The 72089-nt window shown below is 46.9% G+C and overlaps 1 long non-coding RNA gene across 1 annotated transcript; it reads right to left on the reverse strand.

The window, feature by feature from the left end:
* Window positions 1-20648: 20648 nt before the first annotated feature.
* On the reverse strand, window positions 20649-35229 carry LOC107978038. The gene is made up of 3 exons (XR_004769575.1): window positions 35131-35229; window positions 29189-29277; window positions 20649-20806 (listed from the first exon to the last, which is right to left on the reverse strand). It is a non-coding gene; the product is annotated as an uncharacterized LOC107978038 (long non-coding RNA).
* Window positions 35230-72089: the final 36860 nt, after the last annotated feature.

The raw sequence follows: 72089 nt of genomic DNA on the forward strand, positions 1-72089 counted from the left end.
GCCATCCATAGGAGTGCTGCAAAATAGGTCACACCCATTGTCCTCCCTGGGTGTTGTAAGGAGGAGGCATGGAGTCCAACTCTGGGCAGTGGCCTTGTAAGGGAAATTTTGCCAGGGAGTTCGAAGACTGTTTTCTGTGTACATAAAGATACAGACATGGGAAAGTGGCCTTTTCTGCTCTGGACCTAGATTCACACAGCACCAGGAGCCATCGTTCAAGATAAAGGACAACAAAAGGCAGGGACAGCGGGAAGCACATAGCACTTTTTAGGGCAGAGGGAACAAGGGAAACAGTTTTGACAATATCGACAGTATTGACAATACTGAGCAGAGTCTGGGGCAGTGGGAGGCAGACCTCTCAGAAGGGACACTGTGTGGCTGGTGAAGGTGTCCAGCTCTGACTAGACCAGTAGGGACCAGAGGTAGGACTATGTCTAATTTCTGTTGCTATGACAAAATACTTCCAGGTTGAATGATCTAGAAAGAATATAGGTGCATTTATCTCGTGGTTCTGGAGGCTGAGAGGTCTAAGAGTATAGTTCGGATCCAGTGAGGGCCTTCTGCTACATTATAACATGGCAGAGGCTATTCCATGACATAACTGAGCAAGAGAGCCAGAGAGTATGTTTGTATAACAAAGTCATCCCCATGGGACCCAGTAATCTAACAGAGTGACCCTGGGACAAAGGCATTCTAATGATCCAGTAATCCACTAATGGAGTAACCCATTCTCTCTTTCTCTGAGCCGTCCATCTTGCTGGTTTTTCCTCCTCTTCCTCCTCCTCCTCCTCCTCCTCCTATTTCTTTTAACTATATGTAAGCATGTGTGTGGCTTATGAATGTCAATACAAGTATCCTCAGAAACTTTGGATACCCTGGAACTGGAGTCACGGGTGCTTGTGAATCACTTAATGCAAATGCTGGGAACTGAACTTGGGTCCTCTGCAAGATGAGTACATGCTCCTAACCACTGGGCCATCTTGCCAGCCCCTTGCTTGTCTTCTTGCTAACAAAACAATCTTTTCCACACAACTCTGCATGGCCTTCCTGTCCTCTCCTTAAAGGTCTAGGTTTGCCTTGTTATCTGTCCCCTTGACAGCAGTCCTGCCCCAGTGCTGTGGTCTTGTGCATTAGATAAAGAACTCAGATCCACAGTGCTGGTTTTTGGCAGTTTCTTAGGCTGCTGTGACAATTACCACAAGCCCAGTGGCCAAAAGCAACTCAGGTTTATCCTCCCCCATTCTCGGAGGCTGGAAGTCTGGGAGCCAAGTGTCCACAGGCCATGTTGGCTCTGCAGGGAGCTTTCCTTGCCTCTTTCAGTGCTGAGGCATCCAGGCAGGTTCCTTGGCTTGTGACAGCCTCACTGCAGCCAGCTTCCATCTTGCCATCTTCTCTCACCCTTTCTCAGTGCCTCTCATAAGGGTACCATCCTTGGATTCAGGACCCATCCTCTGTCCACACCTCAATCCTCAGTTATACCTGCTATGACCCTGTTTTCAAGTGTGATGGTCAGTCCTGATTGTCAACTCCTTCTGATATAGAATCATTATGGAAACACATCCCTGGACACAGGCATCCCCTATATTAGGTTACACAGAAGTGTGGGGGAAAAAATCCATCCTAAATGTGTGCAGAACCATCCCATGGGCTGTGGTCCTCACTGAGTAAAAGGAAGGCAAGCTGAGCACTAGAATTTGTCTGTCTGCTTCCTGACTAAAAACATGGTGCCCACAGCCCCACCTCCCACACCCCCTGACTTTCCCCTTACAGTGGACTCTATCTCCTTGAACTATGAGTTGAAACAAATCTCCCTACCTCAGGTTGCTTCTCCTTGTTTTTTTTTTTTTTTGTTTGTTTGTTTGATTGGTTTTTCGAGACAGGATTTCTTGAGACAGAGTTTCTCTGTGGTTTTGGAGGCTGTCCTGGAACTAGCTCTTGTGGACCAGGCTGGTCTCAAACTCATAGAGATCTGCCTGCCTCTGCCTCCCGAGTACTGGGACTAAAGGCATGTGTCCTGCTCTTCTTTGGTTATTTTTATCACAGCATTGAGAAAAATTAACTAAATTGTTAACCATGTTCTCATTCAGAGGACCCTGGGGGGCAGGCACCGTGTTACCCAGTACAAGTGGCAAACTGGACAACAGGACCTGTCCCCAGGAAACTCTTGACACCACAATGGAGTGCTGAAGACAGGTGGATGGATATTCCCACTCACACACCAGGGGGCCTCAACAGCCAGCTGCCACCTCTGTAGCCACCCCAACACCCATGACTTAGGGCCACTTAGTTCCTGGAGGTTGGTGCTCACTGTGGGACCCTGAGACTACATACCCCAGCCCCGTGTTTCCCCTCCATGTTGCTGGCAAGGGCCCTCTGCCGAAATGTACACTGTAAATAAAACCATTTCATTCTGAGGAGTGGTGGCAGGAGAAGAATTGAACAAATAAAGGCAAAAATCTTTACCACCCATAGAACAATACGCAAAACCCAGGACATTCCTCCAGACCATCAATAAATAACCCAGACCACAAAAATAATGCATGAGACAGCTTGGGTAATGGTAGTATGTGAAAGACTAGGGAACTTTCTAGAATTAATTTTCTTCATTTTGGTTTATTAAAATTGCGCTCATCTATCTCCCCTGTTAAATATTTTATTTTTTCCGTATTAATGGCTGCAATTTCAGCCTGTGCCTGTTTCTGTCATTAACACTGTACAAACTTAATATCATTAGTAGTTTTTCCCTTAATTATGTGACTAGAGAAGAAAAACATCAAAGTTTCCGTGAAATTGGAATAGTATATCTAAATTGTCTCATGTTTATTTTAACATTAACAGTAAATGAAGCTAATGGGCTTTTATATTATTAAAAGCACTCATTTGTGTCTTGCCTGTTCCAATACATAACAAAGCTTTAAAAGATGTTAAATAATTAGTTATTTAATAGGGACGGGTGGAATAGATCAGACAGAAGGGAAAGTTGAGGGCAGCTAAACAAGAGCTGTCTGTTGATGGGCCTGTCCCTTTCATAGCTGGCGGGCGGGATTCCCTCTCCCCAAGCCTGCTGTCCTGCTGTTACAATGATAGCTCTAATTTATAATGACCCTGCAGTGTTAAAGCAACACAATCTATTGCCGAGCCCTGCAGAGGACACACATGTGGATTGGAGTGGGGGAGGGGGCAATAACATTTGCAGTTATTTCTGAGCGATATCCATTCATAATTCAATACCTGTGTATAGAGTGTGGATGGGGTTGCAGCTCAGGCCCTGCTGGGCTGGGGCTCCAGAGGCCCTAGGCAGGAGGGGAGGCTTGTGCCCTGCTGTGCTGGCCCATTTCCCCCTGCCTCCCACCTCCCTGACTCCTTGCAGGGGTCTCCTCGCTTTGGAGGCTGCCTTGAGTACAGGCATTTGTCTTAGGAGCCCAGGGAGACATAGGAAGACTGGCTGGCAAATCCATTGTCACACTGATGCTCAAGATCTTGTAATGGAGACTGGGGAATGTAGTTCAGTTGGCAAAGTGTTCGCCTAGCATGCATGAAGCCCTCAGTTCTATCCTCAGCGCCATATAAACAAGGATTGGTGATGCACACCAGCAATCCCAGCTCTCAGAAGGTAGAGGCAGAAGTTCAAGGTCATCTGTGGCTACAAAGGGAGTTTGAGGGCAGCCTGGGCTACATGAGACCGTGTCTGAAAACTAAACACAAAGTGCAAACATCTCACAGGAGTCCCTGAGGTCTGCTCTGTCTCCTGGCACTGGAGGCCCTGCCTGTACAATCCCAGCTCTGCTCTTCCACTGGGTTTCCCGGGTTACCCGGGTTTCTTCTTTGCACCAAACACATGCCACCATGCCCCCTCCCCGCCTTCCCTCCTACTGTCACACTCCCTCAAATCCCCTTTGTTCTCTCTCTCTACCAACCTACCAACCCCAGCTCTTCTACAGGCCTAATGTGTTGCTCTGTGTTGAACTTCTAAAGTACAAGTGTTCTGGGGTAGGGGGAAATGGTGGGAGTGGGGTACCATGAGATAGACACTCGACAGACATGAGGACTTAACACAGCAACCCAGAGGTGTTCACTCCCAGACCTTTAATGACCAAAGACCATTGTTAGCATGTAATTCATACACTGCCACTCTGGGGACATGCTTTACAGACTTCTCAGCACATCCAGTAGCTCCAAGTCTTTAAATGACACCATGCCTGTATGGGCTTGAAATGTCTTCCGCTAGTGGCATGTGGCCAAGACTTGTCTCCTCAAACAGATGGCAAGTTCCTTGAGGGTTCCAAATACCACCAGCTTGGGGACAGGTGTAGAAGCTGAGGTTTGCAGGGACCTGAGTGGCTCATCCTGCAGCATTTCTGTTGATCCTTGGAGAGGCTCATTGCCATAGTTTTGGCTAATGCTTCTTTTGTGTTTACTTGTTTTTGTTTTAAGATTTATTTATTTATTTTGGTTTTTCAAGACAGGGTTTCTCTGTGTAACAGCCCTAGCTATTCTGGAACTTGCTCTGTAGACCAGACTGGCCTCGAATTTACAGAGATCTACCTTCCTCTGCCTCGTGAATGCTGGAATTAAGGGTATGAGCCATCATACTGGCTTATTTGTTTATTTTTACATGTATGAATGTTCTCATACATGTATGTGTGTGTACCAGGTACATTCAGTGCCCTCAGAAGCCAGAAGAGGGTGTTGGATCCCCTAGAACTGGAGTTATAGATGGTTGTGAGCCACCATGTGGATGCTGAGAATTGGACTTGGGTTCTCTGTAAAAGCAACAAGTACTCTTAACTGCTGAGCCATCTGTCTTAGTTGTACTGGCTGGCTAGTTTTATGCCAACTCGGCATAAGCTAGAGCTTATCGGAAAGGAGTGAGACTTGGTTGAGAAAACGCCTCCATAAGATCCAGCTGTAAGGTATTTTCTCAATTAGTGATCAATGGGGGAGGGCCCAGCCTGTGGTGGGTGGTGCCACTCCTGGACTGGTGGTCCTGGGTTCTATATAAAGCAGGCTGAGCAAGCCATGGAGAGCAAACCAGTGAGCAGCAACCTCCATGGCCTCTGCATCAGCTCCTGCCTCCAGGTTCCTGCCCTGCTTGAATTTCTACCCTCACTGCTTTTGATGATGAACTGTATGGTAGTTTAAATGAAAATGGCCCCCATAGGCTCATAGGGAGAGGCATTATTTGAAAGGATTAGGAAATGCAGCCTAGTTAGAGTAGATGTGTCCTTGTTGGAGGAAGTGTGTCACTGGGGGGTAGGCTTTGAGGTTTCAGAAGCTCAAGCCTGGCCCAATGTCTTTCTCTTCCTGCTTCCTGTGGATCTGGATGTAGAACTCTCAGCTACTCTCCAGCACCATGTCTTCCTGTCTGCCACTATGCTTCCTGCCATGATAACAATGGACTAAACCTCTGGCACTGTAAGAAAGCCCCCAATAAAATGATTTCCTTTGTAAGAGTTGCAGTGGTAATGGTGTCTCTTCATAGCAATAGGAACCCTAAGACAGTTACTTGGAACTATGAGCAAACCTTTCTTCCCCAGTTGCTTCATCACAGCAAAAGGCCCTAAGACAGTCACTGCTCTATTGCTATGAAGAGACATCATGACCATGGCAACACTTATAAAAGAAAACATCTAACTGGGGGCTTGCCTACAGTTTCGGAAGGTTAGTCCATATCATCATGGTGAGTAACATGGTGGCACCGCAGGCATGGCCCTGGAGCTGAGTGCTTTACTTCCTGATCCACTGGTTGCAGGCATGGAGAGAAAGAGAGGAAGGGAGGGAGGGAGGGCTGGCCTTGGAGTGGAATTCTGAAACGTCAAAGGCCCCTCTCAGTGATACACCTTCTCCAACAAGGCCATGACTCCTAATCCTTCCAAACAGTTTTTCGACTGGGGACCACTCACACAAAACATAATAAGCCTTCAGGGCCACTCTCACTCAAACCACTACAGTCCACTCTCTGGCCCCTAAAGGCTTATAGTCATATCATAATGCAAAATGCATTCAGTCCAACTTCAAAAGTCCCCAAAGTCTATCACAGTCTCAACACTGTTTAAAAGTCCAAAGTTCAAAGTATCTTCTGAGATTCATGCAATCTCTTAACTGTAACCCCCTGTAAAATCAAAATCAAAATAATTATAAAAAACAGATCACATACTTCCAAAATATAATGGCACAGGATATACATTAATGTCGGTGGAGGTTTGTCTCCCACCTGCCAGTTCCTGAATAACCATTCTGAGGCTTAAAATTAATTACAAACCATTTGGCCTATTAGCTCAGGCTTATTATTAACTAGCGCTTACAACTTAAATTAACCCATTTCTATTATTCTATGTATCGTTATATGGCCTTGGCTCACCAGTGATGTTCAGACATCTTTCTCCTTTGGTAGCTGAATGACTTCTCCCTGAGTCCTACCCTCGCCGTCTCTCTCTCTCTCTCTCTCTCTCTCTCTCTCTCTCTCTCTCTCTCTCTGTTTGGATTTCCAGCCTAGCTATTGGCCAAATCAGCTTCTTTATTAATGAATGATAATAAAAACATATCCATACAGAAGGGCATCCCACATCACATTACCATTCCAAAACATAGGGAAGGGAACACAGAGAGGAAACACTGGGCCAAAGGAAAACCAAAAACCAGCTGGGCAAACTCCAAATCCTACATTTCACTGTCTGATGTCCACATGCTCTTCAGATCTCCAACTCTTTCCAGCTTTGCTGACTGCAACACATTTTTCTCTCTTGGGCTGGTTCTACTCCCTGTTAGCAGTTTTCCTTGGCAGGTATTGTTAATCCCACTGATTGAGACTAAGACCACTACCACAGTTTAAAAGCAAATTTGAAGTAAGCTTTAATTAAATACTGGCCTGGTGGGTGGACACTGGCCAGGTCCATACCCAAATTCCCAGGGAAATGGCCCTGAGTCATGGTTTGCAGGGGCTTAAAAAGGGAAAACCCACTGAATGGTGTTGCACACGCCTTTAATCCCAACATTCAGGAGGCAGAGGCAGGTGGATCTCTGTAAGTTTGAGCCCAGCCTGATCTAGAGTTCCAAGATAGCCAGGGCTGTTATAGAGAAACCCTGTCTCAAAAAACAAAAAGCAAAACAAACAAAAAAGGCAAAATCCATAATTCACTGCATTTCCCATCAAGTCCAATCAGGGACTAGCATATATCCTGACGTACTTCCTGCCTATGTAACTTCTGCCTACATCCGACCAGGGGCAAGCATAAATCCTGACATATTTCCTTCCTAAGCACCTCCCACTGACATGTGATCAAGCACATCTAGTACAGTTGCATCAAACAAACTTCTTTAGGGAAGTGAAAACATGCAGCCTGTTATCTCCCCATAAACAACAGCCTCCAGCATTTCAGGAAGTATCTGTCCTTAGACAAGAGGCTTCCAGGTCAGAGGCATTTTTGTTTCATGGATCTCTTGGTCATAGAAATTAAAACTTAAAGCCTAACTTTGGTTCTCACAGTCTCCCATAGATCTGGCATCTTCAGTATCTTGGGGTCTTCAACACAATGCAGATTTCACCTTCACAGCATCACACAATGGCCTCTCCTTTATACAGACTTCCGCTTCTATCTGCCTGGGCTCAGTGGCTTTTCTTAGGTGAGGAGGGAGATTTCACAACCCCTCTCTTGTATTCTTGACTCTAAAATCAGAACCATAAAGCTGAAGTTAACAAGTCCAAGGCTGGAACCTGGCCTCCTCCTTGGATTACATTTGCATCAGCCTTCAGTTGTAGGTGGTTTCCTTCAATACCCAAGCTTTCCTTTCACTCCTTTTCACAAGTTGGAAGCTGAGCTGGGTGGGGTCTGGCCCTGAGATCACCACTCCCTTTACTCCGGTTAGCATTAGGCTTTTCTATAAACTTTTTTATCTCCTTGAGTGCTGGACTGACATCCACTACACTTCCTGGTACTCCTTTTCTTCTCAAGATGTACATTTTCCATATTTCCTTGATTAGCTTGTTCCTTTTCATTGTATATCTACATAATATTGATTACTAATAACCACAGGACATGTCCAGTTACTAGGCAGTCTAGAAATATCCTCCACCATGCCACTAACCCAAAACTCTTAATTTAGCCTCAGGCAGATTTTAATGACAAGCGCAAAGAGCAGCCATATTCTTTGCCAAAATGTCACAAGAATGGTCTCTAGGCCACTTATTAATATTCTTCCCTCTGAAACTTATTGTCCTGTGCCCTCTCTGTCCCCTCACACTCAGCATCACTGTCCATGTGTCAATCACACCAGGAGAGAATAAGATCACTACTGCAATTTTTGAGCCAAATTTGAAGCAAGCTTTATTAAATACTGGCTAGGTCCGTATCAGGGATTCCCAGAATATGGTGCTGAAATACATTAGCCAAGGGCTTATAAAGGGAAAACTCAAAGGTTATATACTCCCTGCCTTTGTCCAGTCGGGGACAAGCATATACCCTGACGTATTTCCTTCTTACATATCTCTCACCTATGTGTGATCAAGCACACCCTGTACAGTTGAGGCAACCAAGCTTGTTTACAGAAGCAAAAACATGTGGCTTGTTATCCTACATGAAAAACGGCCCCCAGAATTCCAGGAAGTTATCTGTCCTTGGGAAAAGTGGGGCTTACAGGTTAGAGATCTCTTAAGCACAGTAATTTAAACTTAAAACACAACTTTTGCAGTCACACAAGTTCCTACTAGGATGGCCCACTAAGCCCCACTTAATGTGTTCAACCACTCTTCTAGTCCAAAGTCCCCAAATCCATATTCCTCTAACAAGCAGCACGGTTAGGTCTGTTGCAGCAATACCCCACTCCTGCTACCAACTTCTGTCTTAGTCACTGTTCAGTTGCTATGAAGAGACACCATGACACCAAGGCAACTCTTATAAAAGAAAGCATTTAATTGGGGGCTTGCTTATAGTTTCAGAAGTCCATTGTTTAGTCCATTATTGTCATGGTGGAGAACATGCAGGCATACCTGACACTAGATCTGAGAGCTTTATTTTCTGATTCACAGGCAGCAGGCAAAAAGAGTATGTGGAGAGGGGGAGGGAGAGAGAGAGAGAGAGAGAGAGAGAGAGAGAGAGAGCGAGAGAGAGAGAGAGAGAGAGAGAGCGTGCCTGGCTTCGGCTTTGGAAACCTCACAGCCCACCCCCAGTGACACATTCCTCCAACAATGTTATACCTCCTAATCTGTTAAAACAGTTATTTAACTGGGGATCAAGAATGCAAGTATATGAGCCTAAGGGGGCCATTCTCATTCAAACCACCACACCATCTCTCTAGCCCTTCTTTAAATAGTTATTTAATTCTTTGACAATTTCATACGTGTAATCAATGTGTCTTGATCATACCCATCTCCAAATTCTCCCTTCTACTCTCCACCAGGAACACCAACATATCCCCCCATACCCACTTCATGTCCTCTCCTTTTTTAATTGATAAGCCACTCTGTCCAATTACTGCTGCTGGTTGGAATGTTGACTGACATTGATCTTGTACTACGGTGAGTTCGTGGGTACAGTGTCCATGCCATGTCCCCAAATTGGCATTTCACAGCATCCTCCCCATTCTCTGGCTCTTATGTTCTCTCTGCCTCTCTTTCTCAATGTCCCCTGAGGCTTGGAGTGGGGAAGTAGATATAGATGTCTCATTTAGGGCAGAGTACTCAATAGACATGTATTCTCAGAGCTTGGACAGTTATCCTCTGCATTAACTACTAATCACCACAGAGGGAAGACTCTCTAGGTCAGTGCTTCTTATTGAGTGATTTCAAACATGAGGGCTGGAAAGCCAGGCATCCAGGTGAAGAGATAGCTACTTTGATCATTGCTAAGCACACACATCAGGCTACCATGGGAATTCTATATAGTAAAGGGAGAAATGAAGGTGGTTTCTCCTCTGTGTATGTGGGCATCCTTTATTCTGGGGCAGTATCTCCAGCCTGAGTGTGCACAAAGACTGGCTTCCCCTAGAACAAAAGATCCAAAATAAAAATAAAGGAGATGCTGTGCCTTTTACAGCCCAGTCTCTGAGGTCAGCCATCACCACTTCTACTGTATTCTGACCATGGGCAACAAGTGACTGGAGCAGGTCTTCACTCAGGGAGGGGAGTTACATTTACCCATTGAAGGAAGGTGTATCAAAGACACAGAACTCCACATTATGGAACAGGCTCTGGAATGCTCTAGCCTTTTTGTTTTCAACTGTGGGATAAACCATACAAATATGGCCAGTCCTTCATTTCTGCATTTCCATATCCACACATTCAATGAGGAACAGACTGAAAATAATTGTGCATAAAGGAATGTAAATAAAAATAAATAATTAATACAATATTTTTGGCTCTTCAAATTTGGTTTTTCAGGCTAGATGTAGTGGCATGCACCCGAAATCCCTGTGCTTGAAGGCTAAGGTAGAAGGATCATGAGTTTGAGGTTAGCCTGGGCTACATAATATGATTTCATATCAAAAACAAAACAAAATTACTCTTACAGTTTGAAGGCTATATTCTCTGATTCTTGTATTTTGATAGTTGACCTAGAAACTACAGCTAACTCATGGCCTAGTGAGCAGCTGTCAATAAACATCTTTACTTTCTTTCTGGACTGTGTAGGAAGCCTAAAACATTTCACATTCATTTGAACCCTGATTTATGTTTGGCAGTTTCTGACTCTAAAATCTGTCCTTCCTTTTTTTTAAAGATTTATTTATTTATTTATTTATTGTGTATACAGTGTTCTGTCTGCATGTATCCCTGCAGGTCAGAAGCGGGTACCAAATCTCATTACAGATGGTTTGTGAGTCACTATGTGGTTGCTGGGAATTGAACTCAGGACCTCTGGAAGAGCAGCCAGTGCTCTTACCTCTGAGCCATCTCTCCAGCCCTGTCCTTCCTTTTAATTACACATAACATGACTAGCGCGTAGCTCGAATGTTATTTGCTTAATCTTCTATGCAGTTGAGTAATCTTCACGGTTTTTATACTTTTGCCCCTCAGCCAGAAGTCAGGTTGCATTCACTTCCATCCAGCGGTCAGCTTTGCCTTTACTTGGGTACTTCTAATGGCAATTTATTCTTTAGTTCCATCTGAAATATTCCATTTTTACTACAGCCTCAAAAAATGGCTGCAGAATTCTAGATTGGCACTAGTTTTTGTCCAACATATACATGAATATTCTAGTGTCTTCTTTTTAAAAATATTTTGGGGCTGGAGAGATGGCTCAGAGGTTAAGAGCACTGACTGCTCTTCCAGAGATCCTGAGTTCAATTCCCAGCAACCACATAGAGGCTCACAACCATCCGTTATGAGATCTGGTGCCCTCTTCTGGTGTGCAGATATACATGGAAGCAGAATGTTGTATACATAATAAATAAAATCTTTAAAAAGAATGTTTATTTTTAAGTGTGTGTGTGTGTGTGTGTGTGTGTGTGTGTGTGTGTGTGTGTGTGTAAGTACCCTCAGAGGCCAGAAGAGAGCATCAGATCCCTTAGAGCTGGAGTTACAGGTGCTCCTAACCACCCAGCCATCTCTCTAGACCCTGTTCAATTATCTTCTGACACCCACTTGTTGCTGGGTAAGCTAGCTGCTAACCTACCCTTATTTCTTCTGAATACATTGTCGTCTGGTTTTTCTCCCTCTCTGGCAATTTTGAAAATCTTTTAACATTAGCTTTGTCCAGTTTCACTCTGATGAACCTTCAAATACATTTCATTTATTTAATCTATGCGACACTCATAGGCCTTATCTTAAAACTTGCTCTATGTCTCTTTTCAGTCCCAGACACTGTTAGCTATTTCTTACTAAACGATTGCCTCCATCTCATTCTTCTCCTTCTGGGACTCTAACTTGTTGTATATTGGGCTTTTCATTTTCTTTCCCCGATCCCTTAACTTTTCTTTCATAGTCAACATCTCTTCTTCTCACTTTGCTTTATTCATCCAATTCATGGATCCTCTTCATTTTTGTCTAATCTGCTGTTTTACACATGAACTGTAAGTTTTCTTCCAATAATATTTTTCTTTCCATTTCCAAATATGTCCTTCTTTTTAGAATCTATTGTCTCTGCTGTCATAAAACAAACAACTTTTTCTGTGCATCGTGTCTCACAGAAGGCAGCAGCAGGCCGTAAATTTGAGGCCCATGTTCTCCAGGAAGGATGGCCTGGCTTCCCTCTATTTTGTTCCTTGCTATAAAAATCTCTTGGCTCACTGTTCTCCATCTCAACTCCAGTCCCTACTCTACTCTGAGATCAGCTTGCCTGGCCTCAGATCTCCGGCTTCAGCTAGATTTTTCTGCTGTGTACATGACCATGAACCCTTGGTACCTTGAAATTCCCATGAAGCTACCACTTCATAACCATCAAGACATTCTTGTCTCTTCTCTTGTCCCAGAAGGCTATAGGAGAAGGGCGTGTCTCTCCCTAGGACTGTGAGATCTCTGGAGCATGACTGAGGTCTGCTTCTCCCTAGTTTTGCAGATCTCAGCTTTGAGCCAGGCTCTGTGAGTGTTTGGTGAATAGTTCATGCCTAGCATCAGGGACAGAGGGGTTATGTGGACATAGCAGAAGATATATAAATGATCAAAATTAAGGATGGAAATAAAGGTTGAGTGTGATGGCACAGGCTTGCAATCCCAGCTGCTCAGGAATTGGCATTTGGAGGGTCACAGGTTCAAGACTGTCTGAGCAACAGAGTAAGTTCAAGATCAGACTGGACAACTTAGTGAAACCTTGTTTCAAAATAAAGAGTAAAAAGTCGTATTGAAATGCATCTTAGTGTTATAGTGCCTAACTAGCTAGCATGTGTAAGGACCTCAATCCCCAGAGAGAGAGAGAGATATAAAGAGAGAGAGAGAGAGAGAGAGAGAGAGAGAGAGAGAGAGAGAGAGAGAGAGAGAAAGAGAGAGAGATCATATAATGTAAAAATAATTTTCAAGATAGAAATTTTAACAACAAATTCTGATTAGAAATTCGTTGTGAAATATAAAATCAATTGATCCTTAAAAATTAAAATGCTGGAACTTATTAAATGAAAAGCTAAATTGATGATTTGTTTGTTTTGTTCTTTATTTTCATTGTTCGTTTGTTTTTTTAAGATTTTATTTATTTATTATGTATACAGTTGTCTGCATGCACGTTTGCACACCAGAAGAGGGCACCAGATCTCATTACAGATGGTTGTGGTCGCTGGGAATTGAACTCAGGACCTCTAGAAGAGCAGTCAGTGCTCTTAACCTCTGAGCCATCTCTCCAGGCCCCTGTTTTTTGTTGTTGTTGTTTTTGAGACAGAGTTTCTCTGTGTAGCCCTAGATGTCCTGGAACTAGCTCTTATAGACCAGGCTAGCCTCAAACTCAGAGATCTACCTGCCTCTGTCTCCCAAGTGCTGGGACTAAAGTAGTATGCCACCACCATCCAGCTTTAAATTGATGATTTAATATGTGGAGGGGGTTCATTTTAAAGTAACTCAAAGAATTACTCCCAGTTAAAATGTTAAAATGGTCAGGCATGGTGCAGGCCTGCAATCCCAGAACTTGAGAGGCAGAGGCAGGCAGATCTCTATGAACTCAAGATCTACATTGCAAATTCCAGGCCAACCAGAGGTACATAGTGAGATTCTGTCAATAATAATAATAATAAATAAAAACAATGATACATTGAAAAAATTAAAAACTGGAAGTCTGATTAAAGTGGCCCAAATAGGAATGTGAAGTAACGAGTAGTTAAGTGGATGATAGAACCTAGAAAGTGGGGCTGAAGAGATGGCTCAGGGGGTAAGAACACTTGCTATTGTTGCCGGAGACCCAAATTCAGTCCTAACATTCACACTGGGCGGTTTACAACCACCTGTTAATTCCACCTCAAGATCTGACGCCCTCTTCTGGCTTCCATAGGCAACTGCACTCATGTGAGTATACACATACATACACACACACACACACACACACACACACACACACACACACACACAAAGTAAAATAAGCCAGGTGGTAGTGGTGGTATGCACTTTTAATTCCAGCACTCAGGAGGCAGAGGCAGGCAGATCTCTGTGAGTTTGAGGCCAGCCTGGTCTACATGGTGAGTTCCAGGATAGGACAGCCAGAGCTATGTAGAAAGACTGTCTCAAAAAAAAAAAGAAAGAAAGAAAGAAAGAAGGAAGAAGAGGAAGAGGAAGGAGGAGGAGGAGGAACAAAGAAAGAGAGAGAGACAGAGAGAGAGACAGAGAGAGAGAAACAAAGAAAAAGAGAAGCCAGGCAGACAGACAGACAGACATGAATCCTGGGATCCCTTTGGTCAATGATCACCAAGTCAAGGACACATCTTCTCTTTCCCTTCCGGGCTTCAGCAAGCCAATGAGGGAGAGAAATGTCTGATTTAATAGACAGGTAAACTGAGGTGTAGAGCAATGAAATGACTTGCTGAAGGTAATCTGGCCTTGAAGGAGTCAGTCAGACTAGGACTTGAGCTGATAAGTGTTGAGGTTCATCCATTCTGCCATCGGGTGAATGGGAGAGGCACCAATCCTGAAGCCCACACAATGTAGGTACTTTCTGAGGCAGGGGTTACCTTGAGGCCTGAAATGTAAGCCCCCTCACAGTGTGGGAAAAACAGTGAGGAGGTGGCCTTGCCTTATTGTGGTCACCTCTGCATTGTGATGGGACCAATGGTATCCAAGCAGTTCCTTCAGGATAGAGTCCAAAGAAGAAACAGCTAAGGGACTGGTCCCCTGGCAAAGGGGGGTAATTTCCATGCAGGGGAAGAGCCTTAGAGGGAGGAGTGGGGCCCTACCTATGACAAACACAAGGAGGCCACCTGAGGAGGAAGAGGCACTAGAGAACAATTAAGGAAAATTTAGAGTCTCATCAGCCAACATGAGCTGTGGAGACAACACTATTCACAATGGCCCATCATTCATTCATTCATTCATTCATTCATTCATTCATTCATATATTTGTTCATTCAATAAACAGCTCCTAGTGCCATGCCAGGCACTTGAAAGGAACAAAGCAGTTTAATGCTTCCCCAAGGGAGCTTAGAGTATGGACAGAGGGGCAAAGAGACACTGAGCCTTCATGCACTCTGTGGCCAGTGCTTGCATGGAGAAGCAAAGGGGACTAGCATCACTCTGCCCAGACTCTCAGTTCCCCACAAGTGAGTCAGACACACGGCTGCCCTTCTCCAGAGGCAAGCAGGATGGTAAATGAGACAAAACATGGAAAAGTCCCCAATGAGAGAAGACTTGAAAAGTTTCCTACAAGGTGATGGGCTTGGGCGATACTTTCCAAGCTGAGGACTGGATGAAAAAATGGATTACTATTCCATTTCCTTCATTCTTTCTTTTTCTGTTTCTCTTCTTTTTTTTTTTTTTTTTTTTTTTTTTTTTTTGAGACAGGGTTTCACTGTGTAGCCCTGGCTGTCTTGGAAATGGCTCTGCAGAAACTCACACTCACTCTGCAGACGAGGCTGGCCTCGAACTCACAGAGATTTGCCTGACTGTTTCTCCCAAGTGCTGAGATTAAAGACATACACCAGCACCGGGCGTTGGTGGCATAAACCTTTAATCCCAGCACTCGGGAGGCAGAGGCAGGCAGATCTCTGTGAGTTTGAGGCCAGCCTGGTCTCCAGAGTGAGTGTCAGGATAGGCTCCAAAGCTACACAGAGAAACCCTGTCTCAAAAAACCAAAAAAAAAAAAAAAAAAAAAAGACATACACTACCACTGTCCAGCTACAATTCAATTCAATTTCTTTAGAAAAGGAAACAATAAAATAAAGATAGAATAAGGATAAGATGTCATTGGTGACATTTCTCCCTTAGTTATAAGGTGTGTGTGTGTGTATTTATACTGACAATGGAGATTAACTACCACCACCAAGCATCCTACACATGATTTTGGAAAACTATTCCAGGGCCAAAATGTACCATCAAGTGAGGGCAAATTGCCTCTAAGTTAAAACATGAAGAGCTGGGGCTGAAGAGATGAAGTTAAGAGCATTCGCTGCTCAATCGTGACTGACATTTGGATCTCAGCACCCACGTGGGCTGCCTCACAAACACCTGTAACTCCAGCTCCTCTTCAGGCACTGCACACACATGCACACACTCACACTGACACACACACAGAGACATAAATAAAATAATGTGGGGCTGGGTGTTGGTGGCACATGCCTTTAATTCCAGCACTCGGGAGGCAGAGGCAGGCAGATCTCTGTGAGTTCGAGGCCAGCCTGGTCTCCAGAGTAAGTGCCAGGATAGGCTCCAAAGCTACACAGAGAAACCCTGTCTCGGAAAACCAGAAGAAAAAAAAATGTGAACAGTGGGAAGCAAGGTGTACCACAGTTACTCCTCTTATACCAATGACTACCAACTTCAGGCTGACACACACCAGACGCTAATCTTATTTAGTCCTCACGCCAGCTGTGTGCAGTAAATTCTATCATTGTTCTCATTTTACAGCCGAGGACACTGAGATCATAGGGGCTTGAAACTTAGAGTGGGTCTCATAGGCATGTCTCTTCAAAGTCTGGGGCCTTTTCTCACCCGGGACACACAGTGGCTTTGGCATTGAGTCTTGGCACAATCTTTACTGTGGAGCCAGGCCTCTGCTGCTTTCTGCCAGGCTTTCTTCACTGACCCCTGTGCTTCAGGACACAGCCTGCCTCCTGTTTCCATGTGCCATTGGCTTCTTATTTCAAACCCTGTGCCTCTGAGGTCCCAGTGGTGACTTAAAAGAGTTTTGGAAACACTGGTCTTTAGACAGGGCCTCCTGAGGACTGTGGCCCTGTTGGCCTGTGACACAGCCAATGAAGCCAGGAGAACCAAGTGGCAAGGCCATTAGGACTGTGAAAAGGGGGCCATCCCCCTGCAGCTCCACCTTGGGAGGCCACCCCTAGCCCAGAAGCTGAGCCATGGCACAGGCCCTGCGGGTGTGCCGGGTGCTGAAGTCACTCGAGCTAGTCGCCCAGGCAGCCTCCCAGCTCAATGTCAGCCGCAGGCTCTTAGCCCATCCATCATCCAGTCCTTAAGACATATTAAAATGGATTTAAAAAGGCATTTCACATTTTCTCTCCTTAACATCCACATTATTACCACACATCAGCTTTTGTTTTAATTAAAATCGGTTTTGAAATCCTCCATGAAACTTCAGTGGGATTGTTAAAGGCGGCAATTTCCTTATCGGCAGTGCGTCCTCACAACATACTGTAATAGTTATTTTGCAACAAAGCGCAAGTCTTATTAATTTAGCTCAATCAAATCAGCACCACGTTAATTTACAGGGCTGTAAAAATCTGCCAGTGCCGCTCTAGATCAGGGAACTTAGGGGCAGGCGGGACACCAAGTGGGATGTTTATTTTGTACAATGGTCCCTAACTGCATCTTCGTGATTTAAGAGCTTTCCAAGGCGGCCGAAGATAATATCACATGCATACAGCATTGTGTGTCTATGCCTCATTACTCCCTACAGAGTCCCAAAATCATTTGGCATTCAACTCCTGCCTAAAATATTTCCTTTTACATACAAATATTTTTCCTGCTTTAAATGGCTTCCCTATGTTAATTCTTTTTTTCTTTCCTTTTTGGCGTGGCGCTGTGAAACACGCTACTTTCCTGGGAAGATTTCTATTTTTGGTCCTGTACTGAATCTCATTGGTAGTTACTAAGTGAGTAGTGGGCTTTCCCCAGCCTCCTCCTTCTTTTCCTCCAAACAGGAATCGGGTGAAGCTCCCGAGGATGGATTGTGAATTTTCTGCCTCCTGGTTTCCTTTTACCAATGTCTTCTTCAGTAACTAGGAACATTTACTTCTCTTGTTCTCGTCTCAATAACAAAGCTGCAGAAGGCTGTTGTAATGATTTGCTAGGAGGTGCAGGCTGAGCTGCCCCTGATGGATTGGAAGGCACTGTGTGGGTTGGGAAGCTGCAGCAGGTGTTGGTAGAAATGAAGAGATGGCGGCTCGGAGAGATCATGGGACTTGCCTGGGGCCACAGGAAGGCAGAAAGAGCACTGGGTCCAGATGAGCTCAGCTCCAGCCTCCAGTTTGGTTTGTGGCAGGGTCTAAAGTAGACAAATTAATTTATAGCTGAGGATGACCTTGAACTTCTGATCCTCCTGACTCTGCCTCCAAAAATGTAGATTACAGGTGTGTACTCCCATGCCCAGTTGATGTAGTACTGAAGATCAAACCCAGGGCTTCATGCATGTTAGGCAAGTACTCTACCAACTCAGCCAGATCCCCAGCCCCAGCCTGATCTTCTCAGCCCTTCAGACTGTGGAAGACCATGAGATTAGTTGTGGTAGATAAGGGAGCTTACTGGGGAATAGGCTTAGCTTCTCAGAGTCAGTCCCTTCCTCTGCAAAACAACATCCGGATTCTCAATGTCTAACTCCAAAATGCAGAGCTAGATTGTGCCGAAAGACGAGCGGAGAGAAACTGTCACCTTGAACCTGGGGAGCTCTTCCATGTGCAGATGGCTTCCATCTGCTCCAGGACTGTGCACACCTGCTCTGGGGAGACACAAGGGCACAGAAATTTCCTGTCCTGGTGTCCTCACTAGCTGCCAGCCTCATGACAAGAACTGATTTAGGAGATTCTCACCCAGGGTTGCAGCCTCTCAGGTCAGTGAACTTGCGGCACACTGGCCACCTCTGGTCCCCTGGACTGTTCACAGGAGCCCAGGGTCTCTGCAGGAGTACACTCACTGTTGATGTGACATTGTTTCCTGAGCTCTCCCGACTCACTGTTGCTATTCTTGCCTCCCCCCAGTGGCTCTGTGTCTATTGTAAGTCTGTGACCCACACTGTCCAGTATGGGAGGAGGAGCTTCCGGTTGATCCAGCCAGCATGGTGCCTGGAAGGGAGCTTTTTATGTCATTGAGGATGTATGATTCCCAAATGCCATCACACTTTAAAAAAAAAAGCACTCTCATTTGTTTTGTGTTTCTGTGTGTTTGGACATACATGCATGTATACAGTGCACATATGGGAATCAGAGGATAACTCATGAGAGTCAGACCTCTTCTTCTATAATGTGAGTTCCAGGGATTGAACTCGGGTCTTCGGGCTTGGCAGCAAGCACCTTCCCCTGCTGAACCATCTTATTAGCCTTTAAAAAAAAAAATAGGGTTTTACTATAAAGTCCAGGCTGGCTTTGAACTCACAATCCTCCTACTTCCACCTCTTAGGTGTTGGGATTATACAGGTTTATGCTACCTTGCCTAGTGACTGTTACATCTTAAGTAATGACAACAGGGGATTCACTTTGACAGTCAAGGCCAGGCTGAATGAAGCCCTTACGGGCACCCATGCCAGTCTCTTCAGAAGAACACTGTCACTTCATTACCTATGGCCACCCATCCCATCTGATCTGCTAAATGTCACAAGGTTCCAGGGCAGCCTGGTTTCAGAGAGCCTGGCATTTGTACTAGGTACCATCTCCAGCTCACATAGGTTAGCTGAGCCAGGGAAATGGCCTCCCCTCACCTAGGGACAGGAGAAGCAGAGATGAAGGTAAGTAGGCAGATGGGGCAACCTTGACTCAGGTCTACATAGGATGGTGAGTGCTGCCCTGAGACCTCTGTGAGGCATGGAGCTTGGAACATTCCAGCAGAGGGTGCTTTCTAGGCAAATCCAAACCCTGTGGCTATGTGCTGGGAATGGCAGCTCCCCCCCCCCCTTGGGAGACAGGTATTGAGAATCTTCTGGGGGAAGTGCAAAAGGATTCCATGGCTGGTGACTGAGTCCCATTGAGAGCTTCCCCAGAGATTTAGCAATACTTGGGGTCCTATACTGTGGGCTAGTGTTGGGCTAATGCTCTGATAAGTAGCATTCTTTTGTTCTGTTTTTTTTTTTTTTTTTTTTTTTTGTGTGTGTGTGTGTGTGTAAGGGGCTAGTGCTTGTTTGAGAGAGAGAGAGAGAGAGAGAGAGAGAGAGAGAGAGAGAGAGAGAGAGAGAGAGAGAAAGAGTGTGTTCCATATAGCCCAGGCTGGTCTCAAACTGAAGCTGTCCTCAAAATCCCAATTCTCGTGTATGCCACCATGGCTGGCTCAGAAGACATTCTGGAAGAATGCCCAGTCCTCTGGAGCCTGCAGCCTCTGGCCACACCCTTTGTTCTCGTGAGTGAGTACCTCATGGGGACCAGCCTTTCAGGAAGCCCAGGAGGTGGTAGAGATATTCATGGAGGACAGCCTGATGCAGAGCCCTAGGCACCTCAGGGCCAGGCCCTCAGAAGAACCCATCTGGAGGCTTTAACTGACATTGAGAGAAAGAGCCCAAGCTTAGCAGTTTCCAAAATGGCTTCCCTCACCCAAAGCCTCTTGCCAGGTCATAGGGTACCCCTGTGGTAGTGATGCCCTCTGGGATGACCCAGACCACAGGCCCTCAGAGTGCTGAATGGATCACGGAAAGACGAAACCTGAGCCTCATGGAGCCCTGGACTAACCATACTGGTACAGTGAACAACTTAAACAGCTGTAGTTAGTGGCTCTGCCACATGGCCAAAGCTCCTGGTCATATTTTAGTTCTTCTGTGAGGAGACCCAAGCCTAGGCTTCCCCAAACATACAGATCACCCCCAGAGCTAAACTAAGACTCCCCCAAAGATGAAGGAAGCTGTGCTCTAACACAGACTCTCAGGGACTCACCTTTGCACACCAAGCCCACCTCCATCTCTCCTTCCCAGAGGCAACAAGGCAACAGGTCAGGCATGGGGAAAGGACCCACCTCGGAGCTTCCTTTGGCAGGCAATGCCATACCTTCCGTCTTCATACATCTCTTTGTTTGTTTGCTTGGGGGTGATTTGTTTTTCTTTGGAAAAGAGACAGAAAGCCAATGAACTTGGTTGGTTAGGGATGTGAGGAAAATCTGGGAGAAGTTGAAACATGATCAAAACATATATATATATATATATATATATATATATATATATGTTTAAATTTAAAAAAAAAGGAAGGCATTCTAAAAAAGAGGAACCTTCCAGTGGCAGATGGTGGATAAGTACGAATGGTAAATAGTTTTAATTACTGCATAATGTAAGTGAGACCATAAAGGAGAGACAGTGTGGGCAAGCTGCCGCCGCTGAGGCCCCAAAACTGTTGTGGGGCCCAATTTGTCTGGCATGTGCTGTTCTCAGTCTTGGGAGGGCTTTAAAGAGAACGCCGGAAATATTAATTGCCCGCCTCGCTGGCCCATCCATCTTCACAACCGAGTAACACGCTTTTTTAATTTCAGGGGAATCGTTTTCAAATGGGAATCATGCAAATGAGTATTTTAGCTATTCATTTGTTTTACTGCGAGCGCTTTGTGAGCAAATGGCCTACAGCTTGCAATGAATTAAAAGACATGGGCACCGGAGACCGATTTTTAATACAAAGTCTTGACTGGGAGACGACCCCGACCAGCGGCACAGAAAATGTTGGCATAGCAACTTTGGGCATTTTCATGCAAATTGGCTTCTATATAGATGATACGAATGCAATGTTTTCCTTCAACTAATCATCATAAAATTAGTTTCACTATATTTAAATGCCTCCACTTAATGCATTATATCCATATGCATGAAATTGCCTCCGCTAATGTAGTACATAAAATGCCAGAGATACAATGAATAGCCAAATTGCACGCGGCTATGTTATCTCCCATTAAAGTAGCTCCCCTCCCCCATCTTCTTTTTCTTTTTCCTTTTTTTTTCCTCCCGTGAGTGTGGGTGTTCTTGAATGTGTGGGTGCCAAAGACATCTATCACAAATTGCTATTAACATACTCCAAAGTCCTCTCTACACTTAAGTAACAGATTGTACCACTGTCTTAACAGAAGTCTAACAGGGGAGGGGTGGGCCTGGGGGTGCCCAACTAGACTGTCTGACCTTCCACAGGAAGGGTCTAGAATCCCAAGAGACCACGGAGCAAAGAGCGCCGAAGGAGCTACGGTAAAGAGAGTTTCAATCCAACACCACCCCCAGCCCCGCCCACTGCCTTGCTTTTAGTTGGGGGATCCTGGTAAGGGTGTGTCTGAGTGGAATCTGCAGACCCAAGATCCCATCAGAAATAATAAAGAGGGAATCCACTGTTGATGAGAACGGTCCCCAAGGTCTACCCCACGGCCTTGAGAGGCAAGAATTGGGGGGTTGGGGGGGGGGGCAATGATCCAAACCAGTAACTGAGAAAAGGCTGTATAGAAGGAAAGAGCGCTGCTGTGACGGTCCTGACTCGGTACAGTTGTCGTGCATCAGGACACAAGAATTCAACAGGAAGGTCTCTGGCCTTGTGTGCCCTGAAGCTAAGGAACACATCCCAGGTCACAGTGCCAGGAAGTTAAAGATGGATTTTAACCTTTGCCCAATAGTTCCCAAGCAGCTCTTTGCTCTTTAACAGCTCGCCCCCTGCAGGTTGTGTGAGAGAATGGCAGGGACGAGTTCCTTTTAACTGGAACAGGAGGAGATGGCTACATGGGTCCGCATCTCCTCCGGGTAGATGGTCTTCATCTATGTATGATACCCTTGCTATGACTTCCAAGAGGACTAGGTTTCATCTGAACAGAGGACAGCTTTCCAATTTGCTGTCTGTGCCGCTATCCCCTTTGGTCCACGGAATAAATATAGCTAGGCTCCAGGGGAGGGGAGCAGAGGGGGTATCTCTGGCTTAATACAGGTGGATGGTTCACATTTAGGATGGGGCTTGTAATCACCAGATCCAAAGGTAACCCTGGGTGAATGCAAGTCCCTTTCCCAGTTAAAGAAGGGGTTGTGTCTCAGCATCTACTGTTCCTGCTCCTTAGAGAACTTAGGTTTTGCCTAGGAAGAGGTGACATCTTCACAAAAATGCATTAGAGGCTAGCTACAGGGGTGCACACCTCTGAACTCAGCACTCAGAAGGCAGAGGTAGGTGATCTCTATGAGTTTAAGGTCAACCTGGTCTACAGAGTGAGTTCAGGCCAGCCAGGGTGACAGAGAGACCCTGTTTAAAGGAAGAGAGAGAGGGTGCATTATGCCATGTATTTGGTAGCACTGTTTGGGGAGACTATGGGATCTTTAGGAGGGGGGAATCTTCCTGAAAGAAGCAAGTCCCTGGGGGCCAGCTTTGAGAGTTTATAGCCTTGCCCCACTTCAAGTTGACTTTCTGCTTCCCGTGTGTGTGATTGAGATGTGATCAGCCAGCCTCCTGCTCTGCCACCATGCCTGCCTGTTGAGTGGTATTTTGATTGTATTCTGACAAATAAAGCTTGTTTGGAGTCAGAGGGAAGAGCTAGCCACTAGCTAACCATAGAGTATTGAAAGACGGTAGAGAAAGGAAGTAGTAAGGCAGGGCAGAGAGAGGATCTAAGCCCTTTGGGATGGAGGAATGGAAGAGGCAGGAAGCAACTGGTGGCTGCTCCCTGTTCTCTGATCTTTCAGGTTCTTACCCTGATATCTGACTCCTGATTTTGTATTGATAAAGATTAATTAGATTAACCCCTCACCTGCCTGCTGTCATACCTCCCCTGCCATTAAGCTCTCTCCCTCTGGAACGCTGGGGTAAAATAACTCTTTCTTCAAATCTTCTGTAGGTTGCTTTTGGTCACGTCATGGTGACCAAAAAAGCAACAGAAAAGTAATTCATATACACACCAACAATTCCACACTTGTGTCTGCAACCAAAACAATTGAAAGCCGGTTCTGAAGATACTTATACATCTGTGTCCACAGCAGCGTGACTCATGGTAGACAAAAGTGGGGACCGCTCAGGTGCTCATTAATAGATTCAGAAATGAACAGGGGAGCAACGTGGGGTGGGTAGAGAAAGAAAGATGACAGATGAAACACCATGGAATATTACCAGGCCTTACAAAGAAATTCTGACACATCCTGCCATGCACACATCATGCTACATGAAAAGGCTGGTCATAGAAAAACAAAACTGAATGATTTCACTTCTATGCAGTACCCAGAATAATGAAATGGAGAGGGACTAGCCGTCTGATGTGAATCTTAGGGCTGAGTTGAGAGGGGAGGAGGTAGTGTTTAATGAATTCAGAGTTTCGATCTGGAAAATATGAGAAAGTTCTGGAGGTGGATTTATGGTGCTGATTGTACAACCATGTAAATTACTTAGTATCACTGAGCTGAACACTTTAAAAAGTTTCCAGGATGAATTTTGTTATGCACATTCAACTGCAACTTTGAAGGAAGGCTGGAGAAATGGATCAGGGGTTAAGAGCATTGGCTGTTCTTCCAGAAGTCCTCAGTTAAATTCCCAGAACCACATGGTGGTTCACAACCATATGTAATGAGATCTGGCGCCCTCTTCTGGACTGCAGGCATACATGCAGACAGAACACTATACATAATAAATCTTTTAAAAATTTTAAAACTTTGAAGGAGGGGTTGGCAAGATGGCTCAGCAGGTAAGGTAGGGCTTGCTGCTGAGGAACTCAGTCCAATCCCCAGGACCCACATGGTAGAAGAAGGGAACTGAGCTGGCTTCTGCAAGTTGTTCTCTGACACTGACTCTACACACACACACACACACACACACACACACACACACACACGAGAGAGAGAGAGAGAGAGAGAGAGAGAGAGAGAGAGACAGACACACACACAAACATACATAAAATCAGTAAATAAATAAATTTAATAAAAAATGTTTTAAACTCTGAAAAGGGCATGAGGTAGGAAAGTATCTCGCTCCAGATGTCAAGTGTACCTCAGAATCCAGGGATAAACTTTCTGAGGACATTCACGAACAACAATTTTGTAATAATGACTTTCGCCGACAACACATGAAATTCTTTCCATATCATTTCTTTCCGTTGGTCTTTCCTTTCCTCTCCATACATGGGTTTTTTCCACCTGGAACTGCTTATGACTGCTGTGACTTTACCAACATTAAAGTAAGTTGGCACACCCTTGCAAATCGAATGAGTTACGCTGGGCGTTAACTAACCACAGTTGTCCTAGCCAACCCTCATCCTAAACCCTACTTCTTTAATTCCCATAGCAGTCACCAGATGGCAGGGGTTAAAGAACCCAACTGCATGGATTATGTCAAGTGCTGCCTCCTGGTGACCACAATTAGATTTGCAGGCACAGCATGTTGAGGGCAATCAGCCAGGACTCAAGGCACATCCCTATTGAAAAGCAGCCTCTTTGAGGGGCTGCAAAAGTTCCTCCAATGCTCCCCATATGCCTTATGTATGATCATTCTCCAGCCCAAGGTCACAGGTTTTAGTCCTGAGCTGAATCAACACCCTCCAATGACTTAACACGCCAAGGTGAAACCAACTATCCCAGCTCATTTTGCTTGTGTCTTTTTCCCCCCAAATTCAGCTTTTAACTAGTCCTCTCATGGAAAATATCTCATGGCTTTGTTGCTGGCACATTCTCGCCATTACAACTCATCTGCTAGCTTCTTCCACACCTGTGCCTCCTCATGCTATGACATCATTATGTCCTAGATCTGCAAAAGTATTACCTGCCTTTGTAAGAAATTCTTGTTCAATTCATAGTAGACTTAGTTTATGAGTGTTAGGAAAAGGAGGAAGGAAGGAATAGAGGGAGGCAGAGAGGAAGGGAGAGAGGGAGGGAGGGAGAGAAGGAGGGAAGGAAGGAAGGAAGGATGGAAGGAAGGAAGGAAGGAGGGAGGGAGGGAATGAGTAAGGGAGGGAGGGAAGGAGGCTGGCTGAGAACTAAGAATTGGTGTGGATTCTCTAAGGAAGCCATGCTAGCTTGGAAACTCTTATGAAGGGATGCGTTCACACGTTGTTTTGATGTCTGCCAAGCATTTGCTTAAGTCTTTCTTGTTAGCTTGTGAGCAGAGTGGGGAGATGGGGCAGGGTGAGTTCACACATGCAGACTCACAGCTGGCTAATCAACCACACGTGGAATATGGAGCCGTGACTGGAGGGGGGTTTCTGGTGAAATGGCACAGGCTCGTCTTTGTGGCTCTCTGTTCTGCTCTTAATGTCTTTCTGCACTTCCAGGCATTGACAGAAGCATCTGAGTGACAAACATCCCGACTGCAAGAGCATTTAATGGGCTACAAAAAAGATAGGCTGAGTGCAATAAGGTGACATTTAACAGACAAATGATGCCAAGTTCCCCATTTAGGTTCAAACAGCCAACTGCCGACACTTAGGACGGGGGACATTGATTTGACAGAGGTTCTTATTTAAAACCCCTGTGGCTGATTCCTAGATGTGAAGTGCAGTCGATAAGAGGACAAGTGTCAACTCAGATCCTGCATTTCAGGGTGAGGGTGGCAGTGCTCACAGACCACTGCCAGGCACCTATCAACCACCCTTGGGGGAGTGGGCTGCACCCGGAGGGAGTAGTTTCCATCCAGTGTGCTTCATATGCCTGAGTCTGCGACTACACCTGACATGGAGGTGCTGGCGGCTGATGGAGAAAATGAATGCAGGAAGCATTGGAGGGCTCAGGGGTCTCTCTTTCAATATCAGAATGATTTTCATGTATAGGAGAGAGCCACAATGCAACAGTAGTGGGGTCTCAACCCCCTTTATTCTGGAACCATGTGGAATTTGTCATAAAAGCTATTTCCTGAAGGATCCCTCCTGGGGACTCTCTACCTCTGTAACAGCAAGAGACATTCACTCTTGGGTTCCAAATCTTTCCCTACCATGCCCTGTGTTACCTGGGACAGATTATTTAATTTCTCTGGATGTTTTTTTTTTTAACTCCCAAATACAAAGGAAGCAAAGGGCTGGGGAGATATGCCAGTTGGTAAGACACTTGCTGAGCAAGCGACCCATTTGAGCTGCTGAAGTCCTCATGGGGCTTCAAGAAAGTTCTGAGGATCCTACCTTTTTCTCATTCTAACTCTACTGCTGTTTTGGCCACTGCAAGGTGAAACAAGCTCCTTAGCGTGGGTGGGGACACCTGTGTGGTGGCCATTTCACCTTCTGGGAGGCCATGGCACACTGCCCCTCCTGTCTGGATTGCCTTAGCAGTCCCTGGGCTGATGAGAAAGAAGCCTCCTACAGGGACACCAAGGACCCCTCCCAGAAGTCACACTAAAGCTTCCTCAGAAGCAGCCAGGCTCAACATCAAATTCTTTAAGTCTTTCAACAGCCTTTCTTTACACCTCACTTTCTCTTCTACACAATGAAAAGATTGAGGCAGGTAGGCACTGATGTCCCTGTTAGCAGTAATGTTAAAAAAAAAATGGATTTTAGGGCCTGGGGAGACGGCTCACAAAGTGTTTGCCACACAAGCATGAGAGCCTGAGTTTTATCAGTGCCCATATGAAAAGCCAAGCACAGTGCATACCTGTATTCCCAATGCTGAGCAGGAGGAAACAGGTGGACTCCTGAGACTCACTGGCCAGACAGTCTAGTTGAGTCAGGCAGCTCCAGATTCAGTGAGAGACCCTACCTCAAAAAACAATGTGAAGAGCTATCAAAAGAGATACTCTGGGCTAGAGAGATGGCTCAGAGTTTAAGAGCACTGACTCTTCTTCCAGAGGTCCAGAGTTCAATTCCCAGCAATCACATGGTGGCTCACAACCATCTATAATCAGATCTGGTGCCCTCTTATGGCCTGCAGGCATACATGCAGGCAGAATGTTGTATATATAATAAATAAATCTTTGTTTAAAAAAAAAAAAGGAGAGATACTCACTGATCTCAGGCTTCCACATGCATGTATACACATGTGTACATGGGCCCTACCCACAATCACACATGAACACATACACACGTACACCACACATGCACACAAATTCAAGAACACATTTTAAAGGTGACATAATTGAGGCAGAGATATGAAAACAATCTGGGGTTAGTAAACAAAGCTTATGAAATGGAACCCTCAAATAATTGTTCTTCCAATCTCAATCAAGAAACCCAAATAATCTGGCTTCTCAATTTGCTCCAGCAATTTCCCTGGACTCCTGCTGTTGATCAGTTCGGGTAGTGGTTAATGGAGTTTGGCATGCCAAACCCATTTATTTTGTTTTCTTAGAAGCAGGCCCTGTTTTGGAGATCACATCCAGGAGGTGACGGCTTTTGAAGAACTGTCAGTACAGGATGGGAGAAGTCCTCACAGAGTGTCATCACCTAAAGTCCCACAAGGACAAGAATCCCCCAAGGATGGGGAGTGTCAGGGCTTAAATCTGAAATGTTCCCTGCAGGCTCCTGTTTTGAAAAATTGGCCTCCAGCAGGTGGCGCTGTGTGAGGAGGTTTACCATTTAGGAAGTTGGGGCTAGCTAGCAGGTCACATGATTCTAATTTGTCCCGCCTTCCCATGTGCTCTCACTCTCTGCTTCTTGTCTGCTGTGGTGTGAATAGTCTCTGCCACACAATGCCTTCCTCAAGATGATGGACAGGAAACCCGGAAACAATCCCCTCCCCGTTAAGGTGACTCTGTGGGGGTAGGTATGGTACCTACGGTGATTCAGAATGACTAATACAGTGAGGATGTCCCCCATGCAAAAGGCTGCCCAGCCATCACTGAGTGTAGGTGGCCAGGACAGATATACAGTGACAATCAAACTGACTCCAGAACTGCAGGCAAGCCAGGCATGCCTTGTTCAGGGGAGCCAAGACACAGTCGGGAAATTCAGTTAGTAGTCAGAGGAGCCAGGAATCCGAACACCAGGGACAAGTTCACTTTCACCACAGAGATGATGACAGCTGATGTCACTGTCAGGAATGGACCAAGTGCCTCAGAGTGGGTCCATTTATTCAATAAACCTCTATCGAGTACCTACTGTGTGCCACAACATGGGATGTATAGACTAAAACAATAAACAAGAGCCTCCCATGTGGAATTACTTGTGAAGGAAGCAAATTAAGCCAAATTAATTAGATAACATGATGTCAGGTCCTGACAGACAAAGACCACAGAACTGAAGCAAATAAAAGGGAAAGAGAGGGATGGGAGCTAGCTTTAAGTTAAAGGGGTCAATAAACTGGTCTTAGTGACTAGTGACACTTGGAAGGTAGAGGGAGGAGGATCAGAGTTCAGGGTCATCCTCAGCTACCTAGTGAGTTTGAGGGCAGCCCTGGGCTACAAGAAAGCCTGAGCTACACAAAATCCTTTCTCATAAAAAAAAGGCCAGGTAAGGTCAAAAGGATATTATTTCAGTCTGTCCCATTAGCCTATGCTAATGCCTTCTACCCATAGTGTGTGTGTGTGTATTCGAGACACTATGTACAGAGGTCAAAGAACAGCCTTACACATTGATTCTTACCTTCCACCTTATTTGAAGCAGAGCCTCTTGTTGACAGCTACATGCACAAGCCAAGCTTCCAAGGGTTTTCAGGTCTCATTGTAGGAATCCTGGCAATACAGATGCATTTACCACTTTGGGGTTTACATGGTTTCTGGGGATCTGAACTCAGGTCTTCATGCCTGAGCAGCAAGCTCTTCACCAGCTGCACTGTCTCCCCAGACCCCTAGTGCATTTTTTGTTTGATTTTCGAGACAGGGTTTCTCTGTGTAACCCTGGCTGTCCTGGAACTTGCTCTGTAGACCAGGCTGGCCTCAAACTCACAGAGATCTGCCTGCCTCTGTCTCCTGAGCGCTGGGATTAATGACATACCCCACCACCACGTGGCACTAATGCAGTATTTTTTAAAGATCAAAAGTAATGCCCCCAAAAAGTTAGTACAAATATCAAAATTTTAGAACCAGGTATGGTGATACATACCTATGATCCCAGAACTTGGAGGATGAAGGCAAGAGAATTAGGAGTTCAAGATCATCCTTGGCTACAGTAAGTTAAAGGCCAGCCTAGGCTCCAAGAGATCCTATCTCAAAAACTCAAACCAAAACTAATAAAAAAAAAAATCTTTTGTTGCACTTTTTTATTACCTTATCTGTCATCTATCATGTTTTATTTATTTATTTATTTTGTGTGTGTGTGTGTGTGTGTGTGTGTGTGTGTGTGCATGCCTGCAACAGCTTAAGTATGGAGATCAGCAGAGTCACCATGAGTCCCAGGAAACAAACTCTGGTTGTCAGGCGTGGTGGCAGTGCCTTTACCAGCTGAGCCATCTCACCAGCCCAAAAAAAATTTGTAAGTAAGTAAAGGAAATTTGCTGCCAAATTTCCTTTTTGCCTCAGATGCCTGTCCCCAGCAAGACTGCAAAGACACTTGCTGCCAAGTGTGATAACCTGAGTTTGATCCCTGAGACCCACATGGTGGAAAGAGAAAACCACCTCCCTCAGCTTGTCCTATATGTGCACTTTGGCACATGTCTGCATACGTGCACACACCTGAGAGTGTGCACACACGCACACACACTAAATAAATAAGTGTAACCAGCCTCAAACTCTCAGAGATCTGCTTGTCTCTACTTCCCGAGTACTGGGATCCATAGTGTACACTGCAACATCGCATAAATGTAAAGTTTCTACAAAGCTAGCACAAGACAAAGAAAAGAAACTTTTATTGAAATTTTCTCATTCATTCATTCGTCATTCATTCGAATTGTGGGATTTGAAAATACTTGCAATGAAGTATTACTGGCCTCTGTCCCTTGCTCAGGGACTTTCTGCCCTTAGTAGTGACCCCTGCTGGACATAAGCCAACCTGGTCAAGCCAGACATTTGCCACATCTGGGGACTCCGGGTCTGGATGCACAGTGGACATGTGTGATTTCTAGCCCTTGGCTGTGAGGTGCTTGGATTAAAGGCCCTGGGATTCTTTTAATAAGAGAACAAGCTATAGCCATTAAAAATTTAGCCCTTCAAATTAGTAACTCCTCTCTGAGGTGCTGTATTTATTTAATCATAGTAAATTCAGGCCAAGCTCTCTCCTGGGGCTCTGGGTACCTGTCTCCATGTCCCTGAGGGGCTCAGGCTCCAGGGCCACGCTTCTCACACTTCCTTCTGCCCCGCCCCCTACCCCAGCTCACAGGGAGATAAAGCACCTTAACTTCATTACTCAGATGGCTAATTGCGAACTGATTTAATTAAAGTATTCAGATATTTCCCCAAGTTAGTTACATTTCATATCGCTCCGTTAGGAGTAATTGGCTGGAATGAGAAGTTGGGGGGAGGGAGGGAGGGAGAGAGGGAGGCTGGCCAGGTGGGCGGGGACTGGCAGCTCCCGGTCCGCAGAGGCTTGCTGACTATTTGAGGCCCCCTGAGGGGTGCCTGACCTTGTCCAAGAACGCAACACACCTGTACTTAGAAGCACACTAGGCGGGCACACACGCGCGCCCGTGTGTTTATGTGTGTGTGTGTGTGTGTGTGTGTGTGTGTGTGTGTACACTTGAGTGTGAACTCCAGAGGATAATCTTGTCATTCCCCAGCACTTTGTTTTTGTTGTGAGACTGGACCTTCCACTGATCTGGACTTGCCAGGTAGGCTAGCTGGCAGCTCAGTCAGCCCCAGGGATCCTTGTGTCTCTGCCTCCCCACCTCTGGGATCATTAGCACAGGCCAACACACCAGGCTGTTTTTAAAATGTGGATTCTGGGTCCTTACAGGGGAAACCCTTCACCCTTCACCAATGGCTCTGTCTCCCCAGCCCTCACGGGGCCTGTTTTAATCAGTAATCCACAAACAGCATGGGCTGAGAACCTGGGACTGAGCCTGTTCTCTTCGATACTGCTTCTGAGACCACAGCATTCCTTAATGGACAGCCATTTCTTTTTTCAATGGGATGGAATGTGACTCCACAGTAAAGCTGAGTCCCATCTTCTTTGGGGTGTGCTCACACACAGGTATTCCCTTCACTTTCTGTGCACATTCCAGCAGACTCTTACTTCCCTGTGCCTCTATGCATTCACCCAGCCTGCCAGCAGATAGAAGCAGGCCACCAGGCCCCTGCATCTCTCCCTGCTTATCTCAGTCCTGAGCACAACTGGATTTCACAGTACCTGAGAGTGATTTGGGATATTTTTTTTTTTTTTTTTTTTGTCACCACCTAACTGTACTGTCTGCCTTCTTGTCGGACTGCTACCAAAAGTTATCCCTAATAATGGGGCCTTTCCTCCATGGCCAGAGATTTAAAACTTGGTCTCTGGTTTTTGTGCTCCCTTTTTGCCCTCAGCCTGAAGTGATACTGCCCTACTCCTACCCTGTCTTCCGTCCTGACCTACTCACTCAGCCCAGGGCCTGCACTACAAGCCCAAGACTCCATGGTGCCTGGCACTCCCCTCTCTACCTACTTCCCAAGAGAATCACCTCAAGTATAACTGCCCTAGCAGAGAGGAGATAGAAGAATCCACTCTCTTTTCCATCTGTCTGTCCTCCTGGAAAGATCTCTAAATCTCTGAGCTTACTTATCTCACCTAGAGTCAAAAGATGTTTTATAGTTCATCACTTTCAAAAGCATCTGCTGATGGGGCTAGAGAGCTGGCTCTAAGGTTAAGAGCACTAGATCCTCTTCAGGAAGACCAGGGTTCAATTCCCAGCATCCACATGGCAGATCACAACTGTCTATAACTTCAGTTCCCGGAGATCTGACATCCTTACAGAGACATACATGTAAGCAAAAACACTAATGCACATAAAATAAGAATAAATAAATAATTACAAAATTTAAAAAAATAAGCTGGGTGGTAGTGGTGCACATCTTTAATCCCAGCACTTGGGAGACAGAGGCAGGCACATCTCTGTGAGTTCGAGGTCAGCATGGTCTACAGAGCAAGCTCCAGGACAGCCAGGGCTACACAGAGAAACCCTGTCTCAAAAAAAAAAAAAAAAAAAAAAAAAAAAAAAAAATGTGGGGCTGGAGAGATGGCTCAGAGGTTAAGAGCACTGACTGCTCTTCCAGAGGTCCTGAGTTCAATTCCCAGCAACCACATGGTGGCTCACAACCATCCGTTATGAGATCTGGTGCCCTCTTCTGGTGTGCAGATACACATGGAAGCAGAATGTTGTATACATAATAAATAAATAAAATCTTAAAAAAAAAAAAAAAGAATCATGTGTTGGCCAGATACAGGGTCTAAGCTTTTCCGGGTTCCTGATACAGCATCCCAGATGACCCAACCCCTGCCTCAAGTATAAAGCTGACTGGAGGACAGAGAGGATGCTGGGAGACAGGGTTCTGGTTTGTACAAGACCTTGGCCAAATCTCTCCACTTCTCTAAAATTCAGTTTCTTCTGAGGGATATCAGCTTGGTGAGCTGGAGAGGAAAGGTTTGGTGTGGCTCTACTACAGATACAGAAGTTAGGAGTAGCCAGTACTACATGGTCCCTTAGCCTATCTCATTGCCTGGGTACCATTTATCCTGCCCAAATATCATCCCTCTCCATCCTTCATCTGTACCCTAGACCATCCTTCTCACTCTTGAATCAAGAACACCCAGGGGAAACCCCGGGAAAATGGTTCATGAACATCAGTCCTCTCTCTTTCTTTGCCTCTTCCATCAATCCAAAGCTAGCTTCACTCAGACAGTGCCAGGCACAGCCCCAGGCATTACATGTGCAGATAGCTATCACAGGCCCCGCCCTTCCTCCAGTGTCCACCTACCCTGTTCCTGGAGGTCCACCCTGATCCACACCCAAACCCCCAGAGCCCTTCCCAGCCCTTCAGAGTATTTACTTAAGGCTGAATTCTATATCTGGAAGTTCATTAATTTCTTTGTGTGTGGGTGCCAGGATGCGATCATTTGTGCTTATCCTCAACTAAATAAGTCAGGTCATAAGAGGTAATGCCATGGGTAGTGGAATGTAAACAAACACATTCTACCTCAATAAACATGCTAATTTCTAGCTATAATATTCACAAGTAAAAGATCCATCGTGCCGACCCTATTTGGCAAAGGCAGCGGGCCTCATCCGTCAACGAGGGAGGCTCCCGCCAGTTCTCTGCGGGAGGGAAATAGTCCAACTTTACTTGCTTGATGACGCCCTCAGGGGGAAAACATGAGGCTCATAAATGAGTCTGGAAATGTGATAAAAGGATAATCTTGCATAAATGAGCCAATGTCATCATTACCTGTGCTGTCCAAGGCCGGTCGCTAGGCTATGAGTGATGTAGTCACATTGTATATAAATTAAGGCCACAGAGTCAGGCACACCAGGCTAGCAGGAGCCCCTGGCCCTGCCATGTCCCACTGATCACCCTAGCCCCAGGGTGCCGCTCTGGTTTCCTGGGGGCCCAAGAGGGCTTCACCTCTGGCTGGGGTTGGAAGTGTTGGGGTGGAAAAGCAAATTATGAAATAAGTGTAGCCTGTGACATGGGGACATTAGAGAGTGTTGGCAGTCTGTCTTACTTCATAGAAAAACAACATGGTCTGTCAATTTACTTACTTGATAATATATATTAGTTGCCCAGTCAGTGCCTGCTCAAGGCATTGAGCTAGGTATGTTGAAAATTGGTCTAAGGGACCAAAAAGATACCTCAGTTTGTAACATGCTAGAGGGGATCATCTGAATCTATGTAAAATAAATAAAGAGATAAATTAAAAAAAAAAACTTAAATCCAGACATAGTGATATACACATGTAACCCTGGTGATGGAGAAGCAGACACAGGAAGATGCCTGGGGCTCAGTGCCTACCTGAAGCACTTTAGGCCAGTGAGAGACCCTGTCTCAAAAAAACAATGGAGACAGTACCAGAGGAATGATAGCTGAGGTTGACATCTAGCCCGCCTACACACACTCACATGTGGACATGCACCCATAAATTCACACTCAGGCACACATGCACAAATACCACATGGAAACTGGCATAAAAAGAGCCTTGCTTTGAAGAATTTCCCCTCCAGGAGGCAGAAAATACCAAGGGAAAGTATGGGAACTAACTCTCAGTAACCCCCAAGTCTCTATGCCAGTCCCCACCCTGTGAATGTGATAATGTCAGGAGGTGGAACCTGTGGATGAGATCAGCTCACAAGGGTGGGGCCTCATACATGGGATCATTGCCCTTTTGAAAGATTTAGAGACAGACCCTCCCGCTCTGCCATGTAAAGGGACAGTGACAGGATACTGTCTAGAGGGAGGCAGCCCAGGCCAGATACCGAGCACCTCCAAACATGTGCAACCCTTAGCCTGTGGACCACCATATCCCAGCATGGCTGTGAATTTGACCCAATACAAAATCAAAATTTTGGGCAATTGTGTGTGTGTGTGTGTGCGCTCGCGCGCATGCGCATATTCCCAAGCTCAGTTCTTAAGCATGAGCTTTGTAGGTGACAACTTCATGTTGAAATATCACAAGGTTGGACACACCTGGTAGGCCTTAACTGTGGGCCTAAATCTTCAGAGCTGCTGGTGATAAATGTGTGCCATTTCCCAGTTGCTGGCCCCTTTCACCATGGCTTCCGGAGCTGAGATAGAAGGAAAAGCACCCTAGACTGAGTGGCAAGGTCAAGCCAACCAGTGGGAAAGGACAAATGTACTAAGTGTGAGGAGTGGGAAGAACTGCCCCTCTTCCTCTGTTGCACTCCACCTCAAGGCCTGCATAGAACTGGTCACTCACTCCTCTCCCCTCAGTGAGTACTGCCAGTGAGACAGAGGGACAGAGACAGAAACACAGACCTTGTGCTATATAACAGATCTTAACGCCCATCCTTGATCTTCCCTCATATCCATCCCATCATGGATGCTGGGAGGGTCCTCCCTCACCTCCATCCCATCATGGATGCTGGGAGGGTCCTCCCTCACCTCCATCCCATCATGGATGCTGGGAGGGTCCTCCCTCAGCTCCAGCCCATCATGGATGCTGGGAGGATACCACTGAAACTCCTGTAAGTATGTGTTAGCTACTAAAGCTCAAAGATACCTTTAACTGCAAAAATAACCCTTAGCTCAGTTAAAAAACACCTCATCTGGTGTTGGTAGAGGTGGGGTCTGAATGGGCCCTGGAGGTAGAATGGGTAGGGGCCTTGCGGGTGGGGCTTGCTCCTTACCATGCATCACAGGGAACATCCTGCAGGACCCCTTCTTTGTGTATGTGGGATAGGATATGTGTTTGTGTTGGGGGTGCATGTGTGTGGAGGCCAGAGGTCAACCCTGAATATCATTCCCCTTAGGCACCAGCTACCTTGGTGTTTTGTTTCATTTTGGAGTTTCTCTTACTGGCCTGAGACTCACCAAGTAGGCTAGACTGGCCTCCTCAGTCTGGGATTAGAAGCATGTGTCACTAAGCCTAGCTTGTTTTGTGCATGCTGGGGGTTGAACTCAGGCCCTCACCCTTGTACCCCACTCACTGAGCCATCTCTCCAGCCACTGCAGGAACCCTTTCCTTAGACACTCCTCTATTCAGGACATCAGGAACCCTGACAGGCCAGTGAGTGGTTTACTGTGCAGCAGCTACCCCCAGGCCAGGGACTTGGTAGCTTCCAGCAGGGAAAAGTTACTGCACCTCCAGCCTCCATGAGCAGACAAGCGAGCAAGTGTATAATTCAAGACCCGTGAAAGGGTTCACTTCTGCAGAAGAAAAGTTGAAACCCTAGCAAGGACTGAGCCAGTGTTCAATGGAAATCTTAGCCCTGGCAGAAGTCTCCACCATGAGAGTAGTGTGGGCTGAGAAATCACTGGACCCTGCCAAGCCCTCAGTAGAAGCTTGCACATTCCCAGGCAGCATGTTTCAAATACTTTCCGTGGTTTCACCCCTGGAGGGTTAGGAGAGAAGAATCTGTAGTTATGACTCTGATCTGCAAAAACAGTTTGGCTGGCAGGCAGCAGCAGACATCGCAGGGGGTGGAAAGTCTGACTCATCAGCCCCCAAGAATGTCAGGAAGAGTGTGTGGGGAGGGGTGGGAGTGCAGTGGTCACTACGTCCCCTCACCTCCCCCACCCCATCCCCTTGTGGCAACAGCCTGTGCTGTTTTCCAAACATTTCCTAATCGGTGAAGACACTTGCTGAGTACCTACTAAGTGCCATCCTGTGCATGCTGAAGATCTGGTATGGGTGATCTCAGGAACTCAACACAACAGGCATTTTTAAACATATATGTACGTATGTACGTACGTGTACGTGTGTGTGTGTGTGTGCGCGCATAGACCATAAGTCAACCTCAACCATCATTCCTCAGGCACCATTCCCCAGTTTTTTTGGTTTTGTTTTTTAATTTTAGTTTTATTTAGGTTATCTTATATGCACACGTGTTTTGCTGGCACCTATGTCTGTATATCACATGTGTGCTTGGTGCCTGAGGAGGTCAGAAGAGGGCATCAGATCCATGAGCCACCATGTGGTACTGAACTGAACACAGGTCCTTTGCAAGACCAAGTGCTCTTAACCACTGAGCCATCTGTCTCTCACTGTCACAGCAGCCAAGCTCTCACTCAGCTGGGGCTCTTGCTGCTGCCCTCCCATACACCACCACAACCCCATGTTGTCAGGGCTCAATGTCATCCAGGCCCTGCCTCTCTTACCCAGTTTGACAACCCTTTGGTACAGACATGAGCGCCCTGAAAATGAGTGGAATGGCTCAAATCCCTGAAAGTCCTGGCTGTCCCTGAATGGGTCTCAGCTCCAGCTTGGTGCCTGGGCCCTTGCCCCAGCCCCTGGCACACACACAGTAGGTATTCCACATTCAGAGGCTAGGCTGTTTGCGCTATGACTGTGTTGTGCCAAGAAACAATTCCTACAACTCCTCAGTGCTGTTTTCTCACTTAAAATGCCCATGGAGGAGCTGGAGCAATGGCTCAGCAGGTAAGGATGCAGACTGTGCTCCCAGAGAAGCAGAGTTCACATCCCAGCACCCACACTGCCCAGCTCATAATCAACCACTTGGAACCTCAGCACCAAGGAGTCTGCTGCTTGCTGTCTTCTGGACCTGTCAAACACATAAACCCATGTGCATATGCACATTCAGAAACATGTGCAAACACATATAGTTAAAAAATAATATAAATTTTTTTTCTAAAATTTTTATGCCTGTTGTGGGCTCAGCCAGTAAAGCAGTTGCCTTAGAATCATGAGAACCTGAGTTTCATACCAGGACCACATGGGGGTTAGGTTAACTTTTCCTGGGGAAACACAAAAATTAACAAATAAATGGATATAAGCTGAGCTATGTGTGTGGTGGCCCATGCTTGTAATCCCAGCACTGAGGAGATGGAGCAGCCTGGCCAGCCAGTCTAGTCTACTTGGAGAGTTCCAAAGAGAAATGCTCTAAGTAGCTCTAAATGATGTTCTCTCTACTTGAGCTCTTTAGTAATTCGTTCATTCTCTCCCCTGTTTGAGCTCTTAGTAATTCGTACATTCTCTCCCCCGTACTGGCAGTTGATTTCCAGCATGGAATAACTGAAGCTTACTAAAAACTGCTGCCAATACCTAAAATCTAATAAAATTTCAAGTGTTAAAATTTAATTTGGTAACTTGTTAGGCATTCTGACTAAAACTTTTTATAATTGAACATACGTTTCCCCGCCCCCCATAAGTTGCTGTTTTCAACCAAACATATCTTGAAGACTGTACTATACCACAAGGTCTGTTCTACCCTTCCCCATACACAAGTATGTCACAGGTTAGCCTGTGACATTATCTGCCTTTCTAGCTGAGGCTGCTAAGTTGCTGAATAAGATTTAAAACAAATTTTAAAACAAAAATAAGATTTTTTTTAAAGTTTATATATATGAGTCTTTGCCTGAATGTATATGTGTACCAACCACATTCATGCCTGGTGCCCATGAAAGTCAGGAGAGGTGGTCAGATCCTGGAACTGGAGTTTACAGTGAGTCAGCCTGTGGGAGCTGCAGATTGAACCTGGAGCCTCTGAAAGAGCAGCCAGTGTTCTTAACTGCAGAGTCATCTCTCCAACCCCCTGAGTAGCCAGTGGGTTTTTTTGTTTGTTTATTTGTTTTGTTTTTTTGGGTTTTGGTTTTTTGGGACAGGGTTTCTCTGTGGCTTTGGAGGCTGTCCTGAACTAGCTCTTGTAGACTAGACTGTTCTCGAACACACAGAGGTCCACATGCCTCTGCCTCTCGCGTGCTGGGATTAAAGGCGTGTTTCTAAAATTTTTTTAGAAACACTGCCCAGCTTCAGCCAGTGTTCTTAATGGGTACACTATCTCTCCAGCCGTGATCTCCATAATCTGATGCTGAATGACAGGAATTGGGCACAGTGTTACATGGCTCCACTTGCATGAAACACCCAAATGGGTAAAGTCAGAGAGAGAGAGTGGGTCTGTGGTTGTCAGGTGGGAGTGGAGGACAGGAGACATGAGTAGCCTCGAAGGTAGAGCTTCCATTTAGGGTGACAGAAAGATCCTGGAGCTAGACAGTGTGATACTTGTATAACACTATGAATGTACTTAATGTCACAGTTCGTACTCTTTCAAATGAAAAATGGTAAACTTTATGTTATAAGTATTTTATCATGATTTAAAAAATGTAGTGAGGCCATTGAGGTGGCTCAGTGGGTAGGGGCACCTGTTGTCAAGCCTGAGGACCTGAGTTCAGTCCTTAGGACCCACTTGGTGGAAGGAGAGAGCTGACTTCCCAGGTTGTCCTCATGTAATCAGTGAGACACAGGCACCAACAAATAAATAAAATAATAATAAATTATTTTTATAAGAAGAAGAATATAGAATTCCTGGGGGGGGGGTGATTACTAGGCCTTGACAGAACCACAGAGAATTCTTCTAAACACTAGAAAAAAATAGTTCCTCTTTTAAAGATTTTAAAAAAATATATGTGGGCGCTGGAGAGATGGCTCAGAGGTTAAGAGCATTGATTGCTCTTCCAGAGGTCCTGAGTTCAATTCCCAGCAACCACATGGTGGCTCACAACCAACCATCTGTTATGAGATCTGGTGCCCTCTTCTGGTGTGTAGATATACATGGAAGCAGATGTATACATAATAAATAAAATTAGAAAAAAACATGCTTCAGTTTAATCCTAGCACTTGGGAGACAGAGGCAGGTGGAACCACATGGTGGCTCACAACCATCTGTAATGAGATCTGGAGATCTGGTGCCCACTTCTGGCCTGCAGGCATACATGCAGGCAGAACATTGTATACATAATAAATAAAATCTTTAAAAAAATTGCGTGTCTGTATTGGGGATGAGCATATGAGCACAAGTGGCAGCAGAGGCCAGAGGCACTGGATCCCCTAGAGCTGGAGTTAGAGGTGGTTGTCAGCCTCCCTGAATGAGTGCTGAGACCTGAACTCGGGTCCTCTACAAGAGCAGTCCTTGTTCTTAACCACTGAGCCATCACTCCAGCCTCTCATTGTCTGTCTCAATGCTTGTTTCTTCACTCAGATTTCTTGAGGTCACTGGCCCTATTGGCCTTATTACCTATATCACCATATTGAAAAATTAATTACTTTATAGTAATTATTACATAGTTTAGGCCACTTTAAAGTAAATAATGAAGTGCTCACATTGTTTGTCCTAGTCAGGGTTACTACTGCTGTGATGAAACACCATGACCAAAGCAGCTTGGGGAGGAAAGGGTTTGACTTATACTTTCATATCACTGTTCATCATTGAAGGGAGTCAGGGCAGGAACTCAAACAAGGCAGGAACCCAGAGGTGGGAGCTGATGCAGAGGTCATGGAGGGGTGCTGCTTACTGGCTTGCTCTCCAAGACTTGCTCAGTCTGTTTTCTTATAGCACCCAGGACCACTAGCCTAAGGGTGGCTCCACCCACAGTGAGCTGGGCCCTCTCCCGTTAATCACTAATTAAGAAAATGTCCTACAGCCAGATCTTATGGAAGCATGTTTTCAATTGAAGTTCCCTCCTCTTTGATAACTCTAGCTTGTATCAAGTTGACATAAAACTAGCCAGCACATTAGTCATCAAGAACTTTTGTATTAATTTTTATTTTTAAAATACTACTTTAAATTTTATTTATCTTGACTACTAAAGTGTATGTGTGTCTGTCTGTCTCCAGCTTAAAATTTGCCCCTTAGGCAAGTGGGTAGCCCAGCCACTAAAACAGTTGGTCTGTTTTATTTTTGTTGTTGTTGTTGCTGCTGTTTTAATTTTTATTTGTGAGTAGGAGGATCCATGGAAGCCAGAGAGGGCATTGGGCCCACTGGATCTGGAGAAACAAGCAGTTGTGAGCTGCCCAACATGGGTACTGAAAACCAACCTTGAGTCCTTTGCAAGAGCAGCAAGTGGTCTTAGCTGCTGAACTGTCTTTCCAGGGCCAGTAGTCTGCCTTACAGCTGTTATCATGTCTTCTACAAAACACTGTATAGTTATTCTTCATATGTTCACCTGCATGCATGTATTAACTATAGCTTTTTCTTTTCTTTTCTTTTCTCCACCTCTCCTCTGCCCCCAGACAAGATCTTACTATGTAACCCTGGCTGTCCTGGAACTCTGTAGATCAGGCTGGCCTCAAACTCATAGAGATCTGCCTGCCTCTGCCTCCTGAGTGCTAGGATTAGTAGTATGTGCCACCACCGCCTGGTTTCTTTTCTTTTCTTTTCCTTTTTCAGACAGAGTGTCATGGAGCCAAGGATGGCTCCAAACTCTGTATGAAGTCCAGGATGGCCTGGAACTCCCGATCTTCTTGTCTCCTCTTCTGGAGTGCCAAGATTACAAATGGGCACACCCAGTCCTATGATGCTGGGGATCCAATTCAGGGATCCATGCCTGCTAGGCAAGCTCTCTACCAACTGGTCTGCATCCCCAGCCCCTACTGCTTCTATTTCAATTGATATGCCAGTAAATTCATTTTGTTCCAATTTTCAATTATATGTAGCACTACCATCAATCCCAAATTCATTTCTGTTCCATGGATTCCTTACTTGGATATGAACACTGTATTGATGCTGCTGTGTTCTGCTAAAATGCATATTCATATCTGAATGCATAAACATAACTCTGCTGTACAACTTTTTAACTGAATTTGCAGAAACATTCACAATACTATCATATGGTTCACCCGTAGCAGAATGAACTTCCATGAGCTCAATCTTACTTCTAATCTTCTAGGTGAAGGGACTGTTGGCCCGACTGAAGGGCTGGCGCGCGCGCGCGTGTGTGTGTGTGTGTGTGTGTGTGTGTGTGTGTGTGTGTGTGTGTGTGTGTGTGTGTGTGTGTGTGTGTGTGTGTGTGTGTGTATGTGTACCCAGCATGCACATCAAAGGTACCCAGCTCCCAAAAAAATACATGGAGACTTATTCTTACTTATGAATGCCAAGCCTTAGTTTGACTTGCTTCTAGACAGCTTTTCTAACTTAAATTAACCCATTTCTCTTCTTCATTTTGCCTCTGGGCTTTTTACCTTTCTTTATCCTATGTGTCTTCCTTCTCTTCTTACTCCCTGGCTGGGTGGCTGGCCCCTGGTGACCTCTGCTCCCTCTCCTTTTCTTGCTCCTCGCTCTTCTCTTTTTTGAGCCTAGATTTCTCCTCCTATTTATTTGGCCTGCCAGACCCATCTATTTCTCTCTCTTGCCTAGCTATTGGCTATTCAGCTCTTTAGTAGACCAGTCAGGTGTTTTAGACAGGTACAGCAAACAACTGCAACATGAAAGAAGGCAACACATCTTTGCATCATTAAACAGATACTCCACAGTATAAACAAATGTAACACATCTTAAACTAATGTTCCACAACAAAGCAATGCTCCCTTAGTCACTCTTCACCTGATACTATTATGAGACAATGTCTCTGGTCGAACAAGAAGCTTGCTGATTACAGGCATACACCACAATGCCCGTTTTTTTGTTTTGTTTTTTGGGGGGGTATTTTTGTTTTTTGTTTGTTTTCTGTGGGTGCTAGAGACTGCATCTAGGTCCTGGTGTGTGGGTAGTAAGCACTATATCAGCTAAGTGGTCTAAATCGTCTCCCTAGTCCGACCTGCAAGCTCTTTCTGTAAGTTTAGCTCAGATTCTTGAGCCTGCCAGTCTGAACGGCTCACTGGTGCTTGCTCTAGGAGCTGTCCCACCTGTAGACTGGATGTGCGTGGGTCAGGTGCCCATCTTTTCTCTAATCAGCTGAAATTGAGAAGTAAGGACTAGATCAGGTCACTTGTGATCAAACATGGCCACCTGAAGCACATAGGCCTTTTTCTTAGGAAAGGCTGTGGTGATGGTCCAGTGGAGACTGGCTGGTAACACTGGCATGTGCCAGCCCTCAGTCACTCCTCTTTCAGACAGCTGTTTCTACTGCCATCTGACACGGATACCCTCTGATCTGCTACTGGAACTTGCTTACCACATACTCATAGACAAACATTCCAGAAAATAAACTGTGTCTTCCACAGTGACCAGCCACTCCCCACCCTGAGTCAACATTTCCAAGACTACACAGGAGAAATCCCCACCCTCTGCTGTGCTGGTCTTGCCCCTCCTCAGTACCATAACAGCTAGCATTTGTAGAGCCTTGCAAATATTTCCTAACCTTCCCAGAAATCCTCCTAGTGTTGGCAATGTGACAGGCAATGTGATGTGAGGGGGTTGATGGATGAGCGTCTGGTGAAGCCACTCAAAAGCAAAGTGGGGGCCTGAGTTCAATCCCCTGTACCCACTGAAAAGTCAGGAGTAGTGGTGTGGGGGGTGCATATGTCTGTAATGCCCAGGAAAGACAGAGGAGAAAACCAGATCTCATGAAAGTGGAGTTACAGGCAGTTTTGAGCCACCTAATATAGGTGCTGAGAATGGATGTTGAATCCTTGGTAAGCCAACTACACATTCTTAACTGCTGAGCCATCAGTCCAGCCCTATAGTTTGCTTTCTGTTGATGTAATAACACAATGACTGAAAGCAACCAGAGGAGCAAAGGTTTATTTTAGCTTACAGTTCCAGGTAGCACCATATCACAGAAGAAAGTCAGGGCAGGAACTGAATCAGAAACCATGGAGGAATGCTGCTGCTTACTTCTTGCTCACTGCTACTTTTCTTATACAACCCAGCCCATCTGCCTTAGGATGGTGCTGCCCACAGTGGGATGGACCCTCTCACATCAATGATCCATCAAGACAATTTCTTACAAACATGGCCATAGGGAAATCTGATTGAGGCAATTTTCAATTGAGGTTTCTCCTTCCCGGGTGACTCTAGGTTGTGTCAAGTTGACAATAAAAGCTAACCAGTTTACACACACACACACACACACACAGAGAGAGAGAGAGAGGAGAGAGAGAGAGAGAGAGAGAGAGAGAGACAGAGAGAGACAGAGAGAGACAGAGAGAGACAGAGAGAGAGAGAGAGAGAGAGAGAGAGAGAGAGAGAGAGAGAGAGAACAGTGCACAGGTGGAGCAGCCACTTTGTCTCTACCTCAGGGAACATGTGAAAGGCAGGACAACTCGTCTGAGACTAGGAATGACTGACACAAAGGATGCTGGGGTCCTGATGGCACTGAAGCCCCTCTAGACCAGTCCTTCAATGTTACCTCACATTTCTTTTACCCAAAGAAGGAATTAGCCCCTCATTTCAGCTGTTTTGGAGGGTTTCTCTATAATATTATCCCTAATTAATTCAGCTACCACGTCTCCTTACCCACCAAAGCCAGTGCAGGGTAATCTGACAAAAACAGGTGGCCCATTGGGAGTGCTTGCACAGCTCCCTCCATAGTGCTACCCAACTTATGGCGAGGAGAGGCAGCACAGAACGGGGATCTAGGGGATCCATGAGGACAGAAGACTCACACCCCAACCCTGCAGGGCTGAGCTAGGATCCCTTTCCTACACAGCTCCTAAAGCCTCACATTTTCCACATGCATTTCAAAGCCTGAGTGTCTACACTCAAGTAACATTCAAGGACTGGAAAGGTAGCGGCTCTTATACAGGGGAGCTTGCAACCACCTGTGACCTGACACCCTCTTCTGGTCTCTGTAAGCACTGCACACACTTGGTGCACATATATACTTGTAGGCCAACACTCACACACATAAAATTAAACTGTTTTAAAAGTTACTTTTGAGCTGGGCCATGGTGGCACTTGCCTTTGATCCCAGCACTCAGGAGGCAGAGGTAGGCAGATCTCTGTGAGCTGGAGGCCAGCCTGGTCTACAAAGCTATATAGAGAAACCCAAGAAAACAAAAAGTTACATTTGATTCCCACCACAGTGCTTCCCAAGGGGGGAGGCATAGGAAAGGATTTACAAGGGGCGGCCAGTGAAAAGAAGGTACCATAAGCTGTCTTCATCTTGTCTAAGACGACAGCAAAAGGGAGTCAGGCATGCCACGTCTTGTTTCATTGTATCGGAAGAGCTTACACTTGGTACTATCCATCCCATCTTACAGGCAAGGAGGTTAGGCTCCAGGGAAGTTGAATGATATACCTAAGGTCACACAGCAAATGCAGGAGTCACCCCCTTATCTGAGGAGCATGAGTCTCATGATTGCCTGAAACTTCAGATAGGAACATAGCCCACAAAATACTAGGCTGGTGGTATAGACTGATGGTAGAGCATTTGCCTAGCACACTGAAGGCCCCACAAGGGAAGATAAATATCACTTACTATCAATATGATTTGAGTCGAGGAGAAGGCTCAGCAGGTAAAGGCACTAACCTCATAAGCCTGACAACCTGAGAGCAGTCCCTAGCATCCAAATTAGCAGGAGAGAACTGACCTCCACATATGAGCCACAGCATGTGCTGGTATTTGTCCACACACAATACATACACAGATACATGAGACATCATTTTCTTCATTCATGCATAACCATGATGATGTATAATTTGTAAACCAAGTAGTAAGAGACTAATAATCAATAATAATAGTAATTAGGGCTAGAGCGATGAGACAGTAACTAAGAGGACTTGCTGCTCTTCCATAGGACCTGGGTTTGATTCCTAGCACCTATATGGGTTGTGAGGGTGCCTCACAACCCTCTGTTAACTTCAATTCTAAATAATATGACACCCTCTTCTGGCTTCCATGGGTACAGCATGCACACAGTTCATACACCTGCAGGCAAAAACACCCATACACACAAAATAAACATAAATATTTTCTTAAATGATAATAGTGATTATGGTGGTTTGAATGAGGATGGCCCCCACAGACTCATATACTTGAGTGCTTGATACCCGGTTGGTGGAGCTAGGACCACCTGCCCAGGGCTGGCACCACCCACAGTGGGCTGGGCCCAGTCACATCAAGCATTAATCAAGAAAACGCCCCACAGACAAGTCTGACGGAGACAAGTCCTCAATTGAGGTTCCTTCTACCTGGGTGGCGCTAGTTAATATTGACTAAAACTAAGCACCACTTTAGAAAACCATGGGCTTTGCCTCAATCCAAAGAAAAGGCTGATACACCGGGTGAGAGTGATTTTAGCAGACAGTTGACCTGGGCTAGGTCCAGGCTACAGGCTCCAACCAATTTCCTGCAAACCCTGGTTTAGTTTTTAGAGCCTTTTGCTCTGTTATTTAAGTAGATTCCAAATGTGAAACCCTCGTGGCCAGTCACACCCACAGGACGGCCCATTGCCCCACAGTTTAGATCTCAGACCATAAATAAACCGAAGCCCGTGAGCAGCACACCTGCCCTTTTCCACCTGTACTGCATCGCCCTTGGAGGCTTGTCTCACCTGGGCTGGAAGCTCCTGAGCCTGGCCAGGGTAGTTCTTGGGGGTCGTAGGGGAGGGAATGGGCAGTGCCAAGGTGGGTAGAGGAATGCGCCCTGCTCTTTCTTGTCATCAGCTATCTGCATGTGGGCTGTTGGTAGCCTGTCCTAGTCATGGCCTCCCTCAGCCCCCCTTCAAGTCTCTCCTACCTTCTTATATCTTGTCTGTGTCACACTTGATCACGGAAGAAACCGCAGTGTCTCCAGGTTGTGAGAAATTCTGGCATGAACATATATTCTGCCGTTTTCAATTCAGAGAGCTCACATGGCAGGGACATTGTAACATCCTCCCAGGAAGACTTCCTCTTCTTAGCCTTCTTAGCTCTGAAATCTGCCGTAATCCCGGAAGCCCCAGGCTTCGCCCACTTTGGCTATAACAGGAGCCTCAGGCTCCTCCCACCTGGGCCACAGCACGAGCCCCAGGCTCCTCCCACCTGGGCCATAGCAGGATCCCCTAGCATCTCCACGGGTTTATGGCCTTCTTGTTCATTCCGCCTTGCTCACTCTTCAGAGGATTTATTTAGTTGTAAGTGGTGGTGACTGCAATCCCGATGTCTGGATGTCCAAGCTAGACTCCTTCCGAAGGAAGGACATTCTACAACATGCCCAGAGCACGGTGCTGATGCAGTTGCTATTCTAAAAGACCTGGAATCCTCACACCACACTCCTCTCTCTTTAGTTGATAAGTCTCGAGAGCAGATGAGGAAACTGAGGTCTGAGCACATATGGATCTTTCCCAAGCTAGTAGGACAACTGGTCCCAGCCCAGCCTGTGCTGTTTAGCCTCAGTGGTCTTTTCCTCCCAGGAGCTTTAAGGCTAGTGAAAACCTATATTGCTTGCTGTCCAAGGGTGGCAACCATTAGTGAGGAATGGGGTGGGCCCTTTTCAGTGCATTAAAAGGGGCCATTCTGATACCCTACAGCTGAAAGAAACAAAAGTACCCCTCAGGGAGCCAGTGTTTGTCACAGTAAGGGACCATGTTCAGCAAGATTGTAGAACCCACATCTCACACTGCCTTGTCCCCTGACCAGTGTCCAATCCCACCCTGGGGAACATTCCTCAAACTGCATCTCTGTGGGTGCTTGGCCTCAGAGGGAATGCCCTAACTCCTGCTGGGTGGGCAGCTGAGCAAGTGAATCTACCCTTTGGCCTTATTCACTAGACATGGGAGCTGGCAGTGCAGAGGCTCCAACCACCTTCCCTGCAACTGTGGATGCTGGCTGGAGCTGACATCCTCCAGGCCAGGCTAGTGAGAGCAGGCAAGATCACTGAGGCTATGAAAATCCCCAGCTCAGGGCTGGGGAGGTAGGACAGTGGCTAAAGTGCTTGCTGCAGAAGTGTGAGGACCTGAATTCAGATCCTCAGCACCCACATAAAAGCGAGATGTGGCGAGGCACATTTGTAATCCCAAGGCTGGCCACGTGAGGTGAGGATCTCTGGAACTGGGGCCTGCCAATCTAGCACAACCGGTGAGCTCCAGGCTCAGTGAGCAAGGTGAAGGGACTGGAGAGGTGGCTTACTTGCTGCTCCTGCAGAGGACCTAGGTCAGTTCCAAGCACCCATGTGGCAGCTAACAACTGTCCATAACTCCAGTTCCAGAAGGTCTGATGCCTTCTGGTCACTGTGGGTGCTGCACACATGTGTTACACAGACACACATGCAGGCAAAACACCCAAGTGCTTAAATAAAAATAAATTAATTACTTTTTTAAAAAGCTAATTGCTGGCAAGATGGCTCAGAGGATAAAGGTGCCTGATGCCTGTTCATATGGTGGCTGGAGAGAACCAGCTCGAACAAGTTGTTCTCTAGTGTCCACACATTTGAACATAGAGAGAAGAAGCAGGGGAGAAGACGGATGAGGGAGGGCAAGGAAAGAGGAGAAGACAGTGCCTGGCTTAGATCTCAGGCTATGAGGAACATAACCAACCAACTATGAACCATTGCTGTGCCATGTGCCTGCAATGGTGCTGGCTCCAGTCTGTCAGTGGCAGCCCTATTATGTGGTCTGATGGTCCTCCCAGCCTCCCCAGGTTCCTCCTCAGCACCTCAGGGATGTGTCCCCGAGACATCTGTCTGTGCTCATCTGTTCTCAGAGAAGTAGGACTCAACACAAGTACTTACACGGAAAGCTGTCATCTCATGAGACATGCCTGGGGCTTCTGAGGTTATGGGACACCCACCCGAGGCCACAACTTCACTGAGTCAATATATTGAACAATAGGTGCCCTCTTCATCCCATCCAGGACCCACTAGCTGCCAGGGACTGGGTGTAGACCCTATTCCTTCAACCCCTAGAGCTCTTGCTCCCTCCCATCCTGGAAACCATGGGTCAGCCATTCTTCCCCAAGGCAGAGATAGGCTGCAGCTGGGCTGAGGCAGCTAAAAGTCAAATAGAAAGATATAGTCATATCTTCATCAAATTCTGTATTCTATTGTCCAAGAATTCATCTAGCACCTTCTGTGTGAGAGGCATGGTGACAACAGAGTAGTCCATTAACGACACAGGCTTCAGAGACCACTGGAAAGTAGAGTCTGCGTTTGAGCATTCACTTCCAGGGATGTGTGATATTGAACAAGTTACTAATCCTCTCTGAGCCCATGTTTGCCCTGTGGCTTAAAAAACAAACAAACAAACAAAAACAAAACAAAATAAACAAACAAAAAAGTATTAGCTGACACTAGCAGATGTGTCTCAGGGGTCCTGCTTTGTCTACAGCTAGTCTGTCCTTGAAGCGGCTAATTGGGTCCTCCCCTTCATTCTGGGCAGCCAGATGCCAGCTTCCCACAGTCTGTTCAGTAGATGAGGTTTGTGGGGCCCCAGCCACCTGCCTGCTGAAGGGGAGACTCCAATGCAGGTCTAATCTAAGCTCCTTCCATGCCTGCAGTTCAGAAGAAGTGCGGGAGTCCGCCTGTAGAGGGCAGCCTGGGGACTGTGTTCTTGAGGGACCTCGGTATGGAGCTAACACGGAGCTGCTTGTCATAGTAGGGCATTTTCAGCCCAGGTTGCCCAGCTAAACCTTCAACTTCCCACATCAGAGAGACAGATGTGGACAGTTGCTGGGGGTAGGGGGATCAGAAAAGTAATCAGCTCAGACCAAAGCGGGGAAACTCCAAGATGCCGTCCAGGAGGAGGTACTTCGGGGACTGAAGGCAGGGGCTGGAATCTCTGGAAGACAAAACGAATAGCGGCAGAGGCTTGGAGAAGGGTGAGCAACTGAAGTGGCTAAGAGTGGAGAGAAAAGGAGGACGGAAGTGTAAGCTGTCAGGGTCAGAGGTCAGGACTTCAGCAGCGAGGCACCAGGTCTAGAGTTTGAGCAAAGCAGTGCTACACAAGCAGCAAGACGCTACGCGAGTAGCGAGATAGGCAGCTCTCGTGGCTGGGTAAAGGGGGTATGGGTGCAGGGAGCAGTTTTGGAAACCTGGATGGCCGAGAACTGTCCCATAGGCTTTACCAGGTTTGCTTTTTCCCCCTCCTCTCTGTCCATGTTTACAGCAAGAACTGAGAGTTGTGGAAACTGTGTTCTCTTTGTGTCTTGAGCCTGTCACATACCATCCCCATCCCGTCATAGTCACCCCCAATGCACAGGCACACCCACAAGCTCAGGCGTAGCAAGGTGCTGCACCTTGAGTGCATGCCTAATGTTGACCACCAGAGGGCACCGCCATACCCAGCAATGAGCTCGTAAAGAACCCACCAAGCATCTTAGAAAACCAACCTATCTACTGGCTTCATTTCACGTGTGTGGGAATTGAGACACAGAAGTAGGACCTGAGCAAAGTGAGAAAGGAGGGAGTGGCCACTCCAACAGATGGATGCAAGCAGTACAGTTTTGAAAATAGATACATTGTCGGGCGTTGATGCCACACGCCTTTAATCCCAGCACTCGGGAGGCAGAAACAGGCAGATCTCTGTGAGTTCGAGGCCAGCCTGGTCTCCAGAGCGAGTGCCAGGATAGGCTCCAAAGCTACACAGAGAGACCCTGTCTCGAAATACTAAAAGAGAGAGAGAGAGAGAGAGAGAGAGAGAGAGAGAGAGAGAGAGAGAAAAGAAAGTAGATACATTAAGCCATTAAGCCTAGGAATAAGGTACCTGTCCCCATGCAGGCACATACTTGAGTATTGATACTATCTATTCTTGTTTGTTGTTGTCACAATACAACACTAATCAAAAGCAACATGGGGGGACAAAAGGATTTATTTGGCTTACAGGTTACAGTTCATTATTGAAGGAAGCCAGGGCAAGAACTCAAGGCAGGAATGTGGAGGCAAGAACCAAAGCAGAGACCATGGTGGAACACTGCTTACTAGCCTTATATAGCTGGGGCCCACCTGCCTAGGGATGGTACCACCCATAGTGGGCCTGGCCCTCCTACATCAGCTATCAAGCAAGAAAATACCCTGCAGACATGCCCACAAGCCAATCTGATAGAGGCCCATTCTTGAATTGAGGCTCCTTCTTCTTAAGATGATGTCCAATGTTAACCATCACACCCCTGCCTAGGCAAGGACCTTCTTACCACCTGTCATATCCCTGCATTCCCACTAGGGGTATACTCTTAGTTCACACAATGTTCCAGCAGCCTGTCAATAGATATGCCAGATAGGTTATAACCAATCCTTGTAGCACGAATTCTCTTTGGCCTTAATAATAAAAACTCGGAGTCAGCTATTAGCCGGTGAAACCTGAAGGAACAGAGAAGCAGAGTGGACAGCCATTAGAGTTCTTATCTCTACCAATGCCCAGACCAAAGGGTTGATCCTGTCCTCAGACTGACTGCTCCTCAGACTGACTGCTCCTCAGACAGACTGCTCCTCAGACTGACTGCCCCTCAGACTGACTGCTCCTCAGACTGCATCCATTTCTACGAAACCTCAGACTGCCCAGTGCTCCTGTCTCCTCCTGCCTTATATTCATTCCTCTCTCTGCTTGCCATCAATCCTGTCTCCACCTCCCTAGTGTTGGGATTAAAGGTGTGTGATCCCAAGTACTAGGATCACCTTTGTGTGAGCTCTGTTTCTCTTTTAGACTGGATCAATTGAACTAATAGAGATCTGTCTGCCTCTATCTCCTGAGTGCTGGGATTAAAGGTGTGTGTCACCACAGCCTGGCCTTTATGGCTAATTAGTGTGGTTAGCTCTGCACTCTGATCTTCAGACAAGCTTTATTTGTTATAGCATAAACAAAATATCACAAGTCCTTGATCAGCCCTGGGCTCTAGGGGTTCTGACCACACCACCCCCAGGAATCCACTGTAAACTTCCTCCTTCTTAGAACCCCTCCCCCTGTGTCCCGGGGGAGACCCAGCCACCCCTACTCAGCTTCTGAACCCTCTTTAAATCTCTCACTCTCCACCATTATTTAGAACCACCCACCAGCCTTTCACTTTTTGTGACTCAGGCAAGTTCCTGTCCCAGTGTCCTTCAAGGCTTCTTGTTGAGCTTCTTGTTGCCCACATCCTCGCTGGCGCCCCATACCCTTAGGGCCAGAACCAGGAGACCTGGAGTCTAAGTCCTGTTCAGCCACCAGCCCTCGTGGGGGGTGGGTCTCTCTACTCCCTGCTCTGCCGCATGAGACTAACAGCCTGGACATGCACACATCTTGAGTCTGCAGTGCTGTTCTTAATGGCCCTTCAGGAATAGCCCTTCCTATTGTCTTTGTAGGATGCTTCCAGTGCCTAAAATGAAGACACACAGCTGCTGTGTGCTGCCCGGTAGGCTAAGGTCAAACAAACCAGAATGGGCTTGTTCCCAGATGGATAATCCACATTTTCTTTGGAACTTAGAAAGCCTTTCAGATGGCTCTGGGGAGATAGCTGACCTCCAAATAACCAATATGGCATGTGCACAGATACACATACACAAAATAAATAAATGTGATTAAGTTTCTTAAAGAAAAATTCTAGGGTCAGGGATTATGGCCCATATTTCAATCCCAGCACTCAGAAGACAGGAGCCAACAGATCTCTGTGAGTTTGAGGCCAGCCTGGTCTACATAGCAAGTTCCAAGCCAGCCAAGGCTACACATTGAGAACCAAAAAGGTAGGGAAAGGAATTTTTTTTTAAATTTAAAAGAAAGCCTTTCAGATTCCATATACTAGGCTTAGATTTATTTTGTTTTAAGGCAGAGTGTCACTTTGCAGCCCTGGCTAGCCTCGAACTCATTTTGAGGAGTGTGCCACCATGCCTGCCTTAGGGAATCTCAATTAGTAGCCAGTACAGAGAAGTGTCCGAGGTCCCTGACTCAGGCTAGCCCGGTGGTCTCCTCTCTCTGCAGAAGTACAAATCATGCCTTTCACTAAGTAAAGACAGTGTTCTGGAAAACACCTTAAACTCGGCCCCTGGCTTTCCACGGAGGAGACACTACAATGGGTGCCTGACCAATGTCTGATTTTGGGAAATTTGGAAGGGAACAGAACTGAGACTGGTCCACTCAAAGGTTCAGGAGGTCATCTTGGTCAGGGCAGGGACGGACCCACATGCATGAAGGAGTGTCCCCATCTCTTCTGGAGCAGTGGTTCCCAACCATCCTAACACTGCAACCCTTTATACAGTTCCTCATGTTGTGGTGACTCCAACCACAAACTTATTTGTATTGCTACTTCATAACTCTAATTTTGTTGCTGTTATGAATTGCAATGTAAATCTCTGTGTTTTCTGATGGTCTTAGGTGACCTACAGGTTAAGAATCCCTGTTCCAGACCCTCTTCTTATCCTTTCACCTCGGTCAAGCACACAGACTTTTGGAAGAGCACAAGGCTGGCAGGGGAGCCCTGGGAAGGAGTCCAGAACCTCCAACCTGGTCACTATGTGTCAAGTGCCTATCCCAGGTCTTGGTGACTCATAACACTGGGACAAGAATTGCTGCCACAGTCACCACACCCGAGCTCCACCCCACATTCCCTCTTACGAAGAATATATCCAAACCCCACTCCATACTTGTCCTTACACGGAACGTGTGAAGAACGTGTTACTATGGCCCTTGTTTTATAGGGGAGGAAACAGGCACGGAGAAGTTGAGTGGGAGAGTGAGGACAGCACACATTCATTTCACAAATATTAACATCACTATATTCAAAGTGTGGAGGCCTTCGAGGGATGACTCAGGGGGAAAGCGTGCTTGCTGCACGCACATGAGGACCTGAGTTCAAATCTCCAGCACATAAAAATCTAGGCTTAGTCTCCTGAGCACTGATGACCCCAGTGCTTTAGGGGCAGTGGTGGGGAGATCCTCAGGGTTTGCTGGCTGCCAGTATCACTCCAGGCTCAGCAAGAGATGATGTGTTGAAGTGATAAGGCAGAGAGTGACAGAGAAGGACAGCTGATTTTCCCCTCTGGACTCCACAAATGCACATGGATGTGCACACACACACACACACACACACACACACACACACACACACACACACACACACACGGTGAAGAGCTAGGCTAATCTCAGCACTTAGCAGGCTAAGCTGGGAGCTTGGAAAGTTTAGGTCAGGATGAGGTGCATAGCAAGACTGCCTCAAAGGAGAGAGAAAGAAGGAAGCACGAAAATGACCCTAAATACATTAACAGACAATTCACAGAAAAAGACATGCAAATGGCTCTCAGCCCTTTGAAAGGATTCCTTACATGGCACAAATAAAAGAAATGCAAATTCAAACTGTTCTAAGATACCATTTCTCACCTATCAGATTGGCATCAACTCAAAAGTTTGGCAACCTCCTTGCTGGGAAGGCTGGAGAAACCGCCACCACTCTCACAGGGGGCTGATGTGAATGGGGAAATGATTCTGCTCCTCAGGGCGAGAGCTGCTCTTTTTTCCTGCTGTGCTAGAGACTGAACCCAAGACCTCAGGCATGCTACCCAAGCCCTCTCCCATAGGGCCCCTCACCAGCTGAATGCAGCCTCCACCTGGGGAATCCCACTGCTGCAACAGACCCCAGACACAACCCAAATAAATGCCCCTGTGTCAACAGAAAACTCCTAACTGCCATCTTATTCGTGACAGAAAATGCCTGGGGTGAGAGGAGGGACCTCCATCTGCAGGGGGCAGAGCTGACAGTACAAGAGGGGACTTGGTGGCTGCCAATGGGTGCGAGGAAGAACTTCTTTGACCTCAGGTGAGAGGGTAGGTGGGGTGATGCTGGAGAAAAAAGGTGTAAAAAGGTGTGGCCTAAGGAAATAGGGTCAGGATGAATACAAGCAGGCAAAGGTTCCTTGTTTTAATTGTGTATATGTGTGTGAAGGTGAGCATGTGAGTATATGTGCCTTAGGGGGCCAGAAGAGGGTGTCAGAGCCCTGGGGCCAGGCTTACAGACAGTTGTGAGTCACCAAACATGGGCACCGGGAATAGAATTTGGGTCCTGGAAGAGCATCAAGATCTTTTAACTGTTGAACCATCCCTCCAGTCCCAACAAATATGCTTTGTAGATATTAAATTAATATAATTTGGAGCCTATCCTGGCACTCGCTCTGGAGACCAGGCTGGCCTTGAACTCACAGAGATCCACCTGAGGCAGAACAACAACAAAAAAGCCTTTGAGAGACAGTTAAGAGTCAATTCATAAAAATTGACTTTGGAGTCATAAATAAAAATTAAAATCTCTAAAATAAACTGCCTTTAATTCCAGCAGTCAGGAGGCAGAGGCAGGTGGATTTCTGTGAGTTCAAGGCCATCCTGGTCTATACAGAAAAACTCTGTCTCAAAAAGCCAAAAACACAAGATTCTTCTATTTTAGAAATGGTGTTGAATATAAGTGAAATGACAATGACTTCTGGAATCTACTTCAAAGGTGGTTTAGCTGCTGGGGACCAGTGAGATGGCTCATGGGTAAAAGTGCTTGCCACGCAAAGCTGAAGACTTAAGTGTGATCACTGGATCCCACGGTGGCAGGAAAAAAGTGACTTCACAGAGTCACACACTGGAGGGATGGTTCAACAGTTAAAAGATCTTGATGCTCTTCCAGGACCTTCACACACATGTGCAATGGCCCACACCAAGCCCACACTCATACACACACATAGACACAGACACACACGCACACTCATACACACAGACACACACACACATATACACACAGACACACACATAAGAGAGACACATAGAGACATACATACACAGAGAGAGACACATATATACATACATACATACATACATACATACATACATACATACTTACATACATAATAAACAAAACGAATTTCAAAATAACACTAATAATTTAAACTACTGGGCTGGGGTGGGGTAGAAAAGCAATACTAAGGTGACTGCTCAGAGGGTCTTTGTGAGTTTGAGGGCAGCCTGATCTACAGAGCGTGTTCCAGGACAGCCAGGGCCTCACAGAGAAACCCTATCTGGAAAAACAAACAAAAAAAGAAAAGCAGAAAAGGAATGAGGGAGGGAGGGAAGGAGAAGAAGAAGGGAAGGGAAAGAAGAGAAGGGAAGGGAAGGGAAGGGAAGGGAAGGGAAGGGAAGGGAAGGGAAGAGAAGAGAAGAGAAGAGAAGAGAAGAGAAGAGAAGAGAAGAGAAGAGAAGAGAAGAGAAAAGAAAAGTTTCCTAACAGAGCTAGGAATATAGCTCAGTGTTACAGTGTTTCAGTGTTGCAATGCTTGCCTAACAACCGTGAGACCCTAACTTCTAATCCCCAGGACCTCAAATAAACATTTCCATGACAAAACATTTTTAAGTCTGGTACTTGGTAAGGGTTCTGTCTGGAAAGTAGCTCCTGTTTCTTCTCTTCTCCTTCCTCCTCCTCCTCTTCCTCTTCTTGGTAGGGTGTGTACCCATCCCATCCCATGTCCCGTCCCCCCAACTCTGTCCTCAGCCCCGCCCCCCGGCCCTGCCTTCACCTTCCAGCTTGTGAAGTACAGGGGATGGAACCCAGGGCTTCATGCATGCTAGGCAACCGCTCTACCAACTGACTTACAGCCCAGCCCTGCTGGTTTCTTAGGTAACACCAAACACCTGACCCAGCAGCTCCACTCTCAGCCACCCATTGATGAAAGCTAATGCTAGTTCATTCCTGTCTGTCTTCTGAGTACTGATGTGGTGGGTGCCTCAAGCTCCTGCTACTCCACTTCCTTCCCCGCCAGGATGGACCTTGAATTATGAGATGGAATAAACCCTTTCTTTTGGAGAGGGGAAGGAAGGGGAGAGATATTACTGTTTTGGTTATTAGGTGTTTTTGTTTGCTTGCTTTTGGTTATTTTGATACTCAAGTTAAAATTTAAATGTTAAAAGTTATACTTTGGAATAGCTGTTCTGAACTGTAGTTTGTCACACAGCTGTGAAACTAAACATGCATGTCCCTGCAGTATCTCTGGTAGGGATCAACCCCAGAGAAGCGGACATCTAGATTTGCACAAAATCCATACATGCAACATATTCAGTGACATTCTTCATAACCACCCCAAACTAGAAACAGGCCAAATGTCCCTCATCTAGCAAGCAGATAAAAAAAAAAATGGCATTGTGTCCATGCAAAGCCATTGAACAGTAACAGGAAGGAACGAGTGTGGATGGCTTTCTAAGCCCTGGAGCCAAGTGAGAAAAGACAGATTCCATGTCACACCATAGGGACAGAAAACAGGTTAGAAGTGGGTGGAGGGGCTGCCTACAACAAGGCTTGATGAAAGTGTTCTATATCTTGATTGTTATGGTGTTTACATATTTGCTAAAGTTTTGTCAAATCTCATATAACTGTACAGTTTCAAGGGCTAACTCTTCCAACATGGGAATAATAGAACATGGCACTTGAAAACCAATCACGTGCATGTTGATTGGCTATCTGATACATGCGTGAAGGAGGAGGACTCACATTAAGGAGAAAGGCTCAGGTAGGACCGTCTAAGACCTACAGGACCTTAGAGTGGGAGTAATCAGTGGGCAACAGGGAACCCAGGGTGGAGTTCTGTGGCTACAAGACTTTGACTGACAGCTAGCCTACCCTTCTGAATTCTGCTGTCCCCACCACTCATGCACGTCCCTGCCTCCTGAAAAAAACCATCTGCAGTTCCATGTGTTACCCTGCTCACTCACATAATTGCCCAAGATCCCCTGGGAGCTGAGCAGGGCCTGTGTGTGCAGAGGCCCGTAAGAACCTTCCTGGTGTTTCTGTACCTTGTTCAAGCATCAGGAAGCAGGACTCTGACTCTGTGTGGGGAGCAGAGAGTCACCCATGGGAGTAAGGAGCAGGGCAGAACCTCTTCCCCACCCACTTCTCTGAAGGGCCTCATCCTGGTGTGGGGGATGGAAGGCTTAGTCCCTGATCAGGGCATTGGGAGAACACAGACCTCACATCCCAAAGTGTCCCTGGGCTGGGCAGATCTAGTGCAGCATTGTGGCTCTCAGGGTTCCCAATCACCCCAGCTGCTGGAACCTTAAGTTTCCCTACTTTCCTGAAGACAGAGCTGCATAGAGCAGTTGTGTTTTAGTCACAGCTAAGAATATTCAGCAAGGAGGGATGAGATGGGTCCAAACCGAGGGGAAAGCCCAGCTCCGGGGAGTGAGCCAAGCTCACAGAAGATGGAGGAAACTTCCATACCTCTCAGGGGAGCTCGTATGTCACTTCACCTGCAGGAGCTGAGTGGTATTAGTCCTGCCTTTCGTGGATTAGAGAGAGCAAGAGATGATGAAGAGAAATCACTGAAAATCACGGATTTGCTAACTAGCCCGCTGCAGCCAGAAGAGCAAAGGGCAGTGAGTTGTTAGACGGGCTGCTGCTCACCAGGCAGAAGCAGCAACTACAGTTCCGGGATTCTGGATCCAACCTGCTTCCCACCACTATGGATTTGTGTGGTTGTGGCCAGTTCCCTGCACCTCTCTGGACATCTGTTTCCACATCTGGAAAGCAGGGCGGTGTTTTCCCACTCCTAAATGACAGAAAGGTGTTGATGTCACAGATGCCCACTGAGTTCTGCCCGTGGGAGACTCTCTAGTGAAAGAACAGAAGAGCTCGCTGAGTTGGCCTCTCAACGGGTGGCTGATTACGATGGCAGAATGAGGCCTGGTGAGAAGGGTGTGCCCAGGGACTGGCCTTGAACAGCAGGAAAGCATCCGGATACCTAAACTGAGGGTTTGGCCTGTACTGGAATCCTGACTGTGCCAGCTACTTGCTGGGGGAGCCTAGTCAAGTTTCTTTCCTTGTCTGTACTTCAATTTCTCTCTCCTTGAAGAAAAAGTATGGCGTCTGATTCTTGGAGCTTCATGTGCCGAGGTGTATGTGTGTGATACAAACATGCACACACACACACACACACACACACACACACACACACACACTCATGCACACACACAGGTTAGTTAATTAATTGATTTTTAAAAAGACAAGAATGGGGACTGGATAAATGGCTCATTGGTTAACAGCACTGGCTGATCTTTCAGAGGACCTGGGTTCAATTCCCAGAACTGACATGGCAGCTCACGACTCTCTGTAACTCCAGGTCTGGGGGATCTGATGCCCTCTTCTGACCTTTGTGGGCACTGCATGCACAAGGTGCACAGATGTGTATGCAGGCCAAATACCCATACACATAAAATGAAAATAAGTCTTAAGATAAAAACAAACAAACATGGCAGCGCATGCCTGGGACAGCAGCACTCAAGCTATGGAGGTAGAGCCACTCATAGTGGCTCACGCCTTTACTCCCAGCACTTGGAAGGCAGAGGCAGGAGAAGAGGATTTCTGAGTTTGAGGCCAGCCTGGTCTATAGAATGAATTCCAGGACAGACACAGAGAAACTCTGTCTTGAAAAAACAACAATAAAAAACACTGTAGACGTGGGTGGATCAGAAGTCCAAAAGCCAGCTTCAACTGCACAGAAACTTGGAGGCAAGCCTGGGCTCCCTGAAACTCTGTCTCGAAAGAGTTCATCCGTCCATACACAGCCCCATGCTCCAGGACTGGCCTACACAGGCTGTCACGCATACTCTACCTGTGGCCAGCCTGCTCTTCCACGTGGCCACCAGAGGGAGCCCTGGACAGTATCAGGCCCTCCAGCCTGGCCCAGTCTTACTTTGTACCAGTTGCACGCAGACAGGCTTATAAACTAACTTCATCTGGCCTGCCTGCTCAGCTGCCACAGCCATGGCCCAGTCCACGACACTTCAAGCAGTGCAGTGCAGTAAGGGCCATAGTTACCTACACATAATACAATTCTACTGTTTATCTGGAACTCATCCAACTGAACAATCTATTATAATTGGGAAGATGAACTCTGAGAAACCATAAGCTCTCACCAAAAGAGACATGCCATCTTAATGTCTCCAGGGCTCAGTATAAGGAGAAAAGTGGCCTCTGAGCTGAGTCATCCCCTCACCTACTGACAAGGATTTCAAGCCTGCTTGCTTCAGAGACCAGACATCATTCTGTGGTATGCAACCTGCCCAGCTATCCATGGTAGTTCTGCAGGAGGCCAGACAGGCAGGTACTTTCTGAATGAGGAACCAGCCTTCCAGCTCCTGCTTCTCCCCTGCTGTGTGCCGGGATGGGAAAGGACTGGAAGGGTGTGGCCACATCCAGGCTTCAGTTGGCAGCCTGCTCTGGATGCTCCGGGCACTTTTGGACCTGGGCCCCATTTACAGTGTGTCCCATAGTGGTAGGGAGAGGGACCCTATGCCAGGCGCCAACTGCCACCATAGCCTGCTGGTGTCCACTGCAATTATTACAAGTAAATAGTTGACCAGCCCTCATCCCACGCCAACACTTGGCCCTTGTTCCTGGACAGGCCCCTCTGTGTCCCATCCTTTTTGGCTGACATTTCATTAGGGTCAGGCAGCACCAACATAACCCCAAGACCCAAGCCCATTCTAGGGAGAGGGGGCTGGTCCTGGCCACGTGGATACTTGGCGTAGGGAGTCTAGGCAGACTGGCTGTCGCCAGCCAGGCAGCCACCCCCGAATATCCACTGTGGGCCACAGGCTGATGTGGAGCCACAGGGACGCCAGCTGACTCGGATGCTTTTGTTCTGGGCCTGGAGTGGTCTGAGCATGGTGGCTCCTTCACTAAGGAGACACAGACAATGGGCTGCAGGGCCTGATAAGGTGTCTGCCAGTGGTTCCCTCCCAGACAGGCCCCACTGCTCCCACATGTCCAGGAGGACTTGGCCCATGGCTGTCACCCAAGGACAGTCTCCCTGGGGTCTCAGCCTCCCCACATAGGCCAAAACAAAGGCCAGAGGGGGTTTTCTATGGAGAACTTAGCAGATCAGCCAGAGGTGCCAGGCCCAGAGCAGTGTCAACTGCCTTGGTACTCTCCCCATGAAGAGAATGTCAGGGAAGGCATTTCCCCTGGGCGGTCCATAATATACCTACACAATGGGACTCCTGGGACTGGGTGGGGGGTCTCTGGATTTTCCTAGATCCCCTCAAATAACATCAGAGTTGCCTTGGATACACAAGCCCCCTCTATGTCAGGCCCTGTGGTAGGCACAAGGGTTGGGAAAAGATAAGACATAGCTCAGAACTATATGGGGCTTCAAGGAGGAAGCTGTTGGAAGATCAACCACCACTCACCAGCCTACCCAGACCAGGCCTCCAGGCCAGGCTCATAGAGTGGAGGGGCCTCCAGCCTCAGGCTCACAGAGTGGAGGGACAACCCAGTCAGTCTGGGGAGTTGGGGAGCATGGAGGTGAAATTCAGTACTAAAAGACTACTTACTGTGTTGTGCTGGGTGGTGGTAGCGTACACCGTTAGTTCCAGCACTCTGGAGGCAGATCTCTGTGAGTTCGAGGTTAGCCTGGTCCACAGAGCTAGTTCCAGGACAGCCAGGTCTGCTACACAAAGAAGCCCTGTCTCAAAAAACAAAACAAAACAAAACAAAAATGAAGACTTCAGTGCTGAGGTGCCCAGGAGTAAAGGGTCTCTAGTCTGATGCAGGAGGCCTGGCCTGAGGAAGACTGGTTTCTTGGGAAGTGTGTTAGTTTACTCACTGCCTCTACCTGACAAAAGCAACAAAAGGAGGGGTTTGTTTTGTCTCACAGTTTGAGGAAGCAGTCTATCGTGGTGTGAAAGGTATGGCAGCAGATACTTGAGGCAGCCGGGCATAGTACATCCTCAGTCAGGAAGCAGAGAGAGATCAACGCTGGGCTCAGCTCCCTTTCTCCTTTTTATGCAGCTTGGATCCCCAGTGAAATATGAGTTTGTCTTCATCCAATCTAAAAGTTCCCTCACAGGCACGCCCAGAAAGCCTCTTAGGTGACTCTAAATCACATCAAGTTGGCAATCAGTATTAACTAACGTAAGGACTCAAGGCACCTTAAAAAGACTAAGAAAACAGGTCCTTCTGAAGCCAGGCCTCTCACCACCCTAAAGGTACCTTGGGCTCCAGATTTACTCAAAGTAAGTGGAGGTCAGGGCTGGCAGGCTGCCATGTGGCAGCCAGCCTGATCAAGGCTTTTCCCATAAGGTAGGTGGCGGGAAGTAGGCTAGGCACAGGGAGTCCCAGCTCTCCTTCATCCTCGACTGTGGCCTCTGATGGCTCTCTCTGCCTTAGAGGCTCTCTGGAGTGATGGGGAATGTACTTCTGTGTATGTTCATCTTATTGATTGTTGAATAAAGTACTGTTTGGCCAATGAGGCAGCAAGTTAGATGGGACTAGGAGTCAAAGAGGATTCTGGGAAATGTAGTAAAGAAGTGATGATCCAGGCAGGAAATGATATAGCAGGGAGACTCATACATAAACAAGGGAAGAAGGAAGTGGCCCACTCTTCCTCCAGATTTGCCATGGGATCCACTGGCAAGAAGGAGGAGGAGGAGGAGGAGGAGGAGAAGAAGAAGAAGAGAGAAGAAGCGGACCTACACCTTGAGCCCGAGAGAAGGCTAGAGTGACAGAGCCTACCCTGTACAGCACCTGGTAGAGAAGTCACTGCATGCTGAATTGATAGCACTCCCTCATCAATCCAGAGGGTGTCCCCTTCAGAGAAGGGGATGTAGACAAACCCCATCCTGACCTGACCTCCAACCCTCCAACCACCCAGAACATGGCCTAGATCTGCTGCAAACTTCTCCTGTGGTCTTGGGCAAATCACTCCTGCTCTAGATTTGGAACATTGATAGGGACAGGGGTGAATGGGTACAGAAGGTACAGCTTCCGAAGCAGGTGGCCTCAGAGACACCTGGATTGGGTAGAGCAACACCTTGCTTGGCAAGCCTGACACCCACCAGCCCATCTTTGGGAGACTCTGTCAAAAGGGCAGAGTTACCCCTAATTCCAAGATCTTTTACTGCACACCAGGCCGAGAAACCTGAATGCCAGTGAGTAGTGACATTATATGATCATAAGTGCTCTAACTTTCTCAGCACAAAACAAAACAACACAAAAATTAAAATAAAACCCAACAGCACTGTTCCATGTAATCTGGTAGACACTCAGCTGCCAGTGGCCATGGCAGTGGCGCAGCATCTGGTGCTGAGGTAGACAAGGGACAGCCTTCTGGAGGATGACATTGCCCCTCTGGTGCGGTGCCAGGAGGCAGGAATGTTCACCAGCACCCATCCTCAGGAAGGCATGGCTGCAGCCTCCCTTGCTCTTAGCTGCCCACACAGGCTTTCTGAGTTTTCCATTTGTTTACCCTTTGTCTGCAACTCCATTGTGTTTATAGCAAGCATGCAAACAGGTATGTGTGTATAAAGCCATACATGGTGTCAGGTCAAGATAAAAAAAAAAAAATACTTCCAATGTGCCAGAGATTCCTTCCAAGCTCAAGGATAACCAGCCTGGACCACTTCCCATAGACTGCATTGTGGGCTCTTGAACACACCAATGGACCCCCACGGTACCTATTTCTTTGTATCTGGTTTCTTCACTTAGCAAAATGTCAGACTGGCTTATACTGCTGAGTCTACCGGTGGTTTCTTTTTTATAGTTACTCATTTGTTTTGTTTGTTTGTTTGTTTTTGAGACAGAGTCTCTCTACTTACCCCTAGCTGTCCAGGGACTTACTATGTAGGCCAGGCTGGCCTCAAACAGAGATTTTATGAGTTTGCCAGGGATTAAAGTCATACACCACCATGCCAGGCTTGGTAGTGTCTTTTTAAATGTTGTCTCTTTATAATACTCTGTGGCAGGAAATAACTTGTGATGTGGCTTTTCTGTTTTCTTCCTCCTTCTGCTTCTGCTCTCCCCCTCCCTCATGTTTGTGTTTTGAGAAATGGTCTCTTCTTAAGATCAAACTGACTACATAGCCACGGATGCCCTCAAACTTCTAATGCTCCTGCTGAAAGGTTCAGGCATCATGCTGGCCTGCCCCGGTTACCTGGCAGAATGCACTCAGGCAATACTCTGGTCCATGGGTACTAGTTACACGCAGGTATAGAGGACCCTTTTAAAAGATAGACCCCTGCCCAGCTTTGGTGGCGCACGCCTTTAATCCCAGCACTCAGGAGGCAGAGGCAGGCGGATCTCTGTGAATTCAAGGCCAGCCTGGTCTATAGAGAGAGTGCCAGGACAGGCTCCAAAGCTACAGAGAAACCCTGTTTCGGCAAACCAAAAAAAAAAAAAAAAAAGCCCCACCCCCACCCCGTCCACTTACTCTCTCTTCCTCTTTGCTCTCTCTCCTCTTCTCTTACACTCTTTCTCTTCCTCTCTCCTCTCTCTTACTTTCCTGCCCTGTAATAAACTCTATGATTAATGCACTCTTATTCATGTTCCATCACGCCATTTCCATCTCTTGATTTTCTAATTTCTAAACTTTTACAAAACAACAACATCTGCCTCCGCCTCCTGAATGCTGGGATTGCAGGTGTGTGTCACCATACCTAGTTTAGATGGTGCTGAAAACTGAACCTGGAACTTTGTGCACAGTAGGCAAGTGCTCTGCCCACTGAGCTATTTATTATGTATACAGTGTTCTGCCTGCATGTGTGCCTGCAGGCCAGAAGAGGGCACCCTATCTCATTACAGATGGTTGTGAACCACCATGTGGTTGCTGGGAATTGAACTCAGGACCTCTGGAAAAGCAGCCAGTGTTCTTAACCGCTAGCCATCTCTCCAGCCCCACTTCCTCAGCAATTTTGATTTTGTGTTTTCAGGGTCTCATTTTTTTTATCCCTGAATGGCCTGGAACGATTCATTAAATAGACCACCCCGGACTCAAACTTGCAACAATCCCTTCTTGGTGCCAGATTATAGGCATGAACACACCACACTAAGCTGTGTATATGTGAGTGTGTGTGTGTGTGTGTGTGTGTGTGTGCATGTTTGTGTTAATGTGTGTGTAACTGTGAGTGTATATATAAGTGTGGGGGTGTTTAAGCGTGTTTATGAGTATGTATGTGAGAGTATATGTGTGTGAATGTGTGTGTTTGTGTCTATTAGTGAGAATATATGTGTTTGTATGTGAGTGGTGTGTGTGTGTGAATGTGTGTGTTTGTGTCTATTAGTGAAAGTATGTGTTTGTATGTGAGTGGTGTGTGTGTGTGTGTGTGCGTGCGTGCGTGCGTGCGTGCGTGCGTGCGTGCGTGCGTGCGTGTGTGTGTGTGTGTGTGTGTGTGTGTGTGTGTGTTGAGACAGGGTGTCACCTATGTATCTCTGACTATCCTGGCACTCCCTATGTGGCACATGCAATCCTCAAACTCACAATATGCCTCCCTGCCTCAGCTTCCTGGAAGCTGGGATTACAGACATGTACCAGAACATTCTTTCTTTTGTTGATAGGCACCAGGGAGGATGCTACCCAGGGCTATCATGAATACCCTCAATACCCGGCCTGAGCCTGTTGGCCATGTGCATCCTGGTTTTGTGGGTGGGTGCCTGCACCCTCGGCTCTAGCATTTAGCTCCATTTCAAGGGATGGAGAGGAAGGTTCAGATGGTGGAAGTAGTCCTTCAGCTCACACAGCACCTGAGGGCAAGCAGGTTGTCCTTGTTTCTAGCATCTTTTGGGATGGTTAGCTTATTCATTCACCTTCCTAATTCCATTTTGTAGAACAGGAAAGGGGAGTCAGAGTACATTCTGATGAACATGTAAGCATGCCTGAGTCCCAGACTACAACAGTCAGTACTTCCTCACTGAGCTTTAACACACACTGCTGTCCTTCCCACCGGTCAGGTGCATAAGACTTATTTTACAAAGGCAAGTGATTTGTTCAAGGTCACAAGGCTAATGATTCACAGAGCCAGAATCTGAAGCCAGGTCTGGAGCTAGTGATACAGCCAAGCATTGTATTCAATCTACTAACCTAAAATAAAATATTAAGCAAACTAGGACGCTCTGAAGATGAGGGTGACCTTAATCCTGCTCTCTACCTCCCAAGTTCTGGGATCACAAACCTGCCAGCCACCACAGGCTCCTTTATGCAGTGTTGGGGAGTTTTGTGCACGGTAGGCAAGCACTCTACCAAGTAACAACTTTTGGAGCTACATATCCAACACCTTCTTCCGTCTTGTCACCATTCTAACCTCGAAGCTGGACTCAGAGCCTGGCCTGTGTGTCTGCGGGATCTCATGGTCACTTTGGCAGAAGGCATGAATGAGCAAGAGCCCTTGACCTTCACAGGTCAAAAAGCAGAGCATCAGCTCCCAGAAAGGCGCACTGCTCTCTCAGCCTAGCAGGGACCCGCGGGCTACCCTGACCCCTGCCGCGGCCCCCAGACTCCGGGCGCCGCAGGCCCCGCGGGCCAGGGTAACCGGCAATTTCCAGGGCCGCTCTGTACTTATCCTGATGAAGGGTTCCGCGGCCCTAATGGCCGGGCGGGCACGGGTTCAGGGCGGGCGCAGCCGGCCCAGCCGGTCCCGTGCTCCTCTCGCGGGCGGCCGCCTGGCCTGTGTCATCCACCAGGAATTTCTGTTTTCCCCTCCGCGGGGTTGGAAGAAAAAACAATAATTAGGTCACTGGGCAGGCGGCAGAGAGGGTGTGGGACAGGCCAGTGGCGCCCTGTTGGGCAGGGAAAGGGTCTGGGAAGCCCCAGGGTGCTGTCTCACCCACCCTCTCCAGCACTGCAGGATGCAGAAGGGGGCCCTGCCGTCCCCATCCTGCACTCTGGGTCCAAGCTTCCCATTGCATTGACCTGGTACTTTCTGTATCAACCTCTGACCCTGGGATGAAAGAAAAAGGTGTGAGGGGAGGGGAGGGGGTCTGGGGCAGAGGCCAAGAGACAGAGAAAGGCAGTAGCCATAGTTAGTTAGATAAGCCAAGGCCTTTCCTGGGAGTGTGGATGTGGTCCGGGAGCATTAGAGAAAACATGGAGGAGGAATGAGTTTGGGAAGGCCAAGGAGAGGCTAGTAGGAAGCAGGAGAGGTGTTTGGGTGAGAAGAACACAGAGGATCCAAGCTGGAGGTGAAAACACAGGTGTGTATTCCTGCAGGCGTGGACATCCACCAGAGACACTCAGCAGGAACATTTGTGTAGCTCCACCGACTAAAGATAGATTTTTTGGTGCTGTGAGTTCCTTCAATACAATAAAGAGAGGCACACACTAGAGGAGAATGATGTGGACTGGTGGGGAAGTCGATCTCTGCACTGTGCCTGATTGAGCTGTGTCCATCCTCGGCTGTGTGTGCTAGTCTCCAGGCTCAGGGCACCCTTAGACGGGTTGTCAGAGTGACTCCCATCAGCCGCGTTGTGGGCTGGCTGAGCTGTGGGCATGATGGAAAATGAGGAGGCTTACTTGAGTTGAGACTCCTGCTGAAGGGAAGCAGGGAGCAGAGGTTTAAAACAGGGCTGAGGCACAGGATTAGATTTCTGAACGCTCATCACTGGATAATAGCTGCCATTTCTTCAGCTATTAAAACTGGTGCTGGCCAGGTTTTACACCCAGCACTGGAGATGATGGAGACCCAGTAAGAGTACTGCCTGGCTGGCACAGGGAGGGGAAGCAGGCTAGGGGTGGAGGGGGAACTCACCTGCCACCAAAGGTGGAAGGTGGATGGGAACCAGATCTGTGCTCTCATCTGGGCTGGGGGCTCCGGGGAATTTATCTATTAGGGAAGACATGTTCAAGATGTCTCAGCCCCCATATCAGCTATTGTTTGCTGTTCTGGCCTGGGTACACCCCCCAGATGTATATTGTCCCAGGCTGGGATCTGGGGTCCTGCACTTACTTGGTCAGGTCATCAGGGCACCTAGGCAGCTTTTGCCTGCTTAGGGTACCCATGGAATCCCCTACATGTTTACGTTCTGGACAGAGGAATGGGAAGGAGAGAACAAGCTCTCTCTTCTCAGGGCTGTAACACTTCCACTCACAACTAACTGATGCGATTTAAGCAACGGACTCTGGGCGATGTAGTTTCTAACTATGTAGCTCATGTGCCCAACAAAAAACAAAACATAGAGTGCTGACTTACCATGGCTGAGGCCCTGGGTTTCCACCCTGGAAGGAAAGAAGGAACAACGACATTTAACACTATGAAACAGGAACTGATAAGCTTTTTCTGTAAAAGGCCAGAGAGTTTTGTGGGCCATACTGTTCTCTGTGGACTGCCTTCTTGTTCATTCACAGATGATGCAGCAACAAGTGAGCATGTCAGCACCTCAAAAATCATTTGTTCGTGCACACTGAAACGTGCATACGCTCTAATTTCCATGATCCCCCCAAACGTATTTCTTTCATGTTTTCCAACCATTTAAAAGTGTAGATAATAGGATTCCTGTAATCCCAGCTCCCAGGAGGCAAGGGTGGGTAGATGGACCATTGCCAGTTTAAGGCTGGCCTGCTCTCTGTAGCAAGTTCCAGGCAAGAAAGACCCTATCTCCAAAAAACAAAAACAAACAACAAAAAAACTATTCTTTTGTTTGTTTCATTTTTAAATAAAATGTAACTGGGTCCTGGAGAGATAGCTCAATTGTTAAGAGAGCACTAGCTAGCTGTTCTTGCAGGGGACCCAGGTTTCAGTTCCCAGCATGCACGTGGTAGCTTACAACCATCTGTAACTCCATTCTGAGGAATCTGAGGTGGTTTGAATAAGAATTAAAGGTGCATACCTTTAATCCCAGCAGGCAGAGGCAGGCAGATCTCTGTGAGTTCAAGGCCAGGCTGATTTGCAGAGCAAGTTCCCAAGATAGCCAGGACTACACAGAGAGACCCTGCCTGTGGGGGTGGGGTGTCTTCGTAGGCTCATATATTTGACTGCTTAGCCATCAGGGAGTGGAACTACTTGAAAAAAATGACAAAGATTAGGAGTGTGGCCTTGTTGAAGGAAATGCGTGTCACTGGAGGACTTTGAGGTTTTAAAAGCCTATATCAGGACAATTCTCTCTCTCTCTCTCTCTCTCTCTCTCTCTCTCTCTCTCTCTCTCTCTGCCCACAATCAGGCTGTAGCTCTCAGCTACTGCTCCAGTGCCATGTGTGCAGCCATGCTCCCTGCCGTGATGATAATGGACCAAACCTCTGAAAAGCAAACTCCCAATTAAATGCTTTCCTCCAAAGAGCTGCCTAGTGGTAACTCTTCACAGCAATAGAACAGTGAATAAGACAAGATCCAATGTCTCCTGGTTTCTGCCCACAACTCACAGATGTGGTGCATAGACATACATGCCGACAAAACATGTATCTAAATTAAATTAATGAAAAAAATACTTTGGGGGGCTGGAGAGATGGCTCAGCGGTTAAGAACACTGACTATTTCCAGAGGTCCTGAGTTCAATTCCCGGCAACCACATGGTGGCTCACAACCACCTTGAATGAGATCTGGTGTCCTCTGCTGGCATGCAGGCAGAAGACTGTATACATAATAAGTAAATAAAATCTAAAAAAAAACAAAAACAAAAACAAAAACAAAAACAAAAAATTTTGGGGACTAGAGAGACACCCCAGTGGCTAAAAGTACTTGCTGCTCTTACAGAGAACCCAAGTTTAGTTCCCAGCATCTGCATTAGGGAGCTCACAATTGTCTGTAACTCTAGCTCCAAGGGATGTGACATCCTCTTCCAGAAACCATCTGCTTAGCTTGTCCTGTCAGGGACTCATGTCGCTCCAATGGGAGTGTTTCAGTATAGTCCTGAGGATAAGGGACCCTGGGTCAAGGCAAGGAAATAACAGGAGCTGACATCCCTGCCTGCTTCCAAGATCTGTTAGATTTCAGAGTCCAGGCTCACATCCTTGTGCCCCCAAAGAACAGGCTGGAGCTGCTATCATCTATCTCCCAACAGTGCTTTCCCAAGTCTTGAAAAAGGCCAAACCTCTTCCAAATAGCCTTTAGGATCATGTGTGCCTGCCTTCCACGATCCCCACCCCACTAAATGCTGTCACAGCAGGACTAGGTGGGGGAGGGGAGGATGGCTGTGAAGATTTGACTTAACTCCAAACCTTGGATTCCAACCATAATTTCCTCCTTGGAAAATGGAATCATGCTATCTGCCTGACTTTGGAGCTGCAAGCAAAACAGGCAGGTCTCAGGCAAGTGTCACTTGGCTAATGAGCTGCAGACCTGGGATTCCTTCTATTTCTACTTCCTTTACCTTGTCTCTGCATGGGCGTGACCTCCCATGGGCAGATTAGAAAGGATGACATAGGAAGGGGCCCAAGGCACAGGAAAGGTGTTTGACTGACAGGTGCTATATTAATAGTCAGTTATGACTTAACTGATTGCCCCAAAGAGCAACAGCACACAACAGCAAATATTTATCATGCTACAGTTTTGCATTATCAAGGGGTCTGTTTACTGCCTGGCGAGGTCCTCTGCCCCAAAGTCAGGCTGCCACCAGGCTGTGGTCAAGCTTGCAGTTGGAGACTGCTGTCCTAGGAATGGGGTCTTCTTCAGCTTGCCCTCATAGGTCACTGGCCTGGGAGCCCAAGGCTTTTTTCTGGCCTTGCTGGCCTAAAGGATCTTGGTTGGAGCCTCTTCCTCTGTAGAACCTTACCGCCTGGTCTTCTCCACTGGGCAACTCACAACATTGGTTTTACTCAGAGAGAGCAAGAGAATACCCAACGTGAAAGCCATGGTGCCTTCCCAATGGCTAGCATGAGGAGAAGCACTCCACCAAACTTGTGATTGTCAGAGGCAGGCAGGTACCAGACACCAGGCACAAGGACCAGAAGCAGGGTTATTGGGATGCATTCTAGATGGTCCTTGCTCCATCACTCTAGCAGACCTCCTACATGGAGGAAGGCCATAGGGAGAGGACCCACAGCATGCTGTTGGTGAAGAGTGGACCAGGGAGGGCTTCTAAGCCAAAGTCCAAAGCCTGTCTACCCTATCTTTATCTTTATCATGACTGTGTCTGCTGGATGGCCAGGGAGTTTGCAGCCAGCAGGGGCTGCATTCCAGGGCTGGCACTTAACATTCCAGAGGCATTCAGCTAATTAGTGCTTTGCCTGTCCCAGGCCTGGACCACCCACCTCCCCAGAGTTCCCATGGCTTGGCCCCAGGGACACCAACCCCCACTCTACCCTCTCCCACCTCCATTCAGGCTTTGAATCACATAAATGGGTCATGGGTGGGCAACCAGGGATACACAGTCATGAGTCAGTGATAAGGTTGTAAATGAATCCTAGGGGTATGTTGCCAGAACCTCAGGATTGGTCCTGGGGGGGGGGGTGAAGGGTACCCTAGCAGACCTCAAGTCACCGGTAGAAAGGGAAACTTTCTCAGATCCCAAAGCCTGTGATAGGGTCACTTTCCCTGACCAAACTTCTCTGAGCTTTTTCACTTGGCCTCATTCTAGGGTCTTCAAATCTTCAGCCAGCCTGGGCAGTTTTAGAAGGACTGCTCTGTGCTCCATGGGGGAATTTCCACCCTCATTCTACTCACTGGCTACCAGCTTATTTCAGTGTATCACTTATAACGATGATGAAGAGAAGTCAGGCCAGGAACCTGGAGGCAGAGACTCCTCCAGGGAGGAGGGATGCAGAGGGATGCTTGCATGGCTTGCTCCCCATGGCTTGCTCAGCCTGCTTTCTCATACAACCTGGGACCATCTGCCCAAGGGTGCCATTGTTCACCACAGGCTGGTTCCCCTACATCAATCACTCATCAAGGAAGTTCACCACAGACTTCCCTACAGGCCAATCCGATGGGGGCATTTTCTCAGCCGAGGTTCCTTTTCCCAGATGACTCTAGCTTGTGTCATGATGACAAAAATAGTAACCAGCACAGCTTAGAAGTACCTGCTTCTCCCATGGGTGACAGTGGGTGGGAGGGAGACTCCAGAGGAACAAGAGAGCTGAGAATGGAATGTGTCTGACTAGTGAGAGGCCACATAACAGTGTGTCTACAGAGTAGCTGGGTTAAGCCAGCTAAGGACCCAGGAGGAGTAGAGGCCTCCAAAGGCACTGAAGAGAACGTCAGGTCCTCCCCAGGCACACGGTGTCTCTTCTCCTAGGACCACTGCTCTACTGTCTTTCCTCGGTGTCGCCAGTTTTCCAGGCTCTGCTTCCACATCTAACTTAATGTAGAAATGCTGAAGTTTTAGCTTGCAGAACTCATGGATGTCCATAATGAAAAATATATTTCTACAGAAATACATTTCTACAGATGCCTTGCCAATGACTTGCAAGTGGAGTGTATATGTCTTATAGTGTCATCAAGGGCAGACCAGCAGCTGCCTTTGTACCATGAGGAGAGCATGGAGTGGGGGCCTGTGCACAATGGAAAAACAAGTGGAGAGGCCTGGATGTCTGTCATTGTGGCATCTTCTCTTAGCCCTGAGCCTCTTGGAGATCAGATTTCGATGCCAGTCACAAATAAGCTTCTTTATAGTTAAACTATTGTGACTTTTGTATTTGATATTTTTGACTTGATGACTGTTACTTTCGCTAGTGCTGAACCTAAAGCAGATAAAACC

This window comes from Cricetulus griseus, chromosome 4 (genome assembly GCF_003668045.3).
Source record: "Cricetulus griseus strain 17A/GY chromosome 4, alternate assembly CriGri-PICRH-1.0, whole genome shotgun sequence".
Taxonomy (NCBI): domain Eukaryota; kingdom Metazoa; phylum Chordata; class Mammalia; order Rodentia; family Cricetidae; genus Cricetulus; species Cricetulus griseus.